This window comes from Coregonus lavaretus, assembly GCF_964263955.1.
Source record: "Coregonus lavaretus genome assembly, chromosome: 30".
Taxonomy (NCBI): Eukaryota; Metazoa; Chordata; class Actinopteri; order Salmoniformes; family Salmonidae; genus Coregonus; species Coregonus lavaretus.
In genome coordinates, this window is record NC_140017.1 from 31124128 (window position 1) to 31187562 (window position 63435).

At 46.2% G+C, this 63435-nt stretch overlaps 4 protein-coding genes across 5 annotated transcripts; 3 read left to right on the forward strand and 1 right to left on the reverse strand.

The window, feature by feature from the left end:
* Positions 1-600: 600 nt before the first annotated feature.
* Positions 601-2775, forward strand: LOC311106200 (class A basic helix-loop-helix protein 9; the record flags this gene model as incomplete). The annotated part of the gene is made up of 3 exons (XM_084148511.1): positions 601-608; positions 1458-1464; positions 1789-2775. The coding sequence occupies 3 exons, from the start codon at positions 601-603 to the stop codon at positions 2773-2775; spliced, it is 1002 nt and encodes a 333-aa protein (XP_084004637.1).
* A 25634-nt stretch (positions 2776-28409) lies between these two features.
* Positions 28410-34567, forward strand: wscd1a (WSC domain containing 1a; the record flags this gene model as incomplete). Its single annotated transcript, XM_084147719.1, has 8 exons — positions 28410-28845; positions 29068-29182; positions 30027-30211; positions 30441-30562; positions 30726-30900; positions 32996-33160; positions 33416-33616; positions 33819-34567. 8 exons carry the CDS (start codon positions 28410-28412, stop codon positions 34169-34171), a joined length of 1752 nt encoding a protein of 583 aa, XP_084003845.1. The 3' UTR covers positions 34172-34567.
* A 5691-nt stretch (positions 34568-40258) lies between these two features.
* Positions 40259-52043, forward strand: LOC311105896 (retinal guanylyl cyclase 2-like; the record flags this gene model as incomplete). The annotated part of the gene is made up of 18 exons (XM_084148120.1): positions 40259-41006; positions 41757-42058; positions 42339-42693; positions 42909-42993; positions 43137-43233; positions 43319-43453; positions 43580-43660; positions 43898-44074; positions 44262-44418; positions 45061-45210; positions 45510-45658; positions 46550-46713; positions 46921-47113; positions 47302-47476; positions 48466-48564; positions 50719-50813; positions 50911-50996; positions 51959-52043. 18 exons carry the CDS (start codon positions 40259-40261, stop codon positions 52041-52043), a joined length of 3333 nt encoding a protein of 1110 aa, XP_084004246.1.
* Positions 52044-54564: 2521 nt separating this feature from the next.
* Positions 54565-58932, reverse strand: LOC311106054 (serpin H1-like). Of its 2 annotated transcripts, XM_084148333.1 has the most exons (6): positions 58730-58932; positions 57752-57795; positions 56424-57043; positions 56179-56277; positions 55822-56054; positions 54565-55622 (listed from the first exon to the last, which is right to left on the reverse strand). In XM_084148333.1, exons 3-6 carry the CDS (start codon positions 57004-57006, stop codon positions 55320-55322), a joined length of 1218 nt encoding a protein of 405 aa, XP_084004459.1. In that variant the 5' UTR covers positions 57007-57043; positions 57752-57795; positions 58730-58932; the 3' UTR covers positions 54565-55319. The 2 variants fall into 2 exon arrangements, with proteins under 2 accessions (XP_084004459.1, XP_084004460.1); XM_084148334.1 differs by lacking the exon at positions 57752-57795.
* Positions 58933-63435: the final 4503 nt, after the last annotated feature.

Consider the following 63435-nt stretch of genomic DNA (forward strand, 5'->3'; position numbering starts at 1 on the left):
GATGGCACTGACACACACCGCGCGGCACGAGACCCCACGTGTCAAATCCACTGCAGGGATATTGATTTATTTGTTGATTATGTTCTTCTACTTGCATGATTCTAACCCAGAAACACTGGGATATGTAGAGTAAAACGTTGTGTGAAATAAACTATCAGCACAAGAGTGTCAGAGAATGTCGTAAAGAGGTAAGTGGCACCTTGGTGAGAGGAAGAAGATTGCTGCTGCCACTAAATCAAACCATGAAAGTTTCCTATTACAGTATTTTGGACTGTATCGTAATCCATTAATTTGGACAAATGGTTCCGCTGCTCACATCAAAACTGTCTTTCACCTCTAACAGAGGAGGGGTTGGGGGACGGGTAGGTGGAGGAGGTGGGTAGGCCGTGGAGGAAGAAGGGGGAAACAGGGTAGCAAATAGAGGCCAAGCAGCACTTGAGCCAACAGTGATTACAGGTGATAATTGTAAAATATTTTGTGTTCTTTTCCCCCAGCTTTGAAGTCTTGGGCCTTGTCTGTTCAGGTCCTGGAGGACACTCAAGCTTGATTTATGACAGTTTCACGATAGACATCCAAATTACACTGTACGTTAGTCCAGCCATGGCAAGGTAAGAATCATTCAATAGAATGTGGCTAATTGTTGCCGTAGAGATATCTGATGTTCATGTCACACATGATGATGTGTTTTTGCTCCATTTTCTCAGCTATAAGGTGTAAAGAGGAGTTTGTTGATGTAGCTTATCTGATGAAGTCACTACGTGTCAGGAGTGAAACCACAATTAGTAATTGTTTTCACTGAACACCAACAATAAAATACTTTACCCTTGACAATAAAATAGTTGGGTGCGAAATAAGTGAACTTTGATTAAGTGATTATTTGTAAGGTTGATTTCTAACATTGACATTTGATGATAGTGTTGTAACATCCTGATAGCATTTTAGGACATGTATTTACATGACAAGTTTATGTTAACCTCTTTCAACTACTGTGTGTTTGAGATTCCTGGCAGGCGAGACTTAGTGAATCACAACGGCTGCTACTGCAACACTTTCTCAGTCCTAAAAAACCTATTAATGGACGTAAAAAGTGACTCATTGTTTTTAAGATAGCATTCCTATCTGTCAGGACATTCATAGAAAAAAATTAGCCTACAGAAATTTCACAAATGTCTTCTACGCACCATTCATTTTTGGGTACTCATTATTTTTGAGATAGCATTTCTACTGAAATATTCCAGACATTTCACAAATGTCTTCCCTCCAACAACATACCATGTATTTTTTTCTCACAACTTTGTAATGCTGCTGGATATCATCACATGTTCATGTTCCATGCTAATAATGCACCTCAGAAGCAGAGGAGATTCTGCATGACTGGGGAGGCTGGGGAGAGGAGAGGAGGGGAGGGGGTGTGAGTGTCTGAGCAGTTGACTGATCCTTCTCCTGTTTGCCCCCAGGGCCCTCGTAAACACATAATACAACTTTGCTTTTAGGCAAGCCTTCCTACAATGTGACACATACAAAAAGACACGTCTTTAAAAGCACCTCTCACCTGTCAGAGCCAGCCAGAGGTATGAACTGACTCACTGAAAGGAGCTAAGAGACAGTAGAAGGAGAAAGATTTGGGCTTGTGGTATGGCTGAACACTAGCACTGTCTGCCGTTGCATTGGAGTCACGTAGGATAGGACTGGAGCTTGGAACTACCAGCCCGGTGGAGTTTCACCAGTTTTACCTCAGAATGGAAGGTAAACATCTACAGTGTCTGCAGAAAGAGGCACCAGTGACAGACCTGCCTGTCTTCTCAGAGTAGAGTACACAGGGGGAGTGTGGACACCAGGCCAGCCATGAGCAGCCATGGCATTCTCACCAAGTCAGAGTTCTCTGAGGAGGAGCAAGAGGGGAGTCTGCTGGGTTTGGATGAGGAGGACAGTGGCAGCGAGGACAGCGAGGCTGGCTCAAAGAAGTCTTCAGAGAGCGAGAGGGGCACGGCCGGCAGCTGCCCTGACGAGAAGAGACGCAGTCGCCCTGTCCGCTCCAAGTCCTGCCGTGTGGCCGCTAACGTTCGTGAGCGCAAACGCATCCTGGACTACAACCAGTCATTCAATGCGCTGCGCATGGTGCTCAAACATGACCTCAAAGGCAAGCGACTGTCCAAGATCGCCACTCTGAGGCGTGCCATCAACCGCATCTCTTCGCTGACCGTCTTCCTGCACTCCCACCCCAGCCCCAGCATCCTGCCAGGAGGACAGCCACACTGCACCCACGCAGAGTGCCTCAGAGGGCAGCCCTCGGCTGGGATTGGGGAGGCCATGCTGGTCCTGGGGAAGGACAGGGAAAGAGAGAGGGGCTTCCAGACCCCGGTGGAGACCTACTGTCTGCAGCGTAAGCCTCAACACCAACAGCAGTCCCTGCAGGATCACGGTGCCCACAAGGCTCCCATCATTCTGCCTCCAGAGCTCCAGCTCTACACAGACACCCCAGGAGGAGGACACCCCAGCCCTTCGTGCCTGCCCTCCCCATCCTATGCTCACTTGTCCCCAACTGAGACCCAGTTATACACGCCCTCGCACCCTCACGAGGAGTTGAACAGCCCCCAGTACTACAGCAGCAGCGAGTGGAGTGGGGGGTCAGGGTACCCATTTGGAGTGAAGGCCACCTGTCGCCCGAACCACACTGACAGCTTCTCAGACTCCTCTCCTGCCGTGCCCTTCACGTGGCAGCTGGGTTACCTGCAACGGTCAGCCGGCTACCAACAGTTCCTTACCATGCACTGACTGAATGAACCCAAGACATGGGTTCTACTGGAGGGCACCGACGTTACTATCTACAATGATGTCAAACAGAGGGAAGCTGACGTGTGTATATGTCTATGTATGCGGAGTGTGCATGGGATTGCAATGATGGCTTTGGCTATTTGGCTTTGCAAGTGGATTTCTTAGTAATGTCTTACACTTGTTTAAACAGATTGACAAAAGTGATGATGAAATGAAATGTTACAGCAGAAGTTAGTAGAATACAGTATATGTTTTACGTCCAGTAGTCTCTAAAAGCGAAAGGAATGTGTTTTAACATTTCAACATGTGTTTGTAATGCAGAATATAATGTGCTAAATATAGATACTGAATGAGCTGTATGAATTGTTAGTCTTAAAACAGAGCATCTATATTTTTGTTTACCTGAGATATGTATGTTTACATGAGAAAGATTACTGTTTTCTCAATGAGAGAATCATAGTGCGTCCTTCCCCTGCAGCACAAAACCCAGAAAAGCAACTTGTAGTCATTATTATGGAAGTGTCAGAATTGTGCCAATGCAATTTTGTATTTTTGTAAGAATTTAAAGATAATGATGTTATAATAAAGAGAATAAAACATGTTCTGAAAATTATGAAACCCATACTTTTTTGAAAATGAATACAGTGTTTGTTATCACTGTTTGGAATATTTCTAACATAAGATGATGGTTTTCAATGATTACTTATACAGTTTGGTTTCTTACCCCTACGTCTCTCCTTTGAAATGTGTAGGTTACAACAGACCCCCTCGGCTCTTCTCCTACACACTGAATGTTACACTCTGTCTCTCATCCTATAATTAGCATTGCCAACCGCATTCCTTTTAGGTCAAGGAGTGTCTGTCAACGTTGAATGATACGAATAAGTAATTATGCATGTAGACATCCTTGCAATGTAATTGACCTTGAATTAAGCTGTTTTGAGCAAATCAAATGACCCCATTTCTGATTCTCAACAGAATATGGAAAAAATGTGTGTGTGTGCGTGCATGTATGTGTGTGTGTAGGGGGATAGAGGGAGGTGTTTATGGTACCGCTATACAGGTCCTTTACATCCCTGATTCAGGAAGGCCTGTGCCATAAAGTCTCTGACCTCTAAGTGCTTGTGAGTAGATGAGCAATTAGCAGCTTGCCATCTCTTGTCACAAAGCAAGAAAACTCACTCGTGAATGAATGCCTGAGGTGTGCAAACAGTGGAAACAGGCCATAGGAGAGATGTGATCAGGGGCAGGTATACAGTAGGTTGTAGTCAGGATCATAGCAAACCGATTCCAGTAAAAGCAAGACAGATCAGGAAGCTGATAAAGTAGGAGGAGGAACAGAAGCGAAGGGCTCTTCCCCCCCAGGGATGTGAAACACTGTATTTTCCAGACAGAGAGACAGACAGACCTAAACTGGGAACTTGTATGCCTTTTTATATACGAGCTGTAATTTAATGTCTCCATAACATGATTTGACAAGCATATTAGACACTTACATCATCTGTAGTACAAAAACCTTATCAACCATTTCGTTTTTACTATTAGTGTCCTCCAGAGGGCAGTCACATCATTCATTATTTTTAGCGGGAGTTTAGACCCGAAACAGACACTTAAGTTCGCCACACTATCTTCTCAGACTGTTAGCAAGCGGTCACGGCTAACACAAAACAAATGGAATATGTTAGCTTTAGTCAACTTTCGCGAACTATTTCCCTTGTTGAACGCACCTCAGGTAAGAAACCAGACACAACAGTGCCACAGGGAAAATACCTGGCCAAGTGTTGAATGGGGATTAAGATGGTAGTCAGTCATGTGCCTCCTTGTACCTTGTGACAGCATGCATGGTTAGGCTATGAGGAGTTCACGACTATTGACAATCTTGGGAAAAGCTAACTACAAAACCCTCTGACTTGAACATATCAGACAGATGGGTGAGTCTAGTAAAAACAAAGACTGGATCAAAGACAAGACGCCCTCAGGCCGTTCCTGTCAGTTTTACAAGAATACATTTGTCACCACAGGATGACACTGTCTTTTCCCCCAGACAATGATGATACTCAGACAAGGACAGATAGGGCTATAGTTTATTATCACTCCTGGGGAAACAAAGGCAAACAAAATTTAAAACTGAAATATTTAAAAACCAAAATACCCACATTTGATGTACTCCTTCTTATGGAGTCATTTTGGTCAAATGTGAATGTTTCTTGATGTGAATTCCAGGCTGAGAGAATGTCCATGGTACTTCCCATCTCTTCTGTTATTGCAGTCAGAGTGAGAACCCCCCCTTTAACAGTAGAGTGGTGGCGTCTGACTGTGTCTGTCCTTCCTGCAGCATGCTCAAAGTCACCGCCGTCATTTGCCTCTCTGCAGTGACAGATCAGCAGTTGTGCTGGCTTGCTCCCTGTCACTGTCACCCCAGCCCTGATGAATGCTGTGGAGTGTGGCAGTTACACTGGGGAAAGTGCAGAAAAAATGCCTGTCCCAGAAGATTGCCTCATTCTCTCCTCTCCATTGCCCGCTCTCCTCTGGCTCGCTAGTCCAGTCGTGACAGGTGGGAGACGGGAGGTGATTTTTCACTATGCCCTGCAGCTCCTGCCTGCCTGCCTGCCTGCCTGCCTGCCTGCCTGCCGGACGGCCACCCACTCCCTCTCTCCCATTCTGAATCCTTCACCTGTGATAAAATGACACCACAAAGTTGGGGCCGCCCATCGAACCCATCAGCCCTCAGCCACAACCATAATGCCATGCCATGCCCCCTCTCACAGCCTCGCCTCACACAGCATTAGTAGTGCTGTCAACTCATACTGAACCTAATATAAATGTACACAGTGGCGATTTTAGCATGTCAATCTTGGTGGGGCAAAATAAATAATAATTGAGATGCGTACCAGCAAAGTCACTACACAACACAACACAACACAGTACTAAACAATACATTAATTGCAATATAACGGTGACAAACGGTGCCCACAAACTGTTAGGACCTACATAAAGCTGTCCCAACAGCAGAGTCCCAACAGCAGTCCCAACACCTTACCACTGCTACACCTGGCTATCAGCGGAACCTTGTCTGGCAGCAAAACAGTTCATTCAGCCTCATTTACTGCCTTTTAAAAAAACATAGCTGATATGACTGACTTGCTTTAACAAATGTGGTTTCTACTGACAATTGAGATGTACAAACTATGGCATAAGGGGACGACGAGCGGATAAGAGGCAATCCGTAATTTCGATTAAGACATTAATGAGCGAGCTAAGACGGACGTAGTCAATATAACTATTTGTTCAGCACTTTTGAAATGTACAGAGACAGAATTCAGAACATGGGCCGTTCTTACAGTAAAACTCCCTGTACACCAAGTCAGAACCGTAGGATTCTATTGTCCCATGTAGCTCAGTTGGTAGAGCATGGCGTTTGCAACGCTCTGGATAAGAGCGTCTGCTAAATGACGTAAATGTAAATAAAACGTATCAGTGCTCATCACAATTTCTGCCGCGCTCAAAACAACTGTTAACTCAGACCTGGGAAATCTGACTTCAGTGAGTTCAAGACAACTGGGAACTCAGGAAAGAATGAGCTCCGACTGGGAAAATAAGTTTTGAACGGTAATCCAACTCGGAATTGTAAGTCAGGAACTCGAGCCTCTTTCTAGAGCTACGACCTGAAGATCACTGACATCATCATAATTCAACCTTGTTTTTTTGAGTTCCCAGTTGTCTTGAAAGCACCATAAATCCAGAGAATGCCAGCATTTGATGACAAAGTTTGATGACAAAATTTTCCCATGAAGGACTGCCGCACCACCTTCCTGTTCAACTGAGCACAGCACAACAAGGTGAGTCCAAAAATGTATTGTATGCTGCTGCATAAATGATGTAATATGCCAGGGAGATACAGTTGAAGTCGGACGTTTACATACACTTAGGTTGGAGTCATCAAAACTCGTTTTTCAACCACTCCACAAATTTCTTGTTAACAAACTATAGTTTTGCCAAGTCGGTTAGGACATCTACTTTGTGCATGACACAAGTCATTTTTCCAACAATTGTTTACAGACAGATTATTTCACTTATAATTCACTGTATCACAATTCCAGTGGGTCAGTAGTTTACATACACTAAGTTGACTGTGCCTTTAAACAACTTGGAAAATTCCAGAAAATGATGTAATGTCTTTAGAAGCTTCTGATAGGCTAATTGACATCATTTGAGTCAATTGGCGGTGTACCTGTGGATGTATTTCAAGGGCCACCTTCAAACTCAGTGCCTCTTTGCTTGACATCATGGGAAAATCAAAAGAAATCAGCCAAGACCTCAGAAAATAAATTGTAGACCTCCACAAGTCTGGTTCATCCTTGGGAGCAATTTCCAAACACCTGAAGGTACCACGTTCATCTGTACAAACAATAGTACGCAAGTATAAATACCATGGGACCACGCACCTGTCATATCGCTCAGGAAGGAGGCGCGTTCTGTCTCCTAGAGATGAAAGTACTTTGGTGCGAAAAGTGCAAATCAATCCTAGAACAACAGCAAAGGACCTTGTGAAAATGCTGGAGGAAACAGGTACAAAAGTATCTATATCCACAGTAAAACAAGTCCTATATCGACATAACCTAAAAGGCCGCTCAGCAAGGAAGAAGCCACTGCTCCAAAACCGCCATAAAAAAGCCAGACTATGGTTTGCAACTGCACATGGGGACAAAGATCGTACTTTTTTGAGAAATGTCCTCTGGTCTGATGAAACAAAAATAGAACTGTTTGGCCATAATTACCATTGTTATGTTTGGAGGAAAAAGGGGGTTGCTTGCAAGCCGAAGAACACCATCCCAACCGTGAAACACGGGGGTGGCAGCATCATGCTGTGGGGGTGCTTTGCTGCAGGAGGGACTGGTGCACTTCACAAAATAGATGGCATCATGAGGAAGGAAAATTATGTGGATATATTGAAGCAACATCTCAAGACATCAGTCAGGAAGTTAAAGCTTGGTCGCAAATGGGTCTTCCAAATGGACAATGACCCCAAGCATACTTCCAAAGTTGTGGCAAAATGGCTTAAGGACAACAAAGTCAAGGTATTGGAGTGGCCATCACAAAGCCCTGACCTCAATCCTATAAAACATTTGTGGGCAGAACTGAAAAAGGATGCCTACAAACCTGACTCAGTTTCACCAGCTCTGTCAGGAGGAATGGGCCAAAATTCACTCAACTTATTGTGGGAAGCTTTTGGAAGGCTACCCAAAATGTTTGACCCAAGTTAAACAATTTAAAGGCAATGCTACCAAATACTAATTGAGTGTATGTAAACTTCTGACCCACTGGGAATGTGATGAAAGAAATAAAAGCTGAAATAAATCATTCTCTCTACTATTATTTCACATTCTTAAAATAAAGTGGTGATCCTAACTGACCTAAGACAGGGAATTGTTACTAGGATTAAATGTCAGGAATTGTGAAAAACTGAGTTTAATGTGTATTTGCCTAAGGTGTATGTAAACTTCCGACTACAACAGTATGTATACTGTAGCTAAGAAAGTAAAACTAAGTGTATGTTGTGTAGTAAGCTATTAGTAGCCCATGTGCCTCGCCCTAATAATTAGGTATATTTTACCCTCTTAATTTCGCCAACTGTTCTGACTTTGTAGTGCACATGTAGCCTAAAGCCTGTTTAAGAGAAATGTCATCATCGAATATTGTAAGAGCTTCCATTGTCTGCTTATATGCCCCCTTTATTTATCCTATGGTTCTGACTTGGTGTACAGGGAGTTTTACTGTAAGAATGGCCCATGTTCTGAATTCTGTCACTGTACATTTCAAAAGTGCTGAACAAATAGTTATATTGACTACGTCCGTCCTAGCTCGCTCATTAATGTCTTAATCGAAATTACGGATTGCCTCTTATCCGCTTGTCGTCCCCTTATGCCATAGTTTGTACATCTCAGTTGTCAGTAGAAACCACATTTGTTTAAGCAAGTCAGCCATATCAGCTATGTTTTTTTTTAAGGCAGTAAATGAGGCTGAATTAACTGTTTCGCTGCCAGACAAGGCTCTGCTGATAGCCAGGTGCAGCAGTGGTAAGGTGTTGGGACTGCTGTTGGGACAGCTTTATGTAGGCCCTAAAAGTTTGTGGGCACCGTTTGTCACCGTTATAGTGCAATTAATGTATTGTTTAGTGTTGTGTTGTGTTGTGTAGTTGCTTTGCTGGCATGCACCCCCCCCCCCCAATTATTTTTTGTTTGCCCCACCAAGATTTCCATGCTAAAATCGCCACTGCGCCTACAGGAGGGAGCTGTTGAGGATGGATGGCTTATTGGACCTTTTGGTTGTAGTCAATCTCTGACACTAGCACCTCTGTTTCAGTCTCAGAAAATTCATTTTTCTCTACGTTTGTTTGGGTGGCGCAGTTGTAGGCTATTTCATGATACGGCGTTGTATATTATCACAGGCTTTAAAGGGCTGATTTTGACCATATATGGTTCATTAGGGTGTTTCAAATGCAAATAGCCAAGGTCGTGCACAAGCACTAAGGCTGAGAACAATTTGTATTTATCAACGGTTATCTCCTACCACGGTGCCTATGACACTCGTAGGATTGTTTGATAAATCACACTTTTTCTATACGTAAGAACATTCTAAATTCCGTTCTTAAGTAGTATTTTGGAGTAGTTTCTACGCAATATTGATAAATGAGGCCCCAGGCTTTTTCAGGAGTGGATCTAACAGGCAGAACAATTACCCAGGCAGTGTCTAACTCAGAAAAGAGAACCAAAGCAGAGCAGGCAGGATGAAATGAAACCCTGTGTCTTTACAGTAATGTTGGAAACAGCTAGGGCAAGGTGGCCATTTCTTTTCCTCATGACAATCCACAAGAGATATACACGTGATCATATCTGGCATCTAACCTACACAAACCATGCGGTGGTATCACCAGAAGTTGCTGTTGTTTTCTCTTTTACCCTAGGTAGCAGATACCTTCCATGACAGGGAAGAAAGCAACCCAGGTCTTGTGATGACTCCTGGACCTTTTCCATTATTTTATCTCAGGGCATCCCCCCACAGCCTCCTCCTCTCTCTCTCTCTCTCTCTCTCTCTCTCTCTCTCTCTCTCTCTCTCTCTCTCTCTCTCTCTCTCTCTCTCTCTCTCTCTCTCTCTCTCTCTCTCTCTCTCTCTCTCTCTCTCTCTCTCTCTCTCTCTCTCTCTCTCTCTCTCTCTCTCTCTCTCTCTCTCTCTCTCTCTCTCTCTCTCTCTCTCTCTCTCTCTCTCTCTCTCTCTCTCTCTCTCTCTCTCTCTCTCGCTGTCATGTCTCCCTGCTAGAGTGATCCAGTGAAGTGAGCTTGTCACTGTCAGAGAGTGTTGAGCTCTGAGCCAGTCAGCCAGGTCTGAGTCATGTCCTGCTGCTCTGAGGCCACATCAGTGGAGGAGGTGACAGCTCAGGCTTCTCCCTAACCAAGCGCAACCCTCACAAACCCTGACGGAGTCCCACAGCTCTCCTTCATCTCTCTGTCTCTATGAGTCAGCCGTCTAAGAAAGGGCTCCTTCTGAATATACCTATAACTCTAAGTCTCTGTAAGTCTCCAAAACATGTCCTACTCAGCCTACTCTCCATATTTATAATCTCTAATCAAAAGCTCTGAGTGATTTCAGGGAGCTGAATGATGTCTTCATTATCTGAGCATTTCTTTATCAAGATACTGTAAATGTGACAGAATCAGATTCGTTATAGTTTTTCATCCAGAGGCTCAAATCACAGTAGAAATGTCACAGTAGAAATATAAATTAGCCCGCAGCACCAGTGTCCATACTAATAACTTCATTAATGCTGGATCAACAACATGGACACATCTATCAGACTAAGCCAGCTGGATCAACAACATGGACACATCTATCAGACTAAGCCAGCTGGATCAACAACATGGACACATCTATCAGACTAAGCCAGCTGGATCAACAACATGGACACATCTATCAGACTAAGCCAGCTGGATCAACAACATGGACACATCTATCAGACTAAGCCAGCTGGATCAACAACATGGACACATCTATCAGACTAAGCCAGCTGGATCAACAACATGGACACATCTATCAGACTAAGCCAGCTGGATCAACAACATGGACACATCTATCAGACTAAGCCAGCTGGATCAACAACATGGACACATCTATCAGACTAAGCCAGCTGGATCAACAACATGGACACATCTATCAGACTAAGCCAGCTGGATCAACAACATGGACACATCTATCAGACTAAGCCAGCTGGATCAACAACATGGACACATCTATCAGACTAAGCCAGCTCCACTAAAAGCAGCATTCATCTCCCCCACTACTGAGAGGCACCCGTAATAGCAATTTATAGCACTGTCATTTCATCTCATTACAACTAATTTGTTTACGAGCAAAAAAATTAAAACGAAGTAACAAGGCACCATAAAACAAATTGCATCTCTGGCCCGCATGCCAGAATTTACAAATGATAGTCATCAAGCAACAACAAAAACCTCATTTGCAACGCATCCATCCCTTTTACATTTTAGACAAATGCTGAACAAAACAGTACATTAAGAGTGCAGGCCAGGCAGGCAGTGCTGAAATGGAGTCTGAGAAGGAGAACAGTCTAAAAGTAGAGCATGGACTGAGGCTGCATTTTTCAAGCGTCCAATCCCTCAGCTCCATCCAAGTGACCATTCTGTGGTCAAGTGAGTGTGGAAAGCAGACTTTAAAGTTCAGTTCCCCCTTCGCCCTCGGCACCAACAGACAGACAGACAGACAGATCGCTCTCAGCTCTTTGTATGATGAAAGGCCAACTCAAGCGGGGCTGTTTCAGTCCATCCCTGCAGGAAACGAAAGAGGGAAAAAACCCTCCCTCCCTCTCATTCCTGATGCATGAATGTACTCTAACTGCATGCAAACAAAGAAAGGGGAAAGGGCAGAGAGAAATAGCTGATGGATGCTAACAAACATGGAGGAGGAGGGAGGAGGATGGGGGGGAAGCAGACCAACTCCTGACATTTCACAGTGTAAAGGAGGTCAATGTTGAACTGAGTCATCCCTGGATTCATTCATTACTAATATGCATTGCTGCATTCAGTTTAGCCCCTGAGGATAAGCTGATTTGTACGCACGGATCGGATGACAAACACATTATCTTGGACATTACTGCATGGCAAGGTGATGAACATATCTGGCAGGCAGTCCATGTTCAGGCTATAGTCAGACACATTGTCCTCCATTTGCTTACAGAGGGTAATATAAAGCCAAGGAAAGGACACAGGGATGTCATGCTATAAGCCTTTGTGTCTTATATCTGTGTTGTATATGCAGCCTGCATGCATGGATGGTAACCTGTAGTTTATAGGACGTGTTAATCCAGGCCCAGGGTGCGGTGTAGCCTACTTTACAGAGGACTCCTAACATTAATCCTCTTCATCCCCTGGGCCCAGTTTTTCTAAATGTATCTATCTGGAGTTCACCCATCGGATAGGACTAAATGCATAGAAATAGAATGAATAGAACGGACAAATCATTGACTTGAATGGGGACCCGTTCTATTCATTCTACTTCTATGCATTTAATCCTATCCGATAGGCAAAATCCAGAAGGATAACTTTTGAAAAACTGGGAACAGAGCTCTGCTACTTGATTTAATTAGAAACCTTAGAGTTCTGAAGAGCTCATCCCAGCCTGGGGTACGTCAGGAGCAATTGTCACGGTTTCGGCCGAGGCTGCTCCTCTTCCTTGTTCGGGCAGGCTTCGGCGGTCGTCGTCTCCGGAGTACTAGCTGCCACCGTTCTATGTTTCATGTTCTGTTGGTTTTGTCTGTTTCATAACACCTGTCCCTTATTTGTGTCTTAATTGTTTCCCTTATTTAGTTCGTGTGTTTGGGTCAGGTGTTATGCGTGATTGTTTTGTGTCAGACTGCCTCGTTAGGGTATTTTCTCTCGTTGTTGGCTTGTCCCGAGAGTTCGCACTGCGTGCGCTTTTCTGGTGTTTTACGCATTGTGTTTTGTGCGTAATTGTTTTGCGCCACCCGGTTGGGTTGGCGACTATTTTGTTCACGTGTTGAACGTACTATAAAGTCTATTGAAGTCATCCTGGATCCTGCGCTTGATTCCTTCCACTCATCTACACACACCACTCTGACAGAATCACGCATCCACCCATGGAATCAGCAGGAGCGACCGCGCCGACGGCCGAGATGGCTGAACGTCTTCGTGGTCAGGAGGACCGCATCAACCAGGTCTGTCATGCCCTGGAGGGGGTGATGAATACTCTGCACCGATGGGAGACCAGCGGGGTTCCCACACCTCCAGGAACCGAACCAGCCCCATCGGCCAGCCCCCCCGGCTCATCTCCGGAACCTAGTAGGATTCGGCTCTCGCTCCCGAGGGCGTACGACGGCTCCACTGCCGGGTGTCAAGGATTCCTGCTGCAGGTGGAGCTCTACCTCGCCACCGTCCACCCGGCGCCCTCGGGACACGAGAGCGTCTCAGCCCTCATCTCCTGTCTCACCGGCAAGGCGTTGGAGTGGGCCAACGCCGAGTGGAGGAGAATGGACGCCGCTACTACGAACTATGCAGAGTTCTCCCGCCGCTTCCGTGCTGTGTTCGACCATCCACCGGAAGGGAAGGCGGCGGGGGAACGTCTGTTCTACCTCCGACAGGGGATGAGGAGCGCCCAGGACTTTGCCTTAGAGTTCCGGACCCTAGCGGCTGATGCAGGGTGGAATGAGCGGGCCCTTATCGACCATTTCCGCTGCAGCCTCCGGGAGGACGTCCAGCGAGAGTTGGCGTGCAGGGACACGTCGTTGACGTTCGACCAGCTGGTCGACATGGCCATCCGGCTGGATACCCTGCTCGCCACCCGTGGGCGTCCCGGAGGGGGGGGTTCGCCCATTCCACTCTCCAGCACCTCCGAGCCGAGCCCTATGGAGCTCGGAGGTGCTGGCGCTAGGGAACGGAGGAGGAGGAGCCCGAGGGGACCTGGCCCTTGCACCAACTGTGGTCGTGGAGGACACACCGCGGCTAGGTGTTGGGGCGGGTCCTCCAGTGAGGGAGATGGCAGGTCACGCATTGGGGGGTCCCCCCAGGTGAGTAGGCGCCCTGCTTACCCAGAGCTTTCTGTCGTGCACCTAACCTTGCCTGTTTGTTTCCCACAGGTTGCACCTCGTTCCCAGCATAAGGCGCTGGTAGATTCAGGCGCAGCTGGGAATTTTGTAGATCGCCAGTTCTGTATAGAGTTAGGGATTCCCCTCCTTCCAGTGGATAAACCTTTCCCCGTCCATGCCCTAGATAGCCGTCCGTTAGGGTCTGGGTTGATTAGGGAAGTCACAGCACCCATTCAGATGACGGCGCAGGAGGGTCATGAGGAGAGAATTCAGCTCTATCTGATTGACTCTCCTGCGTATCCGGTAGTGCTGGGTCTTCCCTGGTTGATGACTCATGACCCTATTATTAGGTGGCGAGAGAAAGCTCTTAAAGGGTGGTCTGCTCAATGTGAGGGGCGGTGTCTGGGTGTTTCCATAGGGGCGACCTCGGTGGAGAGTCCGAATCTAATGCCAGCACTGCAGATTCCCCCCGAGTATGAGGATTTGGCACTGGCGTTCAGTAAGACTCGGGCGGCGCAGCTGCCGCCTCATAGACGGGGGGATTGTGCGATAGATCTCCAGTCAGGAGCAGCTCTCCCGCGGAGCCATGTGTATCCCTTGTCTCAAGAGGAGAGAAAGGCTATGGAGACATACATCTCTGAGTCTCTGAGACAGGGATACATACGGCCCTCCGTTTCACCCGCTTCCTCAAGTTTCTTTTTTGTAAAGAAAAAGGATGGAGGTCTGCGCCCGTGTATTGATTACCGCGGTCTCAATCAGATCACAGTGAAGTACAGCTATCCACTTCCTCTGATTGCGACTATGACGGAGTCACTGCACGGTGCGCAGTTCTTTACAAAATTGGATCTTAGGAGCGCATATAACTTGGTACGCATTCGAGCGGGCGATGAATGGAAGACAGCGTTTAGCACGACTTCCGGACACTACGAGTATCTAGTCATGCCATATGGGTTGATGAATGCTCCCTCAGTCTTCCAATCCTTCGTCGATGAGATTTTCCGGGACATGCAGGGACAGGGAGTAGTTGTGTACATCGACGACATTCTGGTGTATAGTCCTACCCGTGCTGAGCATGTAGCCCTGGTGCGCCGAGTATTGAGGAGGCTGTTGGAGCATGACCTATATGTCAAGGCAGAGAAATGTCTGTTTTTCCAGAAGTCGGTCTCCTTTCTGGGTTACCAGTTGTCTGCGTCAGGGGTGAAGATGGAGGTAGACCGGGCGTCAGCTGTGCGTAATTGGCAGACCCCAACCACTGTGAAGGAGGTGCAACGGTTCTTGGGTTTTGCGAATTATTACCGGAGGTTTATCCGGGGTTTTGGACAGGTGGCAGCTCCCATAACGTCTCTGTTAAAGGGGGGTCCGGTGCGCTTGCGGTGGTCAGCTGAGGCGGACAGGGCATTTGGGAGACTAAAGGACCTGTTTGCCTCGGCGCCGGTGTTGGCGCATCCGGATCCTTCTTTACCGTTCCAAGTAGAGGTGGACGCGTCAGAGGCCGGGATAGGGGCCGTTCTTTCCCAGCGTTCAGGCACTCCACCTAAACTCCGTCCCTGTGCGTTCTACTCTAAGAAGCTCAGTCCGGCGGAGCGGAATTATGACGTAGGAGACAGGGAGCTGTTAGCCGTGGTACAGGCCCTAAAGGTGTGGCGGCATTGGCTCGAGGGGGCTCAACACCCTTTCCTCATTCTAACTGACCATCGTAACCTGGAGTACATCCGGGCAGCTAGGAGACTGAATCCTCGCCAGGCTCGTTGGACTATGTTCCTAGCCCGGTTTGTGTTTAAGATCACATACATCCCTGGGTCCCAGAACGGGAAGGCAGATGCGCTGTCTCGGCGGTATGACGCAGAGGAGAGGTCAGTTGAGTCCACGCCCATACTACCGGAGTCTTGTCTGGTTGCTCCGGTGGTGTGGGAGGTTGATGGTGAGATCGAGCGGGCGTTACGCACCGACCCGAGTCCTCCACAGTGTCCTGTGGGTCGGACGTACGTTCCGCTCGAGGTACGCGATCGCCTCATTTGTTGGGCTCATACGTCCCCCTCCTCTGGCCATCCGGGTATCGGCCGGACAGTGCACTGCCTTAGCACGAAGTACTGGTGGCCAACGTTAGCTAGGGATGTGAGGATTTATGTCTCCTCCTGTTCGGTGTGTGCCCAGTGTAAGGCGCCCAGACATTTGCCCAGGGGTAAGTTACAACCCCTGCCTATTCCACAACGACCCTGGTCCCACCTCTCGGTGGATTTTGTTACCGACCTCCCCCCCTCACAGGGGAATACTACCATCCTGGTCGTTGTGGATCGGTTCTCTAAGGCCTGTCGTCTCCTTCCCATGCCGGGTCTACCCACTGCCCTACAGACCGCTGAGGCTCTGTTCACCCATGTCTTCCGGCATTACGGGGTACCCGAGGATATAGTGTCTGACCGAGGCCCCCAGTTCACCTCTAGGGTGTGGAGAGCATTTATGGAACGGTTGGGGGTTTCGGTAAGCCTTACCTCGGGGTACCACCCGGAGAGTAATGGGCAGGTTGAACGTGTCAACCAGGATGTGGGTAGGTTTCTGAGGTCATACTGTCAGGGCCGGCCGGAGGAGTGGGCGAGATATGTGCCCTGGGCCGAGATGGCACAGAACTCTCTTCGCCACTCCTCCACCCAACTAACCCCTTTTCAGTGTGTATTAGGGTACCAGCCGGTTCTGGCACCATGGCATGAGAGCCAGATCGAGGCCCCCGCTGTGGATGAGTGGGTGCGGCGCTCGGAGGAGACGTGGGACGCTGCACACGTCCATCTGCAGCGTGCCATACGTCGACAGAAGACGAGCGCCGACCTACACCGCAGTGAGGGGCCAGTGTACGCACCTGGAGATCGAGTCTGGCTCTCAACCAGAAACCTGCCCCTCCGCCTGCCCTGCCGGAAGCTGGGTCGGCGGTTTGTGGGGCCATTTAAAGTCCTGAGGAGATTGAACGAGGTGAGTTATAGGTTAGAACTACCTGTTGATTACAAAAATATTAACCCCTCGTTCCATGTGTCTCTCCTCAGGCCGGTGGTAGCTGGTCCACTCCAGGACTTTGAGATTGAGGAGACTCCTCCGCCCCCGTTGGACATCGAGGGGGCTCCGGCGTACACCGTGAGGTCCATCCTGGATTCTAGACGCCGGATGGGGGGTCTTCAATATCTCGTGGAGTGGGAGGGGTACGGCCCGGAGGAGCGGTGCTGGGTGCCAAGGAGGGACGTCTTAGACCAGTCCCTACTGACCGATTTCCATCGGGGTCATCCTGCGCGCCCTGCTCCGCGTCGTCCGGGTCGTCACCGAGCTCCGGGTCGGCGCACGGCTGGAGCCGCGCGTCAAGGGGGGGGTACTGTCACGGTTTCGGCCGAGGCTGCTCCTCTTCCTTGTTCGGGCAGGCTTCGGCGGTCGTCGTCTCCGGAGTACTAGCTGCCACCGTTCTATGTTTCATGTTCTGTTGGTTTTGTCTGTTTCATAACACCTGTCCCTTATTTGTGTCTTAATTGTTTCCCTTATTTCGTTCGTGTGTTTGGGTCAGGTGTTATGCGTGATTGTTTTGTGTCAGACTGCCTCGTTAGGGTATTTTCTCTCGTTGTTGGCTTGTCCCGAGAGTTCGCACTGCGTGCGCTTTTCTGGTGTTTTACGCATTGTGTTTTGTGCGTAATTGTTTTGCGCCACCCGGTTGGGTTGGCGACTATTTTGTTCACGTGTTGAACGTACTATAAAGTCTATTGAAGTCATCCTGGATCCTGCGCTTGATTCCTTCCACTCATCTACACACACCACTCTGACAGCAATGCTAGTTCTCTGTCCCTGAGATGGTTACAGGGTTTCTCATCTGCATCAAGGGCAAAGCAGAGGCATCCATTAGCATCTGTTTAATTGGTATTAATTAGGTTTTATGTGAGTGCACACCTCTGTCAAGGCTGTGGTCGGCGCCAGGCAGCGTCAGCTGTAATTACAGTACTTGTAGTTTGCATGGTGTTGTGCACATTGACACAAGGCACTCTGGATAATAATTGAGCTTTCATGTCGATAGGAGCAGACTGACTGTGCAGGAGTGAAATGTAAGTGTGAATGCGAGAGCTTCTCCAAAGGCTCAAGATAGCATGAAGCTCATATACCCATGGGAGAGGTGTGTGGGAGTCTGCACTGCAGTGAGGATCTGTGATGGAGGAGATGTTTTACAGTAATACTTCACCTGCTGTTCTATACAGAGACCATTTCCATGTGTCTGTTTCTCATTAGGAAAAGCAATCAGCGTGTTCATTATGACCCAACCACACAGGGATGGACTATTTCAATCTAGCAGGGGAGACAGACAGCGATGGCCTGCGCTGCCTTCCGTTAAGTTTGTGCTATGACTATCCATTTCTAATTGCACTAAGACCTGTTCCTTCTCCATCCACTATATTCTCCATCAACAGTAAAACCAGACCTATTGATTAGCAGCCCACAGGAGAATTCAGTTAAACAATCATCTGGTGAACAAGCATTTTTTGCGAAGCCAGCAGAAAGTCATCCCTCTCCTATGTTCTAACCAGCCTCGTAACAGGTCAGTAAGGCTGTGTTTACATAGGCAGCCCAATTCTGATCTTCTTCCCACTATTTGGTCTTTTGACAAATCACATCTGATCTTTTCACATCAGCTCTTTTTCAGAGCTGATCTAATTGGCCGAAAGACCAATTGTTACAGGAGGGGGTCGCAGTTCCGGAGCGACCCACTAGGTGTCATCCTCCGACAACCTTAGGCACCTCCTCACTCACAGTCGGGACTAATCATCTTCCTATTGGTGTCACCTGTGTCTATCTGATTCACCTGTGTATTTATGCCCTCACTTCCCTGTGTTCCCTTGCTCAGTTTTGTCTGCTAGTTTCACTATGCGGGACGTATGGACAGGTACGTGAGAAGTGTTCTCCCTGTTTATTTATTATTTCAGTCATAGTTAGTATTTCGTATTTTTGGCTGTCTGCCTGTTTTTTTTAGTCTTATTTGCTCCACCTTTTGTTTTCGTGTAATGTCTGTTATTTTGTATCCTGGCTTCGGGACCATCAGTAAAGTTCCTTGTTTCACAATCTCTGCCTACTGCCTACTGTCTAACCTGCACCGCACCTGGGTCACACCTCACACCAACCCTTACAGAAATCTGAGGCACTATGGACCCAGCAGAGGCAGCACAGTATCATTGGCAACGCAGGGAGCCATGCTGAACCAGCATGACCGCAGCCTGCAGCAGATCACCGAGAATCTCCGCCAGCTGACGATCGCGTGCAGAACCGGGTGGACACCTGACCAGCGGCGGCAGAGCGGAAACCGCGGCAGCGGCATCTCCAGTCGCGCCTGCGACATCGCGGGAACCCCGCCTACCACCTCCGGAGAGGTACAACGGACGTTCAGAGGGCTGCAGGGAATTCCTCACCCAGTGTTCCCTGATATTCAGCCTACAACCCTCCTCCTTCCCGACGGAGCAGGGCCGGGTGGCCTACATTATCACTCTGTTGACGGGTCGGGCCCTTTCCTGGGCTACCGCAGAGTGGGAGAGCCAAACTCCAGCGTGCTCCGATTCCTGCCAATTCACCCGGGAGCTACGCAAGGTGTTCGACACCTCTCGGGTGGTGTCGGGGCACGAGGCCAGGAGACGGCTCACAGCCTGTCGGCAGGGTGACCATTCGGTGGCGGACTACTCTGTGGAGTTCCGGACCCGGGCTCGAGAGGCAGGATGGGAGGAGGCCATCCTGGTTGTCCTTTACGCTCATGGGCTATCGGAGGGGATGAAGAACGAACTCTCCTTCATGGAGCTGCCTGAGCGACTGCACGGCCTCTTCGACCTCTCGGTGCGGGTAGACAATCGGCATCGTGAGAGGGCGCACAAGAGAGGCATGACGCAGGGCGTGCCTCCGTGTCCCACTATCTGCCCGGAGGCTTTACGCCGATTCAGGGAGGAGATGCCTCAGGAGGAGGCTATGCAGCTGGGTGCGGCGTGCTTGTCCAAGATGGAGAGGCAGAGGCGTCTGCGCCAGGGACGTTGCCTGTACTGCGGCCAGACAGGTCACCACTGCAAATCATGCCCAGAGAAGCCGGGAAACGGGAGGTCTCGCTAGTATCAGGAGGGGTGCTAGTGAGCCGGAACCGAAGCCCCAACTCCAGAGACTCACAGACTTTTCTCCCCGTCATGGTTCAGAGGGCCCACGCTGCGCGTCGGGCGCATGCACTGGTGGATTCTGGGGCCGCGAGAAACCTGATGGACGCGGGGCTGGCCTAAGGGTGGAGCATTCCATTACTCTCCCTCTCTGAGCCGGTTCTGGTCATGGGCCTGGACGGCCGGTCGTTGGGTTTTGTGCTTCATCACCCGGCACACTGTTCCCATGCGTGGGTGGCGGGGGGCTATATCCAGTTTTTCATTGGGACTCTCCGGAGTGTCCCCTCGTCCTCGGGAACCCCTGTATAGACTGGTCCACGGGGCGGCTCATCCTGGAGGGAGGAGCCGCCCCCGTCCTGTTCCAGTCTCCAAATACCGCTCATCAGCCCAAACCACCGTCCCAGACCACCTATCAGTCCTCACCTCTTCCCCAGGTCTATCTGAACTGCTTACTGCCCTAGCGGCGGTTTCCACCGGGAGGATGGCGGCTACAGACTCCGTCACTGGCCCAGACCTGGCAGGCGTTCCCTGGGAGTATTGGGATCTGAGGGAGGTTTTTAGTATTTAGTAAGAGGCGTGCCAAGAGCCTAACTCCTCATAGGCCATACGACTGTGCTATCGATCTCCTACTGGGCGCCATGCCCACACGAGGCCAGAGACGCTGGCCATGAGGGAGTATAACTACGAGACACTCGTCGAGGGTCACATCCGTCCCTCTACCTCACCCGCAGGCGCAGGCTTCTTCTTCGTGGGGAAAAAGGACGGTGGGCAGCGTCCGTGCATTGATTACTGGGCGCTCAATGACATCACGGTTAAGAACCGCTACCCACTCCCCCTGATGATGACGGCATTCGAGTCGTTGCAGGGAGCCTGGGCCTTCACCAAGCTGGACTTATGTAATGCCTACAACCTGGTGAGGATTCGGGAGGGGGACGAGTGGAAGACAGCGTTTAACACACCCAGTGGGCATTACGAGTACCAAGTCATGCTGTTTGGTCTAGCCAATGCACCTACGGTGTTCCAGGCGTTGGTCAATGACGTGCTCCGGGACCTCCTCGACTACAGTGTCTTCGTGTATTTGGATGATATCCTCATATTTTCGAAGGACATGTGTGAACACCAGCAGCACATTCGGCAGGTCCTCCAACGCCTTCTCCGTCACCAGCTCTACGTCAAGGCGGAGAAGTGTGTGTTCCACACTGAGACAGTCTCCTTCCTGGGGTTCATCGTCACCCAGGGGGACCTACGGATGGACCCAGCCAAGGTCAGCGCGGTCCTGGATTGGCCCCAGCCCTCATCCCTCAAGCAACTACAACGGTTTTTAGGGTTCACACATTTTTATAGGTGATTCATTCGCAATTTTAGCTCCCTAGCCGCTCCCCTGACAGCCCTCACCCAGACGAGCGTATGCTCCTTCGCCTGGACCCTGGAAGCGGGGAACACATTTGATGTGCTGAAGCGGCGCTTTACATCGGCCCCGGTCCTCGGGCATCCTGATCCATCCCTGCCGTTCATTGTGGAGGTGGATGCTTCAGACGTTGTGGTGGGAGCAGTCCTGTCCCAGCGGTTCCTCACGGACGCTAAGACACCCCTGCACGTTTTTCTCCCATCGGCTGTCCCCGGTGGAGCGGAATTCCGACGTGGGGAACCGTGAGCTGCTAGCGGTGAAGCTCACCCTGGGGGAGTGGAGACATTGGCTAGAGGGGGCCACCCATCCATTTGTCGTATGGACTGACCACAAGAACTTAACCTACATTCAGGGGGCCAAGAGGCTCAACTCGCACCAGGCCAGGTGGGCGTTGTTCTTCACTAGGTTCCGTCCGGGGTCAAAGAACACCAAGCCTGACGCACTCTCCCGGCAGTTCGACCCCGTGGACCTGGTGGAGAGGGACGACCCCATTGTCCCCAACGCCCTGATTGCTGCCCCCGTTTCGTGGGGAATTGATAGGCTGGTCAGAGCAGCGCTACGGCGGGAGCCTGATCCGGGCAGAGGTCCATCAGGGAGGATGTACGTACCCAAGGCTGCGCGCTCGTGACTGCTTCAGTGGGCACACGCGTCCGACCTCACCAGCCATCCGGGGGTTGCCAGGACGTTGGAGTTCCTGCGTAGGAGGTTCTGGTGGCCATCTGCTGAGGGGGATACACGCGCCTTCATGGCTGCTTGCCCGATGTGCGTGTGCACAAAGAGCTCACGTCAGCCCGCGGCAGGGCTGCTCCGAATCCTGCCTATCCCCAAGCACCCTTGGTCCTACATCTCGCTGGATTTCATTTCCGCACTACCCCCCTCTGATGGATACACAGTCATCCTGGTTGTTGTGGACCGGTTCTCGAAGGCTGCCCACTTCATTCCCCTTCCCAAACTCCCGTCGGCCCGGGAGATGGCTAAGTTGGTGGTGCAGCACGTTTTCCGGGTCCATGGCCTTCCCCAAGATGTGGTGTCGGATCGGGGCCCTCAGTTTGCCTCCAGGTTCTGGAAGGCGTTCGCCACCTGCCTCTGCGCCTCCGTCAGCTTGTCTTCCGGCTTCCATCCCCAGTCGAACGGGCAGACGGAGCGCGTCAACCAGGTTCTGGAGGGGGTGCTGAGGTGCTATGCCTCCAGCAACCCAGCTACATGGAGTCAGTGACTGGCGTGGGTGGAGTACGCCCACAACACCCTTCTCTGTTCATCCACCGGCCTGTCCCCCATCCAGTGCCAATACAGGTACCAACCCCCCCTATTCCCCGAGCAAGAGGAGGAGGCGGCGGTCCCGTCAATCCAGGCCCACAACAGTCGCTGTCGCCGCACCTGGAGGCGCTTAAGCGGGCCTCGGTCATGTCTCAACATCAGGCCAACCGCAGGCATCGCACGGCCCCGGTCTTTCGCCCGGGACAGAGGGTGTGGCTCTCCATGCGGGATCTTCCCCTCAGCTTGGAGTCCAGGAAGCTGTTCCCCCGGTTCGCCATTCAGAGTGGTCCGGCGAGTCAACCCAGTGACCTACCGCCTGCAACATTCCCCCACCATACGGGTGCATCCCACATTCCATGTGTCCCTCCTCAAGCCCGTCTCCACCTGTCCCCTGGCTCCCCCACCTCGTCCTGTTCCCCCGCTGCACCTCGTCTGAGGGCAGCCGGCTTTTACTGTGGACCGGGTCCTTGACTGGTTGGGGTCTCCAATTGCTGGTGGACTGGGAGGGTTATGGGCTGGAGGAGCGGTCCTGGGTGCCCAGGTGGGACATTCTGGACCCAGGGCTGATAACAACATTCCGTCGCCTCCTCCCAGAGGCGCCGAGGTGAACGGCTGGGGCCGTTTGTCGGGGGGGCACTGTTACAGGAGGGGGTCGCAGTTCCGGAGCGACCCACTAGGTGTCATCCTCCGACAACCTTAGGCACATCCTCACTCACAGTTGGGACTAATCATCTTCCTATTGGTGTCACCTGTGTCTATCTGAATCACCTGTGTATTTATGCCCTCACTTCCCTGTGTTCCCTTGCTCAGTTTTATCTGCTAGTTTCACTATGTCAAGCAGTACTAATCAGTGTCTGATCGCGGCACGTATGGACAGGTACGTGAGAAGTGTTCTCCCTGTTTATTTATTATTTTAGTCATAGTTAGTATTTCGTATTTTTGGCTGTCTGCCTGTTTTATTTAGTCTTATTTGCTCCACCTTTTGTTTTCGTGCCTACTGTCTAACCTGCACCGCACCTGGGTCACACCTCACACCAACCCTTACAACCAATTAGTGAAGAAAATATCAGAATTGGGCTGAGCACAACCTAATAGACTGACAATGTAGCATCTGGTCTAGTCCTCCACAGCCGCACCCCTTTCTATCATACCTTCCACTCTGTTTGTAATTGCAGGCCAGCACTGATCTCAACGATCCATCCAGGTCATGACACCGATGCAGCTGTTGGAATCTGAAATTTCAAATTCAAGCAACACATATTCCCCTGCCATCTGACACTTTCAATCTACAGCAAAAAAAGACCAGTAGCCAACCTCTATTTTCACCTCTATTTCACAGACACTAATAGGTGTCTGTAAGACCAGGAGCACCTGTCACCTGTCTAGAATTACATGAATGTTCCAGGATGTAGCCTAATTGATATATCGCAATGAATGTGATGATAGAAAGTAAATATAATGAATTTTATATTTTAGATGATTCTTACAAATAATTTTAATATAATCGAATGTAATCGAATGAAGGTGTATATTAGGTACAAAATGTGGAAAACGTGCACAGTGCACATCGAAACCACAGTGAGCTGTTATGAGCGTCCTTGAAGAGCATGCGCGCTGTATTCCTGTCTCTGTCGGGTTAAACAGCTGGGTCTGTGCGCGGAGAGAGACAGACGTGATTCTGCTCTGCAGTGTGTGTGACCGAGGCGACATGGCGAGGATAAAGATATTGGGATTATTGCTTTTCTAATGTCTTCGCTTTAGAAGGCATTACATAAGAAAATAAAAAGGATGAGATGAGGCCTACGAAGACGAGACATCAACATTGCCACATACACGCCACATACAATGATGAGCGCCAATTCGACTCAAACACTGAAAGACTGACTGAACACTCGGGATGCCATTTATGAAGGAGGTGCAGAATTGCATTAACATATGGCGCTTTTGTTAACGATTTGTTTTTCGTTCGTTTGTTTTAGCCTAGCCTACTATCGAGATACTGGCGTTATGGTAAGACCTACAGTATGTTTGAAATTGTAGAGCTGTATTTATTTAGAAATTGTCGTATGTTGATTTTCTAAGCTGTTAATTTGTCATTTGTGCATGGACTATCCCGTGGACTTTTATAGGCTACTGAACAGCATAGCCTTAAAAACATAGCCTTAAATGTGATTTTGGTGATTAAAAAGGGTTGTTGTAGGTTATTGTAAATTGATGTAATGCATAAATAATGCATTGAGGCCATGCGAAAAACGACATGATGCAAACAATTGGAATGCTTGGAGAAGATACTAGATTATTTTTGATCAGTTGAAATCTAACCTATGGTTTATTGGCAAATCTTTCCTCATATAAAGGGTCCCACTTTTCCCCAACTTATAAAGGCGTTATAGAGCCTTTAGAATGTGCTCTACCACGGAGTCCTAATTCAAAACAATCTTCAATATGATACAACATCGAAGTAGGAGTCCTTATTGGTGCTACTTTGATGCCTAAGACAAAGCAGGTGCAGTACATAGCCCTCAGTGGTGAATTTCTCACTCTGTTTTCTTCCCACACATCCTTTCAGTCAGAGAGCCCAAGAGAAAGACCCCCCCCCCTCTCTTATACACACATACACACCAACCCCTCTCCCTCCAATCCAGTATTGAATGGGGTATTCAGTGGCCTGTTTGTGTGAGCTGATTTGTGTTCCAGGGTAGATCACAAGCTACTTGCAGCCTCCTGGGCTCTGGCATTTGGGTCCAGCAGCGGTAGGAGAAGGGGGAATGGTGGACGGTTGCAAGGGGGGAATGGTTGGATGCTAGTTGTCAGGGTTAGGAAAATGGAGGTGGAAATGAAAGTGTCAGAGGATCAGGTATTATGCCAGTAGTCACATTATTATTTTTTTACCCCCTTTTCATGATATCCAATTATAATCTTGTCTCATCCCTGCAACTCCCCAACAGGCTCAGGAGAGGCGAAGGTCGAGTCATGCGTTCTACGAAATATGACCCGCCAAACCACGCTCCTTAACACCCACCCACTTAACCCGAAAGCCAGCCACACCAATGTGTCAGAGGAAACACTGTTCAACTGACGACCGAAGTCAGCCTGCAGGCGCCCAGCTCGCCACAAGGAGTCACTAGAGCGTGATGAGCCAAATAAAGCCCCCCCCCCAGCCAAACCCTCCCCTAACCCAGACGACGCTGGGCAAATTGTGCGCCGCCCTATTGGACTCCCGGTCACGGCCGGTTGTGACACAGCTTGGGATCGAACTCGGGTCTGTAGTGACACCTCAAGCACTGCGATGCAGTGCCTTAGACTGCTGCGCCACTCGGGAGGCCCCATACCATACATTTTCAACATCAGCTACAGAGAGATGAAGCAAAATATTACAACAGAACATTCTGTAACTGCAGTTAGAAACTTGCTGGAAATCACTGGCTAAACACTCTGCAGACATAACCAGGTGTTCTTCAATAAATACAGCAGCAGAGCTTTTGTTGCACCTCCTCACTCTTTACACATGCATCCATTTTATTTCAGAAGTCAATAAAGTACTGTCCAGGATCTGGCATTTGCAATCATTTTAGCAGCCATTTATTGAGCGGTTTTTAGTGATTGTGGCTTGTTTATGGCTCATCAATCTGCAAATGGAAATGCAACACAAAGTGTAAATAACCCAAGACGGTCCATTTCCTAACAAAATATTAATGCAGCGCTCCATATATATCCCTTGCTGGCTGGCTCTTAAAGGATTGGTAAGTGCCGGCCCTGGACCACTCTCAGGAGTGGCTGAGTGTATTCCACACAGATCACGCATAGAGAGGCTGTCTTTGGCTAAGGATACTCTCAGCTCACACCCTAAAATCTGGGTCAGAATTTACAGAAATATATACATATAAATAACTCATACTCTTGGACTCATACTCCTGCCTTATAAAAACAAAAAATAAAATACAAAAAATAATTATAACTGGCAAAATGTACAAGATAGTCTAAGATGTGAAAGTAGGCTAAAGCGTATGAAAGGGAGTTTACTCTAGAGCTTAACTATGTTTATGATAATCAACTTGTATGTACTGCACTTGAAGACAGTCCTTGGGTTCCAGGAAGTAAGGAGCAACATGAAAAGAAAAACTAAGAAGAACAACTAAAGAAGTACCTCGGTGCCTGGGGCAAGGCAGTTCTTCTGAGGCAGAACTCAGAAACACAGAAAACATGTAAGAGGGAGCTCTGCCTGGCATATCAGGATATGAATTTGGATGAATATTCAAGAGATTCATCTGACTCTGCAAGAGATTTATCTTGTCCTGAAATGTAAGAGATTTGGCTGGTTTTTGGACAGATAAATGTATCTGTTTGCACAGGCTCTCTTAGTCACGGCGGTGCTTTATTGCCAGCCTTCCCATACTTCTTGAATCTGGTCTCTAAAGTTTATTCTCCATTTTAAAGTAGGCTATTTTGCATGTGATTAATGCCTTAAAGTTAACATAAATCAACTGATATCTGGATTAGCAGCATAACCCAAAATTGTTAATGCCATACACGCAGTCCTGGTTAAACTGAATCGTTTGAGCAATGATCTACATTCATTAGAGAAAAGCTCAGCTTCATAACTGCATGGGTCCTATTTCTGATAGATTTTCAAGAGGTAAGAGGATACCCACAACTCAGTGGGTGATGAGAAAAACTGGCATTACCTTTGTCTTGTACTGCCCAGTTGAGATTGACAAGTGCAATCTGCTTTCTGCAAATACAAGTATGTTATTGCTGAAAGGGAGGGGGTTAAAAGGCTGACTAAGCAAGATGTGTTGACCTCACACTGTTGGTTCCTGTCAGAAACTGACAAATTAGATGATGACACAGTGAATCTGGCATTGTGGTTAAAAATGGTAATTTAATCACTGGCTAATGCTGCTGAAGCTGTCATTTTTGTGAAGGAAAACTTGCATCTACTAGTTATTCTATAAACTCATCAAAATAATGTTTCTCTAAGCTTATTTTCATTCCACTCTGGTATCGCTTGGTGTTGGCGAGAAAGAACGCCGTTGCATCTCAAGCCTTTGTCTAGAACTGGGCCTTGTTCCAAAGCTGAGTCTGAGATGAAGGTCAGAGGTTACGCTGACAAGAGAGGGATCTAGTTTTGAGATCATTCAGGCAACTGGTTTTGTGTCATGCATGTCAACTACGTATTGTAAACAAGTAGACATAGAACTTATAGTTTGCCATCTTGTAGAGGAGGAAATGGTGACTTACTTAGGCTCACCTCCTCTCCTTTATAATAGAGACATATACAACCAAAACCTCTCTGCCTCAATAATACAATATTTCTCCTGTGTCTCTTATTTGTAGTTTCATCTCTGGGGATAAGACGAGAAAGCTGAGCCTTGACCTCATTCAGACTGCCTTCCATTGGCTCCTGAGGAGGTGGGCTGAATCATCCTGACTCGAGAGGTTCTGTTGAGATACGTACATCAACAAGCTATGGAGCGGAACCTCTTGCTCATGCGGATCAAGGTCTAGGGACATCTAAGGACATCTGACAACTAGGGTCTACCAACTCCTGATTCCTGTTCCTCTCCCTGTGAGAAGTGTTGTAGATCACGTAGATCACAACAATCGTTTTGCTGAGATGACTAGACAAGGGGGTATGTTACTGGGATAGAATGCTTTACACCAGAGCTCTGTATACGTTTGGAGCCAGCGGCAGGCTGAGATAAAGAGGGGATCGATGGCCAAGCCCCTCTACAGACTGCAGCGTTTCCTCCGGAGGGCCCAGCTGTTCCTGCTCTTCCTGGGTGTGGCCTACATCATGGCCGGGAGCGTCCTCCTGCTCCAACGGGCCAGCCTGGTGGTGACCCAGCGAGGGGCCACCAGCCCTCCACTGCCCTCCCTGCCCTCCTTACCCTCACCACCCCGGGCCCTGGAGCTGGGGGTGCCACCCGTGAGGGTAGGAGGCTACGGGGGCAGGAGCTCACGGATCATGGCCAGGGGGCAGGGGTACCAGCCTGGGAGCCCATTGGACGACAGGACTGGAGCACGGTGGCTCATGTCGAGGAATCTGGAGATCCGACACCTGCGGCGCCGCTGGTTCCACAGTCTGATGACGGAGAAGGATATGTCACAGGTGGAGAGGAGCACCCCCAGGAGGAATGCGCCTCACAAAGGTACCTATCTACCTATCCCAGAAATTAGGAAAATTCTCTGCCATATAGAGTGGAGATTCTGAAGGGGTGTTGTATTCTATAAATTAGCTATGTGGCAACTCCTCAAGTTTTGGAGACGCTACCTGAAAAGTGGTTGACAAAATGAAATAACACAATGACAGACTACTTAACCTGTAACTAATGCTTTGCTGATTTATGTATGTTTGTTTGTTTGTTCTCAAGGTTCTTACATGGGCTGCTTCCTGGACAATTCCAAGGAGCGGGCTTTGAGGGGATCTGTATCCAATGATTTCCGCAAAATGACCAGCACCATGTGCCAGGATACCTGCTCAGCGAGGTACGTGGAGCTCCATCCTGCCTCAACACACTATTATCACATCTTTCACAACACAGGACGTATTTCACATCTCAGGAGGAGCATATCATCAACATTATATAACCCCCATTCCCATCCTATCATCTCTGCAGATTAAACTGTGCTGAATCTGTGTATCGGGAATGTACCCACAGATAGGCAGACCATAGAATTAGCAAAGCATAGGCATATGCTCAGCCTGAGGAGCTCCACGATACTTGACTTGTATTAACTGGTAATGGAACAGGGTTTGGGGGGAAGAGTGTAAGCACAGACCTACAGTTGCGGGAGCTCTAGCTGGCTTGTCCCAGGCGGAGAATTTGAAGCCTCCGAATTAAGGACGTGTGAGCAGAGGAGTAGAGAGGAGCAGTGAGGAGTGTTGTAGCCTCTGGTCTCCCAGGGCAGATGTTGAAGGGGTTGAGGAGGGGGGTTGGAGAGATGGAGTGATCTGCAGTGAAGGACTATGGAGCGACAAGCAGGCAGACTGCTTCAGTCTCTGTTAGTATTAATTGTGCACCAGAGCAAAAGGAGCGAGACAAACGGTACTCCCCTAATTAACCCCTAGGGTAGCGGAGCGTGCAGCATTTGCATTGCTGTTGAATTCAATATTAACATACTGTATGTTCTCGTGTTATACGCATGGTTCAGCATAGTTATAGAAAAAACATTACTGTTGAAAAATAATACTTTTTAAGCAATCAATATATGAAATACGTTTCTTACGAAGAACCAGATTGTTTAATGATTACGGATGTGTTGTGAATACTTTGAGTTGATGTAAACTGTTACCAGAGTTTCAGATCTATCTGAATGTAATTTATTACAGTGGCTACCAGTTTGCTGGTCTGGAGTACGGGTCGGAGTGTTACTGTGGCAACCACATCACCAGCCTGCGTGTGAGAGATGAGGAGTGTAACTTGGACTGTAAAGGGGAGAAAGGCTCCCCGTGTGGAGGTGTTGGACGCCTGTCAGTGTTCAAGGTGGAGGATTTGCTTCCAGGCCAGAGGAGATGTGAGTATGAGGGACCTGGTCCAATGTTGAGTGCTGGGGAACAGCAGGAGATCGAGTCAAGCTGATAAAGCATCGCATTCATTGTCAGGAGAGCACACATTTGTTACACACCCACACAGACAAGTCTAGGGCTCTGCTTCCAGGGAATGTGCAGGTGTGTTCTGTGTCTGTATTGAAGCCTTATGGCTGAGAATTGCAGCTGTGCAAAATACCTCTCCTGTTTTTGCAGACAGGAACGTGCGTTACCGCGGCTGCTTCAAGGAGCCTGAGAACAGCACCTCTACATCCCTGGTCCATGTGCTCCAGCCCAACCTCACCTCCCAGTCCTGCATAGAGACCTGCATGAACAAGGTTGGACCCTTAGGGTGCCATTGCCAGCATTTTGCAGTATGACGTTGCTTATAAATAAATTGTTTCAGCATTTACGATGTGCTTTTGAAGAGTTTTTGAATGCCCTATAAACCCATTATACGTTTTAGTTTGTTTCAAGTGTGACCAAATTTGCCTGGCCTAGGAGTTTCCGCTGGCTATGCTGAGGAGTCCGGACTGTTTCTGTGGTTACACTACTCCTGACTTCACTCTCCATGAGCCGGCTGAGGAGGAGCACTGTTCACGGATCAACACCACTGAAGCCTCCTTACCATCAACCCTCCAGCACTTCTACCAGGTCTACCAGACACCTGTCCAAGGTAACACGGTCAGACAACCAAAAAAGCATTCTTCCTTCAAATCCAGGACTGCCTGTCACGTTCGTTGATTGACGGGACGGACCAAGGCGCAGCGTGATATGCATACATGTTTATTATAACGAATAAACAACGACAAAACAATAAACCAACGACACGTGAAGTCCTAAGGTAACACACAACAAACCTCACACGGGACAAGATCCCACAACCCACTAGTGCCAAAAGGCTGCCTAAGTATTGTCCCCAATCAGAGACAACGAGCTACAGCTGCCTCTGATTGGGAACCACACCGGCCAACATAGATCTACACATAATAGACCTACAACATAGACTATATATAACAAAGAATATACACACCCTGACTCAACATATAAGAGTCCCCTGAGTCAGGGCGTGACAGTACACCCCCCCCCCAAAGGTGCGGACTCCGACCGCACAACATAAACATAACAGGGTGGGCATTCCGCTCGTGGCGTGACGACCTCTCACTCTCCGCCTCCCTGTTGCGCCCCTGGTCTGGTCTGGACCTCGGCGCGCTACTTCCCCTCTCCTTCCTCCCACGATACGCCAGGCCCTGTCTGACGTCATGGTCTGGACTGGAGCCGCTGACCAGAGCTGGACTGGGCACCGGTGGAGCGGACTACTCTGGCTCCGGAGTGGAGCCGCTGACCGGAGCAGGATTGGACCCCGGTGGAGCGGACTGCTCTGGCTCCGGAGTGGCGCAGCTGACCGGAGCTGGATCAGGCACCGGTGGAGCGGACTGCTCTTTCTCCGGAGTGGAGCAGCTGACCGGAGCTGATCAGGCACCGGTGGAGCGGACTGCTCTGGCTCTGGAGTGGAACAGCTGACCGGAACTAGATCAGGCACTGGTGGAACGGGCATGGGCCGTGCCGGACTGGACAAACGCACCACAGGCTTGTTGCGAGGGGCAGGAACGGGCCGGGCCGGACTGGCAACGCGCACCACTGGCTTGGTGCGAGGAGCGGGAACAGGCCGGGCCGGGCTGGCGACGCGCACCACTGGCTTGGTGCGAGGAGCAGGAACAGGCCGGGCTGGCGACGCGCACCACTGGCTTGGTACGAGAAGCAGGAACAGGCCGGGCCGGGCTGGCGACGCGCACCACTGGCTTGGTGCGGGGAGCAGGAACGGGCCGGACCGGTCTGGCGACACGCACCACTTGCTTGGTGCGAGGAGCAGGACTGGGTTCCTTTATTAACCCCTTCTGCTGCCTAACCAGCTCCTCTCGCCGTGCCTCTACACCTTCCTTCTCCCTTCTAGCCTCCTGTAGCGCCTCCCTCTGACCGAATACCTCCTGCTCCCTCTGAACCAATAGCCCCCGTAATCTGGTGGCCTCCTCACCTAACCAGCAGATCCGCCCTATCGCGGCCTCCTGCTGCCTCGTCGTCCACACCGTGTGCCCCCCCCAAAAAAATGTATTGGGGTTGCCTCTCCACCCTGATCCCTTTCAGGGCCTCCATCTTTCTTGCCAGATCCTATCTTATCTCCTGCCAAGTCCATCCTCTCTGCTCCTCCTCGGCCCACTGCTTGGTCCAGGTCTGGTGGGATCTTCTGTCACGTTCGTTGATTGACGGGACGGACCAAGGCGCAGCGTGATATGCATACATGTTTATTAGAACGAATAAACAACGACAAAACAATAAACCAACGACACGTGAAGTCCTAAGGTAACACACAACAAACCTCACACGGGACAAGATCCCACAACCCACTAGTGCCAAAAGGCTGCCTAAGTATTGTCCCCAATCAGAGACAACAAGCTACAGCTGCCTCTGATTGGGAACCACACCGGCCAACATAGATCTACACATAATAGACCTACAACATAGAATATATATAACAAAGAATATACACACCCTGACTCAACATATAAGAGTCCCCTGAGTCAGGGCGTGACACTGCCGACCTTGTGAAATCATTTTAAGCACTGCTTTGGCATGACACCAAACTCCACTTTGCACCACGCAAAGTCAAATCAATCACTCAAATTCTGTTGGACTTTGTCTTCTGCAATTCAGTATGTTTCTGAGCAGACTATGTACAACTTAATTTAAAATGTTACACTCCTCTCTCCCAGACTCCAGATGCACAGAGAGGAAGTTCCTACCAGAGAAGTCCAGTTCATTGGTAGCGCTCTCCAGCTTCCCAGGAGCAGGCAACACCTGGGTCAGACACCTCATAGAGTTGGCCACAGGATACTACACAGGCAGCTACTACTTCGATGGAACCCTTTACAACAGAGGTCAGCTCCTACACTGTACAGTCACTATGTGTTTACACTGGATAGGAAAGAGGGCACCCATACTTTAGGAAATCTGTCACTTTTGTCCTTGGCCATCTGTTGTGCAGATCCAGCTATTTGCCTTAGTCCATAATGAATTTAAGATACTTTTTTTTAGTTATCATCCATACCCCTCTGTCTGGCTTGGTTTATACAGCCAAAGATAAAAGCAAAAATATTTCCAGGTTTGTGTATCTGTGTCTTGGTGTTGTGTAGGCTTCAAAGGGGAGAAGGATTACTGGAAGAGTGGTCGGACCATCTGTGTGAAAACACATGAGAGTGGGAGGAGAGAGATAGAGAAGTACGACTCTGTCATCCTGCTGATCAGGAGCCCGTACCGTTCCCTCATGGCTGAGTTCAACAGGAAGTGTGCAGGACATCTGGGATACGCCTCTGATCAGCACTGGAAGACCAAAGGTACACAGCCAGCCTGGAATCAGGGTTTTCTTGTGGCTTGTATTAATCATGTACAGTATAGTACACCAGCCAAAGTAGGAGACCTTCTGGGACCGTGTTTTTTTTTTATTGCAGGAGGGAGGGTCTGTTTGTCTGTCTGCATTGTGTGAGTTGATGTTCTTTTTGAAAAGTACTGCACAATACCATGCTCCCCCCCTTGTAGAGTGGCCTGAGTTTGTGAGCAGCTACGCCTCCTGGTGGGCATCCCACGTACTGGACTGGCTGCGGTTCGGCCAGCGGGTCCTAGTGGTCCACTTCGAGGAACTCCAGACGGCACTGGTGCCCCGGCTACGATCCATCGCCTCCTTCCTCAACGCCACAGTGACCGAGGACAGACTGCTGTGTGCCGAGAGCAACCAGGATGGACACTTTAAACGCTCCGGGGCCCGGCGGCCCACCTTCGACCCCTTCACACCCGACATGAGAGGACTGATAGATGGGCTGATCCGTGCGGTGGACCAGGCTCTCCTGGACAGCAACCACACAGGCCTTCCACTGGAGTACCTGCCCAGATGATGGACAGCTAAACTCTGATAACCCTGATCTCTACCTTGTCCACTACCCTGTCCCTCCTCGGTTTACACTGCCTTAAAGCTGTGGTGGCACAGATGGATGGATACCCCCAATCCAACCCAAGAGAAAGCGTTTCAAATCAGGAGCGTGCCATACAAAGGAAGCATAGTCGTATAGACAGAGGCTAATCTCACAAAACACTTTTTATGTTTTAGAAGCGCTGGTTTATCAAAATGCTGTCTTTCTGTTTTAGAAGTGTTCTGCTTTTTGGGACATTGCCTTATTGGGGGTGAACTGATAAGTGTTCCAAACAATGGAAACTGTATCCTCTGTTTTAAATCAACTCTAAATAAACTGTACCTCCTATAAAACTATATGCTACATCCTGTGGTACAATCCACTTTGAGTTTTGTTTTTGTGATCAAAATATAAAAACTAAATATATTGGATTACAACATAATAAAGTGACATTTTAAATATCTAATGCAGGCAACTTCCTCAGAAAAGGGATACTGTTGTAATATGAGTTAACATTGCAGTGTTTTTAAGGTGGTGTTTTAGGCATATTCCGAATGAATGGGTTCCTATGGTAATACTGACAAAACATAATTAGACCATCAAATAACCGAAGTAAACAAAATATACCTCTATCCAAAAACTATCTTGGGGGATCAACTACACTACAGCCAAGGGAAGTGGAACAAATCTGTCAGGTTGTATTTTCAGTGCTACATCCCCAGAGAGGAGAGGGAGAGTGAGCAGGCCCATGACAGAATGATCTGTCCCAGGTCAAGAGAGTTGCGCTGGACCAGGCCAGACAGACAGACAGTCCCAGCCTAGTCCTCTATACTAATCTGTACTGAGCTGATAAGCGCAGCAGCTCTGGTTGTGTGGGTGATGCACTGTGGAGTGTCTGGATTTACAATTGTATAATATGGTACTCTCTCTCTTTCTCTCTGTCTCGGTCTCTCTCTGTCTCGGTCTCTATCTCTCTCTCTCCCTGTCTGCAGCATTTAATACGCTAATGGAAAATATTTGTTAAATGTTTTTTGGAAAACAGCTTAAAGTGATATATCAAAATACCGAACTACATGTTGTATTCCTATTAGGCCTTATTACACAAATACACATTATAAAGCTTGTATATCCTGAAAATAAAACGGTATATTTGAGCAGAGACCATGGGTATGAAAGGATGAGGTGAAATTCTGGGAAATGGGGGGAATACATGCTGAGCAGATTTTTCTATTGGGGGCCGAAGTAGGGTTGATATTAATATCCAGTGCCACTTGGTGAAAGTGAATGCTACAATACAGATTGGAGGTTGGTATTGGTATGAGCAAGTCTGTTTTTCCAGTCTAATGTACACTTGGCGCCATCGTGTGGACATTAAGTAATATTTTGGGATTATAGGTAAAGGGATAGTTCCCTCAAAATATATATTTTTCAATTTACCTTGGCTGTGGTCGATTCACCATAGCTATGCCACTACTGCAACTATGGAAGAATAAACAAACATTTAATCAAGAGGTTACTAAAACGTGTTATGTCCGAACCTGCAATTTACCTCAACACTGATAAAGTACACTGTGATAAGTACATATACCTAAATGCTGTCCCAGGGACCTAATTCACCAGTTTACATTCTCCTGTCTTTATCAGGCATTGTAATATAAAATCCACCAGATGGTGTCAGGGTAAGACCTATTGAACATCCGAACAGGACAGGTAAATGTACATTACAGCCATTCCATAAGCATATCGTCCAGATTAGACAACAATCAATATTATTTGTATCCATGGACTAGTTTTTGACAAAACTGCACGATAGAAAGCATGTGTACACATTCATTTCATTAGTATGATTTGTGTGTGGTGATTTTATATGTTTAGTTGCATGGTGTATTCTGCTGAGACGTCATTTTTCTCCCCTATTTCTGGCAGCAGGAGAGAGGTGTCAAGGTGTTACATTTAAGAGGCTCATCAGCTTATTCAGGATATGGGTCAGCAAAGGTGGAGTTGCTTTTCGACCCACCTCCCAGCACTCTCTCTCTCCCTCCCTCTCGCTCTCTTCTCTCTCTCTCTCTCCCTCCCAGCACTCTCTCTCCCTCTCTCTCTCTCTCCCTCTCTTTCTTGATATCTTTATTTCTCTCTCTCTGTGTGTGTGTCTCTCTCTCTCTCACGCACACATGCACACGCACACGCACACACACATTAATATGAATATGTATGATGAACGTAAACTAAAAAATGTGCTCTCATTCAGTGCTGTATGGTCCTGCCTGACAAAATTACATACAGTTACACGTGTTTTGATGTTGTGGCTATTGTAACTGGCTCTAAGGAAAACACCCTCTAAACTCAGTAAGTGCAGAATAATGCTTGGCTGGAGGGGGTGGGGGGTTGTAGTTCATACATGCATAATCTATGAGCAGAATTACTGTTTTACCTCAATTAGCCCCGAAATCCCTAGTTTGAAAAATGATTGTTTACTAGCTGCTGTGGGGCGCCATTTTCCCCCACGTGGGCCAGCCCCCTAGCAATTCGAGTTCCATATGAGTGACAGCTAGCAAGATCCACACACAGCAGAGCAAGAGACAGAGAAATGAAGTGGTGCACATATCTGCACATGTGACGTAATGTACGCGTTTTTCGGGGACCACTTTTGGCTTGTGGGCGCTACTTTCAGAACTTCAGGCTAAAAAGCATACAAAGTACCAGATAATATCTTTGATAGACAACTCTCCAAGTCAATTCAGTGCTGTATGGTCCTGCCTGACAAAAATACATACAGTTACATGTTTTTTTTAATGTTGTGGCTATTGTAACTGGCTCTATGGAAAACAAGTGTGCTGAGACAGTGAAAACTGTCATTTCTTTTCAGTCAAAGATTCCTCTGTGGATTTTATATGTTCAGCATTTTGCAATTACGTTGGGGGGGCCCCCGAGATTTGACTCCAAATCCATAATGGAGTCCAAAATCCAATATGGCTGCCACAGTACCATTAACCCCTCTATGGACAGATGAGACTCTCACGAACTTGATGGTTTTCTTCGTTTCGCTCTACGGCCCCCACAAGCATCTTGGGACTCGTCTGAAGTCGGTACAGCCGACCTGCCAACTTCTGTCCGTAGTGTCCGAACAGTTTCGGCTACACACTAATATGACCCCTCTGTGGAAAGGTGAGACTCTAATGAACACGTACATGTTGCCCACAGGCCTAACAAGACTCGTCTGAAGGTCCCCCGTTACCAGTTGAAAAAATTAATGGAAGTATATATGGACAGTGGTGTAAAGTACTTAAGTAAAAATACTTTAAAGTACTACTTAAGTAGTTTTTTGGGGTAACTGTACTTTACTTACTATTTATATTTTTGATATTTATACTTTTACTTGTAATTCACTACATTCCTAAAGAAAATTATGTACTTTTTACTCCATACATTTTCGCTGACACCCAAAAGTACTCATTACATTTTGATTGCTTAGTAGGACAGGAAAATGGCCCAATTCACGCACGTATCAAGAGAACATCCCTGGGCATCCCTACTGCCTCTGATCTGGTGGATTCATTAAAAACAAATGCTTCATTTGTAAATGATGTCTGCATGTTGTAGTGTGCCCTTGGCTATCCGCAAATTTAAAAATTTTAAAAATTGTGCTGTCTGGTTTGCTTAATATAAACAATTTGAAATGATTCATACTTTTACTTTTGATAAATAAGTATATTTTAGCAATTACATTTGCTTTTGATACTTAAGTATATTTAAAACCAAATACTTTTAGACTTTTACTGAAGTAGTATTTTACTGGGAGACTCACTTTTACTTGAGTCATTTTCTATTAAGGTATCTTTACTTTTACTCAAGTATGAGTATATGGAGACTGTTTAGTGCCAAAAATAAGGGGTTAAATACATGTAAAAAAACAACAACAAACATCTCTTATATCTCTCCTTTAGATTTTTTGGGGGGACTATCTGTTGTTCCATGTAGTGAACATGTTGTTCAATGCATTTGTATGGGCTAATAGCAGTAAGGCCAAAAATATTTTTTCATCAAATAATGTTTTAATATTTTTGTTTGATACTTCAAGAGGTCTTAAAATTCCAAATCAAATAGCAAAATGACCCTTGGTATTCCAGATAGCGTAGTAGACCACTTGTTTTCCTTAGAGCCAGTTACAATAGCCACAACATCAAAATACATGTAACTGTATGACATTTTGTCAGGCAGGACCATACAGCACTGAATGAGAGCCAATTTGACTTGGAGAGTTGTCTATTAATCAGCTACCAAACATTTTAGTTTACGTTCATCATACATATCCATATTCATCATAAATATTCAGAGTTGATAGTTGTGTATACTGGTCTATATTTCCTAGATGCATTAAGATATTCTAATGCGGTTTATTTGTGTATGTAAGGCAGACAACTGACTATTTGTATTCCAAATTTGAGCAATACCAGTGCTTGCAATATTGGGTTACATTAGTTTATGTGGCCCATCCCCCCCTCCAGCCAGGCATTAGTCTGCACTTTTTGAGTTTAGTTTTTGAGTAAAATATTTTGACACAACCAACCATTTCATAAATGGGAGACATTAGAGATGTGAAAAAATATGTCTGTGTTTTGTTCGACCTCGGGTAGAGGTATAATTTTTTTTTGGGGGGGGGGTCCCTGCCACTAGCCTAATCTGTCTAAATTGCCACTGGGTTCCTGAAACGCTTCGTCAAAACAGCTGAAATGACTGACGCAGGCAAATATTAAGGAGCTCAGGGGATACACGCGCAGGGAGAACCCTTCGTTAACGTTAATTATCCCCTCTACACCTGAGAGCAAATTCAATTTAAGTGTGGGGCCTATCATTGTCACATAAAGACATCAGACCAATTATTGCTCGGTGCATGGTGTTCATGCAACAAGCTATCTCCATGGCAAAGGAAAATAAATCAGTTATGTGACCCTAGATAAAATACTTTCAGTTTTTCATCTTCATCACTGTTTTTAGTGCCAAACAGAAAATGTATAATTATATTTCTTTAGAGCCCTCTCTGTAAATGGAAATGTGATTTTCTATAGAATATAGGCCCAGGCTACTATCTTGACAAGGCTTTGTGAGACGGTAATGTGTTTCTGAGACTCCAACGTACGTTGACAATCCTCTTATAGTGTGCCTTACCGAATATGGATTAGGTCAGGGTGCAGCACCCATTTTGCCTACAGGTCATTTTGAAGGGCTTTGATTGAATTGGTTTGGTTGATCTTGCCCTGCTATAATTTATAATATATATTCGTTAGACATTCAATATAAATACGTTTTACATTGAATAAAATATCACTTTATTTTAAGTGCTTTAGTAGTCTACGTTTCTGCAACCTGTTGAGCATCAGGTAACCTTTACTTTCCAAGAAGGATATCTTACAAGGAAAAGTAATGTTAGTCTGTTTGAATCTAATGAGCTAACATTATAAGGTGAGAAAAACTGGTATTTGTGTGTGTAGTGTACCTGTGGAGGAAGCGCTAGCCTCGTGAAGCGCTAGCAGCGGGATGTGAGGAGCTCTCCAGGGTGCTGAAGTTGACAGACACAACTGAGCTCCTGCCTCTACCTCAGCCTCACTCTGTCAAACAAACCAGAAAGATAATGAGGTGTTGTGTCTTCAACTGGGCAACGGTATGACATTTCACATGAGTGAAAATATAGAGAATACTGGAATGGTGAGGTGAGGTGATGATTACTGAAAAAAACAGGAGTGTTAAAAAACTATCTTCAGACTTCTCAGCTTTCAAGAAGGCCAAGAAAAGCAATGGTAAGTGCAACCTATTATGATTCAAGCTATGCTATTTCACGAGTGTTTTTTGGGGAAAACATGCTATCAAATACAGTGATCTCACTCTCACATCGCCTACTTTATTTTAACAATATGCAGTTCAATAAACTTTGAAGTAGCCTAACCCTAATTAGAAATTATGTTCAAATAAATAGGCTACCCTAAACTTTTTTTTGCAGGTGTCTTTGGTTTGGTTTATAATGCTTTGATGTAGGATCAGATCACAGTTCACCAATACGGATACTCAAGCAGGATAATGCAACATATTCCTCTAAATGTTGGAGGTGTGCTATGGGACTTATCCAACTATCCCTACAGCCCCACCATTTTCAAGAGCAGACACAGCCTTGCAACGCTGCCATTCTATAACTTTCTGCTATGGGTCCTGCTCGGGGTTTTGACGTTTCCATGCTGTGTCCAGTGTTTAATCTTCAAAGTTGGGGTCCTTGGGCCCTGGAACTGCGACCCGGTCTACTCCAAGGCCCTACCTGCGGTGGCCGCTAAACTGGCCGTGGGCAGAATAAACGAGGATTTCAGTTTAGATTTGGGAAGCAAATTGGACTTCGTGATCCTGCAAGAAGCCTGTGAAACGTCTAAAGCGTTAACCACATTCGTGTACTACGAGAACATGGTAGACGGTTTCGTCGGGCCCACGAATCCAGGATACTGTGACGCAGCCTCACTTTTGGGCAAAAACTGGGATAAAGCTATCTTTTCCTGGGCTTGTATTAATTATGAGTTGGATCGAATCAAGGGCTACCCAACCTTCGCACGGACACTGCCGTCACCTACGCGGGTGTTGTTCACGGTGTTGAAGCATTTCAGTTGGGCCAACATCGGCATCGTGTCTTCCAATGAGGATATCTGGATGGACACCGCGGTTAAAGTGGCCAACTCCCTGCGGAGCCAGGGACTTCCCGTTGGCATAGTAGCGTCGGTGGGAATAAACGAGACTGAGATGGAAAGCACACTGAGCAGAATCCAGGCTGCGGGGGAGATCAAAGGCAAGTGTTTTAAACAACGTATTTACCTTCTCTTTGCTGAAGTTTTAAATAATGGAGTGATACGAGTGAAGTAAGTGCAGGCTATGCTATCAAGCCTCACAAGACTGTAGGCCTACACAAAGTTTAAAGGGGTAATCCGCAGTTGAAACAATAACAAAGTATTCCTGCCCCTGTTTCGGAAATAAACTGAGGGATGGGGCTGGAGAAATGTAACCACTTTCAAATTCATAGACAAGCTATGGATACAAGTACTAACCATCCATGATATCAACATTATAGTTTTAACCATGTTTTGAGGCTATAAAGTGTTTGTTTACATTTACTTTGTTTACAAACATTGGAGTAAAACAAGCTTCTATTTTGGGTTCTGAAACAAGCTTCTATTTTGGGTTCTGATGGGGTACAACAGTTGAACTAAGCTCATGAGGCATTTATAAGTTATATTCTTCTAGAATCAATGGGTACATTAATTTATAATTCCCAAATGTTATGTAGCAACTGCATATTGCCCCTTTAAGATAGGGTCATCTTGGGCAATGATGAATGTTACCTCCACAAGTGTTGATGAAGTTATTTCCGACTTGATTAGGGGTTGTCAGGGTTGTCTCTCAAGTGTGAATCAATGCTATCATGAATGAATCATTTGTTTGCAGTAGGATGATTCAGCAACATGCACAGAGATGCAATTCCTTCATGCACATGGTCATTGCAGGTGTCAACCCCTCACTGTCTCTGTCCTGTGTGTTCCAGTGATCATCATGTGCATGCACTCTGCTCTGATTGGTGGAGAGCAGCAGACAGCCTTCCTGCTGAAGGCCCATGAGATGGGTCTGACGAAGGGCCGCTACGTGTTTCTCCCCTACGACACCCTGCTCTACAGCCTGCCCTACGCCAACACATCCTACTTCCCCCTGCAAAACAACACCAAGCTGCGGCAGGCCTACGACGCCGTGCTCACCATCACCGTGTCTTCTGATCTGATGTCATTCAACGAGGCGTTCAACATGGCCAAGAGGTTTGAGGAACTCACCATATCACTGGTCCCACAGCAGGTGAGGAGGGTGCTTGATATTTTCAATTGTGGGATGTGAGTGGAGTCCATCTGAATTTCAATTGATTGTTATGTTATCACATTGTTATTACAATAGTATTATAAATATGCAATTGATTGCATTTATTGAACATTGGTTATGTAGAGAAACACCATAGTCTTCAGGTCATTTGATATATAACTTAATTTTTTGAGTTTTAGATCAATTTATCACTCTCAGTTTGGGAAAGCTAATTACTTTACCAAATAAACCATTTATCAATGGCCTCCTTGCGTTCTAGGTCAACCCCCTGTTTGGAACCATCTACAACAGTATTTACCTCCTTGCCAAAGCCATGCACAACGCCAGGAGAGCTGGCCAGTGGCTCTCTGGGACCAACCTAGCTTATTTCACCAGGAACATGACGTTCTCTGGCTTCAACCAGAAGATCCAGATAGACACTGAAGGGGAGAGCCAGACCAACTATGTCATCCTGGACTCTGACGGATGGGAGGGTCAGCTGTACCGCTCCTATCTGGTGGACCTGAGCGTTGACATGGTCCGCTTCGCGGGCAAATCCATTAACTTCCCCGGGGGTTCCCCTCCCCCCTCAGACTCCAGCTGTTGGTTTGAACCAAACACAATCTGCACTGGAGGTAGAGAACCTGTTTCAAATCAAATTGTATTTGTCACATGCGCCGAATACAACAGGTGTAGACCTTACCGTGAAATGCTTACTTACAAGCCCTTAACCAACAATGCAGTTCAAGAAATAGAGTTAAGAAAATATAAGTTGCTAGTTTGTGTCTTTCATTCTTCCATCACCCAACCAAACTATGTATTTAGTCTCCATGTCTTACCTGTGTCTCAGGTGTGGAGATAACCTACGTCATAGTGGTGTTTGTGATTATCTTCGTTCTGATCGTGGGAGGACTTGGTCTAAGTCTGTTCGTAAGGTAACTCTTCTCACTGTGCTGTTCATCTGTTTCTTACTGTATTTTTATGCTGTCTAGATACATAGAGACTATAAACCCAGACAGAGATAGTTGGTATTGCTGTGCTGTGATCTTGGCTGACATGCTCTCTGATTGTCTGGCAGGAGGAGAATCCAGCAGATCCAGTTGGTGAAGGGGCCCAATCGGATCCTACTGACTCTAGAGGACCTCACGTTCATCAACCCTCAGCTTAGCAAAAGGGTAAATATATTTCCCATGTGATTCTCTACAACATTACCTCTATCTGATATACTGTATGTTCATTCATCTATTTTATGCCTCATAGAAAATCACTCTAGAGGACCTGAGTGACTCTAAAAGTGTGATAGACAACAACAGTATGCATTCAGGAGACCCGCACCACTCTGTGAACAGCATCACTACAGCAACACATGAGACCACAAATGTAGCTGTCTATGAGGTAAGTTGACGATGTTGACCGTTGAACCACAAGTCGACTTTTCATTCCTATCCCAAAAGATTTCAACGTGACTTGTAGAGAATGGAGCCAGGATAAAACCACATATTTTCTTCCATGGCTTCACAGGGCGACTGGGTGTGGCTGAAAAAGTTTGAAGAAGGCCATTTCAAGGAAGTCAAGCAGAGCACCACCAAGATCTTTACAAAGGTAAAAGAGAACATAACAATAACAGCAAGTTCAAGCACAAGTACAGTGAAATGCTTGCGAGCTCTACCCAACAGTGCAGTAATCAATATCTAAAATAGTATAACTAATACAAACATTTAAATGTATTATACTATAAAGATAACACAAGAAATAAGAATACAATGTATAGAGTCATGTCTGGGATGTGAGTTTGTTTTTGTTAACTTTGGGGTCTTCATTTTGTGTGAATGTGTCCAGATGAAGGATCTGCGAAATGAGAACATCAATCCGTTCCTGGGGTTCTTCACAGACTGTGACATGTTTGCTGTGGTGACAGAGCATTGTTCCCGTGGCAGCCTGCAGGACCTCCTGAGGAACGACGACGTCAAGCTGGACTGGATGTTCAAGTCTTCTCTGTTGCTGGACCTAATCAAGGTATGACATGCTTGATGTGTCATGTTACAGAACTTTTTCTACTAGTCTAATTTGTCCCAATAAGATTTTAAAATATCTTCTAAAAGCTGTTTTGGCCAGCAGATCATGTTAATTTAAAATGTTTTTCCGGTACCTTGTCATAAGTAACACCAATGGTTTACCAGTGTTGATCATATTGGCCTCTCAGGGTATGAAGTATCTGCACCATCGTGAGTTCCCTCACGGCCGGCTGAAGTCACGGAACTGTGTGGTGGACGGACGCTTCGTCCTCAAGATCACAGACTACGGCTTTAACGAGCTGCTGGAATCCCAGAAATCCCCCCAAAATCTAGTTCCACCTGAGGGTAACATCTATGCCTAGATCTGCAAATATTTTGACAAAATGTTCACTCTTCCATATCATGTTAAATCGACAGTGCAGTCACAAACGTGATTTTACTGTGTTTTATATATATTTCCACACTATGAGGTTGAAATGATCTTGTGAAATTTTGAAAATTATGTTAATTCCCTTTTAGTGTAAGAGTTGATTGAAAAGACTGCCTTAAATTTCAGCTTGTTTTGCATGGCTGGGGTTGTGGACCGCCTGGTGACATCATAACAAAGATAGTTTTCCCTCCTCTCTGCCAATAACAATTAGTTTTCAGGTTACACATCCCTCCCACTAGGCTCCTCCAGTTAGGCCCCTCTCTCAGACCACTCCCAGAAAGTCCTAGCAAAATTCTTGCTTGAGAAATGTCATTTTACTAAGAAGCTATTTTTTTTTGTTTTTGACCATTTTAATTGAAAATAATCACAGTAAGGTACTTAATTGTTACCCAGAAATGATTTGATATTGAGATCAAAATGGCTGCATTGGACCTTTAAAGATGGACTTGATGCACAATCGTTTGTATTTCTAGTTTGTGAGCATAAATCTATGTCATTTAAATGTGCTGCATTTAACTACCATGCCAAAATCGTGACCCTGTGCCTCTCTATCTCAGATCAGTTTTGGACAGCTCCAGAGTTCCTCAGAGACGTGGAGAACTCTCGGAAGGGGACCTATAAAGGAGATGTGTATAGTTTTGCCATTATACTCCAAGAGGTGGTCGTCCGAGGACTTCCATATTGCATGCTGGGTCTGACTCCTGCGGGTAGGTCTGGGGGATACAAAACAAGCAAAACCATACAATCCACTCTGAGAGGCAATTTTTTGTTTTACCTTGAGGTCATTTTTCTGTCAATTGATTGATTAGTTATACTGGTATCTATCGAGTAATGTCAGAGTTCACAATACTTTTCCTATCTACAGTGTATAATGTAGCAACATATTGTACATACAGCATTTCTGCTTTGCTTTGACAAACTGTCTGGTACCAGCTGCCAATAAGCTGTGTAATGAGTTGTTATGCTCCCGTGCTGCTGCTATATAACCTCTCTCCCTCCCCATCAGAGATAATCCGTAAGGTGAAGAAGCCTCCTCCCATGTGCAGGCCCACAGTGGCTCCAGATCAGGCTCCTCTGGAGTGTATTCAGCTGATGAAACAGTGCTGGAGCGAACAGCCTGACCGGAGACCAGCCTTCGATGAGATCTTTGACCAGGTCAGCAATCCTCATCTGTCTCCATGGTTACCTGCTGTCAATGTCATAGCAGGGTAATGCAGGGAATATGTCTGGGTAATTATAGGCTGTGGACAGCAGAAATTGGTCTGTCAGCACTCATGGGCCGGGTCCGAAATCTGTCTTGCCTACTACTTAATAAAATGACATACTGTGTACTAATCGTATTACATACTATTTAGAACGTACTGTTTAGTAAAAACGAATGCAGTATGCAACAAATATCAACATACTAGGCTCACCCATCCTGAGAATGTGTAATCCAATAATGAGCAATTGCATTGATTCTCGCCATTTGTTTATTTGGGAACAGCGCATCCCCTTATCTCATTATCAGCAGATTATTAGCTGTTGTCAAACACACATGAGTCTGGAATAGGGTTGCAAAATTCCTGGAACTTTCAATACATTTCCTGGTTTTCCCAAAATTCCGGTTGGAGGTTCTCGGAATCAGGAGTGAATAAGCAGGAAATCCAGAATCCTCCACCCAGGGTTTCTGGAAAACCAGGAAATGTATTGAAAGTTCATGGAATTGTGCAACCTTATTCTGAAAAGACGATTCTCTTCCTCAAAAGTGTGCAGCGAATTCTACTAGATGAAAAGACGAAATTAGTATAACATCCTGGTATTTAAAGCATATTTGATTTTCGAAATTTCACTTACTATAAAACTAAATATTTTCGCATACCTAAAATGCATACTATTTAGAACGCTAGTATGGGTATTCAGACAAGGACAAAGTCTTGTCTCATAGCTTTATGGATTTTTACAGAGATCATAAGTCATACCTGATATTACATAATGTAGTGGTGCACCGATGATGATGATGATGATGATGATGATGGTGGTGGTGGTGGTGGTGTTGTGTCACAGTTCAAGCTGATCAACAAGGGCAAGAAGACCAACATCATTGACTCCATGTTGCGGATGCTGGAGCAGTACTCGTCTAACCTGGAAGACCTGATCAGAGAGAGGACAGAGGAGCTGGAAGTGGAGAAACAGAGGACAGAGAAACTGCTCTCTGAGATGCTACCTCCGTGAGTCAAGCATCATGTTATAACACACACAGAGACAACTAAATAAGACAATTGGCATCTTGTTATTTCAAGATACCGTTCTTGTATGATGCCAAGGGTATTATCCTTCCATCACATGATACAGTACCGTATTTTTAACTTTGAAGGATTGTTTGTTGCTCTGTGTCACGTTACCACTAACACAAAATGTCCCCTGTCACATTACAGTTCTGTGGCAGAGGCTCTGAAGACGGGTGCGACGGTGGAGCCAGAGTACTTTGACCAGGTCACCATCTACTTCAGTGACATAGTAGGCTTCACCACCATCTCCTCCCTCAGTGATCCCATCGAGGTGGTGGACCTGCTCAATGACCTCTACACGCTGTTCGACGCTGTGCTCAGCAACCACGACGTATACAAGGTCAGTTATATTTTCACACTACTGAGTTGAACCGAAATGAGCTGAGCCGAGGCATCATAGTTCCTGGAAACGGGTTGGGGTGCCGTGCCAGGGAAGCTTCACAACAGCACAAATCAAGTGAATTGATGATTTCTTTAGTATCAACTTGCCAATGTTTTACTGTATGCCTGTTTATTTTCATTGTGTAGGTGGAGACCATTGGTGATGCCTACATGGTGGCATCAGGTCTACCCAAGAGGAATGGCAATAAACATGCAGCGGAGATAGCCAACATGTCCCTGAACATCCTGAGCTCTGTGGGCACCTTCCAGATGCGCCACATGCCCGGCGTGCCCGTCAGGATACGAATAGGGATACACTCAGGTGAGAGAGGGCATTAGGTTGTCCCTGCCTGGCAGACACACTCTGAAGTTAGGCCACATATTAGCTAGAAGTTCAATCTTGCTCAATGGCTGAATGCCAACGTGAGGTGTTTATAAATATGAAGAGTTTCTTTCCAAAACGCTATATATCAATTTTCAGAAATCTTGGTACATTAGCTTATATTGTTTAAAGAACTTATGAAAGAGATTGGTGTGTTTTTTCACTATCTAATCATGGCATGGGGTTGTTCAATGACAGACATGTATTTGTTTAAAATCTATCACTTGATGGTTTCATTTCAGAGACAAATAATCATGTTTTTTTTGCAAAACACTATATATCCACCTCACTCTTAGAGAAATACGTTTTATTGCTAGGAGGTTTTACACAGTCAAATGTAACAAATAACTACAGTTTTAATAAAGAACCGTACAAATGATACATTTGTGACATCCATATTTAAATGTTAAAATGTTTTATCAATACAGTAATATGAGATCTGTATGTAAAACATTAACATTTGACATTTTAGTAATTTAACGGATGCTCTAATCCAGAGCGTTTTATGGTTAGTGCATTAATCTTAATATAGCTAGGTGCGACAACCACGCATCACAGTCAAATATACAGTGTGCGAACATTCCATTCTAGCTAAACAATAGATATACTGTATAGCGTTTTGCAAAAATAACTACATTTGAATACACACTTAAAATCTATGAATTGGAACAGTAATATTTAACACGTACGTGGTGAAAAAACAATCACACATGGTGAAAAAACACAAATGTGAAAAATGTGTGGATATAGCGTTTTGGAAATAAGCTCTTCATATCACAATCAATCACTTTGATTCGATTTCCTTTTCTAACTGTCTGTATGTGGGGATCCATCAGTCATAATGAGGGCGGTTGGAGCAGTAGCAGGCCAGGGTTTGGTTTCTCAATGTGATGGCTGAGATGTGATGCTCATATGTTATGTGTGTACAGGGTCATGTGTTGCTGGGGTGGTGGGTCTGACCATGCCTCGGTACTGCCTTTTTGGAGACACAGTCAACACCGCCTCTCGTATGGAATCCACTGGGCTGCGTGAGTATCAGAGGTTCTTGGTGTTGATTTACAAAACATTAAGAACACCTTCCTAATATTGAGTTGCACCCCCCCCCCCCCCCCCCCCTTTTGCCCTCAGAACAGCCTCAATTCGTCGGAGCATGGACTCTACAAGGTGTCGAAAGCGTTCCACAGGGATGCTGGCCCATGTTGACTCCAATGCTTCCCACAGTTACAGTGGGGAGAAGAAGTATTTGATACACTGCCGATTTGATACACACATTGTATGATTTTTAAGTAATTAATTTGCATTTTATTGCATGACATAAGTATTTGATACATCAGAAAAGCAGAACTTAATATTTGGTACAGAAACCTTTGTTTGCAATTACAGAGATCATATGTTTCCTGTAGGTCTTGACCAGGTTTGCACACACTGCAACAGGGATTTTGGTCCACTCCTCCATACAGACCTTCTCCAGATCCTTCAGGTTTCGGGGCTGTCGCTGGGCAATACGGACTTTCAGCTCCCTCCAAAGATTTTCTATTGGGTTCAGGTCTGGAGACTGGCTAGGCCACTCCAGGACCTTGAGATGCTTCTTACGGAGCCACTCCTTAGTTGCCCTGGCTGTGTGTTTCGGGTCGTTGTCATGCTGGAAGACCCATCCACGACCCATCTTCAATGCTCTTACTGAGGGAAGGAGGTTGTTGGCCAAGATCTGGCGATACATGGCCCCATCCATCCTCCCCTCAATACGGTACAGTCGTCCTGTCCCCTTTGCAGAAAAGCATCCCCAAAGAATTATGTTTCCACCTCCATGCTTCACGGTTGGGATGGTGTTCTTGGGGTTGTACTCATCCTTCTTCTTCTTTCAAACACGGCGAGTGGAGTTTAGACCAAAAAGCTCTATTTTTGTCTCATCAGACCACATGACCTTCTCCCATTCCTCCTCTGGATCATCCAGATGGTCATTGGCAAACTTCAGACGGGCCTGGACATGCGCTGGCTTGAGCAGGGGGACCTTGCGTGCGCTGCAGGATTTTAATCCATGACGGCGTAGTGTGGTACTAATGGTTTTCTTTGAGACTGTGGTCCCAGGTCTCTTCAGGTCATTGACCAGGTCCTGCCGTGTAGTTCTGGGCTGATCCCTCACCTTCCTCATGATCATTGATGCCCCACGAGGTGAGATCTTGCATGGAGCCCCAGACCGAGGGTGATTGACCGTCATCTTGAACTTCTTCCATTTTCTAATAATTGCGCCAACAGTTGTTGCCTTCTCACCAAGCTGCTTGCCTATTGTCCTGTAGCCCATCCCAGCCTTGTGCAGGTCTACAATTTTATCCCTGATGTCCTTATACACAGCTCTCTGGTCTTGGCCATTGTGGAGAGGTTGGAGTCTGTTTGATTGAGTGTGTGGACATGTGTCTTTTATTCAGGCAACGAGTTCAAACAGGTGCAGTTAATACAGGTAATGAGTGGAGAACAGGAGGGCTTCTTAAAGAAAAATTAACAGGTCTGTGAGAGCCGGAATTCTTACTGGTTGGTAGGTGATCAAATACGTATGTCATGCAATAAAATGCAAATGAATTACTTAAAAATCATACAATGTGATTTTCTGGATTTTTGTTTTAGATTCCGTCTCTCACAGTTGAAGTGTACCTATGATAAAAATTACAGACCTCTACATGCTTTGTAAGTAGGAAAACCTGCAAAATCGGCAGTGTATCAAATACTTGTTCTCCCCACTGTATGTCAAGTTGGCTGGATGTCCTTTGGGTGGACCATTCTTGATACACACGGGAAACTGTTGAGCGTGAAAAACCCAGCAGCGTTGCAGTTCTTGACACAAACCAGTGCGCCTGGCCTGGCACCTACTACCATACCCCATTCAAAAGCACTTAAATATTTTGTCTTGTCGATTCACCCTCTGAATGGCACACATAAACAATCCATGTCTCAAGGCTTGAAAATAATTCTTTAACCTGTCTCCTCCCCTTCATCTACAATGATTGAAGTGGATTTAACAAGTGACATCAGTAAGGGATCATAGCTTTCACCTGGATTCACCTGGTCAGTCTATGTCATGGAAAGAGCAGGTGTTGTTAATGTTTTGTACACTCAGTGTATTTCTGCTCAGGATGTCTGTATTATTTTGCTGGTATGGTTGTAGTGACAGTGTTATTTCCTTTCAGCTTATAGAATTCATGTGAACATGAGCACTGTGAAGATCCTGCGCTCCCTCAACGAGGGCTACAAGATAGACGTCAGGGGCATGACAGAGCTGAAGGTATAAACACCTCACAATACATCATCCTCTGTGTTCACCTGTAGTATTTCTTTCAACTGTTTATAAATAAATAATGAATAATGATGTGTTCCTACAGGGTAAAGGCATTGAAGAGACATACTGGCTGGTTGGGAAAGAAAACTTCACAAAGCCTTTACCGACGCCTCCAGAGATTAAACCTGGGTAAGACCTCACAATACAGTACCTTATGTTGAGACACTGCCGAGAACTAAATTAATCTTAACATGTCTACATTTCATTTGGTGAATATTTGTGCACTGATTATACAGCAGTTCTATGTGTTTATGTGTAATAATTTCAATCATTTTCTCATCATTCACTGCATGAGCAAAATGGAGCCCCAATGAGGCTGTTTTGGTGGCGTTACATGTGTTGTCTACTTTAGGGATGACAATCATGGACTCAACCCAGAGGATATAGCTGCGTACAAGAGAAAAAAAGCAGCGAAAAAAGCTTGATTCTTTGAGTCAAAATCGAGGAGGTAGCTAGCAACTTGCATGCCGTGCTCTGTTGTGTCATGGTGGAAAGCTAGTTGTTGTGTGGTGTCTTCTGTTGCATGTGGTTTGTTGCTTTCACAATCTGTGGGATTTTGTTGAGCCCCCCGCCAATACTGTCCATCCATAGTCTCGTGATCTGATCTCTTAAAGTCTTGATCTGATCTCTTCTCTAATCTTCTAATCTTATCACCTTCAATACCGTTAAAAGCAGAGCAGAGCTTGACCATCCCAGAAAAGCTCTATTCATTTTGGTTAATCGAGTGGTTCACCCTCATTTCCATCCTTCCTTTCTGCTCACCCTCTCATTTGAGGTAGCACGTCTAAGACACAGGTGGGGAGGATGGGCTCATAGTAATGGCTGGAACGGAATAAATGGAATGGTACACATCAAATACATGGTTTCCAATGCGTTTGATACAACTTAATTTACTCCATTCCAGCCATTATTATTAGCCGTCCTCCCCTCACCAGCCTACTGTGCTCTAAGACATGCTTCTTCTGCCATGTCATCTCGTCTCGTCTTGTTTCGCCAATTGCCTTGTTTGTTATAATCTGATAGGCCTACTAGACTATTGTTTGAAGTGAAGGTACGTAGAGTTTAAATGTTTTTGGATCTTCCATTCTCAGGGACAACTGGCAAGAGATGGTGACAGATGAAATCAAGACGATATTTCGCAAGGCCAACCGGGAGGTGGACAAGCCTAAAATCTGAGCAGACGAGACAGAGAGAGAGAGAGAGAGAGACAAAAATGGGGAGAGGAGGAGGACACATCCAAAGAGAGAGAGAGGAAGAGAAAGGGATGATGAAGGAGTGGAGGACAGAGGGCATGAACAGGCCTGCTCACTGCGGCTTACGTGGCCTCCTTTAATAGGATTTCCTGGCTGCTGTCTGTGTAATCTGCTTGTGGCTAGCACAGCAGAAAGGGAGAGCACTAATGAAATGAAGGTTGTTGTATAGTGCATGTCTTCTTAATGAACCATGCATTTATTTCTCTGGTCTCCTATTGGCCACTAAGTGGCTTTGAGTCATTGGAGTGGTTTTGTCTAGATGGGATACAGTTTATGTCAAACTTTACACAGCAGGTTAGGATAATTAATGTAGCAGCTTAGGAGAATTAAGTTAAAACTTAGGAAAATGGTTAGGTTGAGGGTTAGCTAAAATGCAAAACATTTCAACTTTTGACGTCAGTTTGACATAAACTGTATCTTGTCTAGACGTGGCCCAGTGGAGTTGAGGCCCCAGTGCTCAACAGGATGATCTACTGTATAACTCCACTCTCATACTGTACTGTAGCTTTAATGGAAAATATGTTATATTTTTGTTAATGTTTCATCACTCTTCTAAACGCTTTGAAAGGAGCACTTCTCTCCACTTGAAGAGAGTTGTGGGGTGAAATAAGAATTTTAGTTAATTATTGCAAAATATGATATTCAATTTTAAAGTTATGGCCAAAAAGCTTTCTAAGGATGTACGGTTAGCATTTCAAAGTTGTGAGAGGAAATCGGATAGATATGTACTGTATTGTCAATGGACCACAAATCTGTTGCCATCTAGATAAATAATTCCCTATATTAATCATGTGTTTGTTTGTATGAGAAAAAAGAGTGCTATTTGGGAACAATGATACAATGCAAAAACTAAGGACAGACACATATCATATATTCCATTTTAAATTTCAACTGTGGATTTCTATGTATTACATTGACCTCTAGAAATACTATTTTTTTATATGCATGCTGTGTTCGCTTGTTATAGATTGTCTATGTAATGTTTCTGTAAAAAAGTATTGCCATTTTTAAGCAGGGCATTTGGAGCCACGGAGTACACTGATTCTCAATAGATGAGACAAGTGAAGAATTGTAATGTCCAATGTCGATGCCTTCATTGACAAGAGCACCATCTCTTGTTTGGTTGAAGGTATGACTTCTATGAATGAAAATTAATGCGCGTCCATTACAGGCACCATGGGCTCATACTTTAGGGTTACCTTTGCAGCACAAAACATGAATAGACCATTACCAAATAACATGAGCAATGATATATGCAGATGGATGTTTGATTATATACAGTATATTGGTTTGCTTTAATTGTCTTATGTATATTATTTCATCTATTTAATAGACTAAGAGAACAATTAATTAAAATCATGTACAGTATGCAATTTACATGTTTAAGATGCACAGTGCTGAAAAATGTAATCTGTTACCTGATTGCAGTTACATGAAAAATATAGTAATCAGTAATGTAATCCGTAATCAGTAACGTAAAGATGCATTCATGATATGTTGTTATTTGTCTTGGATATTTATGAGACACAAAGACTAATGTAAATATGATCTATTTAATTAAATAAATCACTGTTTTATTTATACGTATAAATATGACATGGGTTACAATTATTTCTATGGCTCTTCTAGACAAAAAGAAAGGGAAAGTATTAGCCACGTGGTTGCTCTATTCACCAGAAGATGGCGCTGAGATCACATATCTTGATCTTTCTGTCCCCTCCATTCTCTTTGTCCATTACTCTCTACATTGTTTGTTCATGGGCATGATGGAAGACTACTTTGTTTCTAACACGCCAGGTTCTACAAAATGTCTGTTTTTCATAATTATTGATGATGGTTGATGAACAGTTTCGTGTCTAAGGTCTGTCAATTGACAATAGAGATGTGTCATAAGTTTTACTTCCTTGTTGAGTAGATCTCCTTCTCCCTGTTTCACCATGTTAACCCTGAACTCCAACCTCACCCAGCTAGGTTTATTAGCTCCTTAATGGGGATTTCCTAATTTAGTGAACTCTATACAAAACTTAAGCTCTGGCAGTACTAACTAATGTGTTAAAAGTGGGTAAGGTCTGTAAGGTTGGGGAATCCTTTGGAATTGTGTGCCTTTCGCCGGTTTACAACTTAGCCTATGTAGGGTCCCCGGGAAAGATTCTCCACATTCCATTCTGTAGACAGAGGAATGTTCTGGAATGTTCGCCCTCTGGCCGACTGGTTCGATTGTTATCATTCTCCTTACTGAACCCAGACAGTTAGATACACAATTGCATATTCACTGCACAATTTAGTTCATTTCAGAGGCTTGTATCCTGATTATGGCCCCTTATTATGAGCCCTTTATTATGCTAAATCTAACCCTTTCTTGATCATGATGTATCAGTATGCTTTGACGAAACTGAGCAGATTCTTACACTTGAATCATCTTTGAATGTTAATCACATACCAAGTTCATTTTGTGTTTCTTTTTATTGAAAAAGAGTCAAAAGGACACAACATTGCATTATGGCAACATTCCAAGGTTGTGGTAAATGCCTACAACATAAAGTCACACAGTTTGGTTGGCAAATGGCATAGATAATTCACTTAAAACAAAGAGTACAGAGGAACAGTTTCAGTGCAGCTGGGAGGCAAAAACAACTGTGAAAGCATGATAAATGTACTTTGCAGGGTGGAAAGTGGAAGATAGTATGGCATGAAATTAGCTTGTGCAACAATATTTTTCTCTTTAAACATTAAAGATAATGCAAGTAACCACACATATATCACAAACTCAAAATAAGAGAGAGAAGCCAAACCTATACTGGTGAAAAGAATGGTGGAAAATGTCTGATTTTATGAAAGGCAAAAATCTGAGAGATCATAGCTACTTAATATAAGCATGCTGTCAGGTCGTCTGCTATTCAGGTACTCTAAAAAGGCACTTATGGTATTTGGCTATTTCCTGAAATGTGTTGAAATGCAGACTTAAACAATGTTATTGATTATGGCACATTGCAAAGGCCAAACAGCATTCATTCAAACGTATACACTCCTGTTCACTGGGAGTGCTTAATGTGTCTGTGATACATTAGTAGGCCTAGATATTCAGTCCACAGATGACCTATTGGAATGTGTTCTTGAGGTAACAGTCATGCCATAATACACATACTGTTTCCTGGCATGATTCAATCAGTAAACTGTAACTCAAACTATCCATTAACTATTATAACTCGTCACGCATCTTGTCTCCTTTGGGTCGCACCATTCTGCCGATGAAGAGGATGGAGTTGGTCTTGTTGTCCTTCACCAGGAAGATGAAGGGATGGTCAGCGTAGAACAACTTGGGGTTCCTCAGCTTCTCGCTTCCGAAGATGCTGGTGTCGAAGGGGTTCCCCTCGATGTCCCACTCCATGGCAGAGGCGTGGAACACGTTGGAGAGGTACAGGTCCTTCTTGCCGGAGATGTTGGACAGATCAGCCTTGGTTTTGTCCACAGCTTCGGTCAGACCAAGCTCACCAAGAGTTTTCTGGAGAGAAGAGTACAATAGAGTGTGAAACATGGAGAAATTGTTCATATGTAGGTCAAATACATTCTTTCATAGTCAAGCTTGCGAGCTGAGTCGTAGTTTATGAGATAAGTCATTAACGACCATTAAATCTATTGCAAACAATATAGTCGCAATGATAATAATAATAATAACATGCCATTTGCAGTGATGTGTTTACCTGGAGGTTGTGGCTAACTTCAACGCTGATTTTGGGCAGAGAGATGGCCACGGCCCTCTCCTCCATCTTGCCCATCCAGGTTTCCAGCTGCTTGCGGGTCAGCAGCTTCTCCAGCCTCTCCAGGGGCTCCAGGTGATAGGGCATGATGAACACCAGGCTGGACTGCTTTTGGCCCAGGGGCATGTCCAGCACAAACAACCCGTTATCTGTGTCATCATGGAACTTATAGAGACCTGTGGAAAACAGTCATGGGATGAGAATAGATGAGTCAAATGATCTTGATAATGTTGTAGATAATGTCTTATATTAAGGCTTATAGTATGGTATGTCTCTATTCAAAAGTTTAGCGAAACCTACCAGTGCGATGCATCATGGGAACAGAGACTGTGAATGAACGGGTCACCAGGAAGCCACGGTTGTCTACCATCTTCTCATGGAACTTCTCATCCCAGTGAGCTATAGACAGAGGATAATGTTTGTTTTGTAAAGATATTCACATCTCACAAGCTCACTATTTAATACTCCCCTATATCAACAGTAGTAGCAGTAGTTGAAGGTACTAACTACTAGGCTACGGAGTGTGTTTGAATAACTCTACTTACGCTTGAAGAACATAGCGTTGGCGATCGTGGCTCCGTCAGCATTCTGCACATCCTTGGTGATCTCAGGCAGCTTGCCGTCTGTCGACTTGGCCGCCCATTCGTTGATGGAGTTCACTGCGCTCCGCTTGTCCCTGAGGTTGATCTTCAAGTGGTCGTAGTTGTAGTGCTTCTTGCTGCTCTTCACAAAGTCTTCGGCGAAGGTGACCGAGCTGGGGCCATAGAGGCGGTTGCTGATCTTCCATGTGACGTTACGGGTCTTGGGGTCGCTGACCTCAGTCAGGAGCTCTGACAGGCCTGTGTGCAGGTGCTCATCCTTCAGGGCGTCAGCGCTGAGGACAGACTTGACCTGGGAGGCGGTGGAAGCCTTGGCCCCGAGGGCCACCATGCCCAGGGAGGAGGCCACCACCACAGGGGATATCAGGATGTTGTCAAGTCCCTTCTCCTTGGCCACCGTGTGGTAGAGGCTGAAGGCCAGGTTGGCGCTCTGGTCGGCCATGGTGGTGGCATGGCTGCTCAGCTTCTTCTTGTCTTCTCCGGAGGCCACAATGGCCAGCAGGCACAGAGCTACGAAGGTCACCCACATCCTTTCTTTCTTCTGGTTCTTGAGCAGCTATAGAAGCCTGAAAGCAGACAAAAATTCAAGAATGTTGGAAATAATGTTGGATTTTGTGTTGGTATTTGAGGCCACTGTTTGAAAGGGTCTATTTATGTATAGCAAATATGTGTTATTACAGTGTAGTTTTAGACGGAGGTCACTTATTCAGCAGTTAAATTACAATAGTCACCACAAATTACAATGTTGAACCCAGAAGAAGAGGGCAGGGTTGGCTGCACAAATGAATGGGTTCCAATTTTAGGCAGCCATGTTTCTAGCCACGTCAGCAGCTGTAGAACACTTGAGCTGTAGCAGCACTCTAGTGTGCTGGGCTCTGACTGAAGGTGTATTTTGATACCTCTCTGTGCTCTTGTTCATTGTAGAACAAAAAAAGTATACAGTCAACATTTCTAAAATAAAATTTGATATTCAGAAGTTCCCAGAGGTATCATGACTAAACAATTTTGTGAATGTCCACATAGAACCTATGGAGGTACTTTTTGCCCGTGAACACGAGCTCACAGGCAAAAAAAAGCATTTGCCTGACTTGTTCAAATAAAAGGACCAAATGTGTTTGCCTCAGGATATGTCTAACAACGAGTGGCTTCTTATTAATCCTTTGATTTTCCACTACTTTTTGCTTCTCTGCCTTCAAAAACATGGGTGTATAGCTGTTTTTCACTAATTTAGCATTTTTCACTTTGTATATCTTTGCATCATCATCTTGGGATACCTTGAAATGTTTTCATACTGATGTCAAGGTTTTCGTTTTTCATTCTGAAAGAAAAGAGGTGCATGGGGTCATCTCCATAGAGCAGGTGATAAAGCATTAGTCAGACCCATATGGAGCTTTTTTTCATTTCTTTCCATCTTCCCTTGAATATAAGGGTCATTGATGAAAACATTTTGTATTTGATATTTTCTTGAATATTGATTCATAGCTAGGTATATCACACATTCACACGCAAAACTTCTCTCATTGGTCAGTGCATGTCCCAGAAAAACGTCCATCCAATCAGAAATGCCACTGTGGAACAGCATTTTTGTATTTTTTTTTTTACAAAAGTAGTGCACTGGGCTTTTAATGGTCCTGTATTAGGGACCCATATATATATAGACGTCGGCACCGCTGGCAAAGCTTTTGTTCCAGAAAAAAAAAAAATCACTGCATCCACCCCCAAACAAAGTCCCACCACTCCCAAAATCATCTATGCAATGTTAGTAACAGTTCTGCTTGTTTGTGTGTGCAGCAATGTTAGTAACAGTTCTGCTTGTCTGTGTGTGCAATTACCCACAAGCAAATAATATCCCCAATCAAGTTAATGCAATGATTTGTAATTTTCTCTCCTCATTTATTGAATAATTGTAACCCAATAATCAACATGCATCATCAAGCAACGATATTATCTGAAAGTACAGTTATAACTGCCGTATCGAATACACTTTACAGATACGTTCTATCAGCTACTCCAGTTCTCACCAAACAGATGAGGTAATAGCAAATATATGCCGTTTGATTACACATCAAGATTGTGCAAGAGTGCCTGAATCCGAATACATTCCACATTATACAAAGTAATGTCGAAAAGAGTGCCATTTCTGAACCTAAATGCATGCACTACTTTTACTTTAAACCATTAAAACAAAACAACTGCTTTCCCCAAAAATATCGTTAAAACGGAGCATTATTCCAGTCTCTCCCAATCCTTACCTGGCACAGCTTGGCACGATCTCACTCGCTGGGTTAACTCCTCTGTCGACTGATGTTCCTACTGTTTTTCCTCTAGCCTATATATCCCACGGAAAAGAAGCTTCTGGAAGTTGGGAATGGGGTATGCAAATGAAACCTCTGGCTCTCCTCTGGATGCCGCGACTTCAGACCTCCCCCCGGATCCATTTGCTGCAGTCCTCTGCATGGTCCAAATGCTGCAGGCTGACTCAATCCCACACACAGATTTCATCATATGAAACTTTCACAAATGTTCTAACTTTCATTCACCAGCACAATAGATATGGGTAAAGTACAATAGTGTATATTTTTCAACAGAGGATATGTGCATGTCAGTGATGATGACATCCCTTTGGCTTCCTCTTGTAGTTGTGAATGGGTACATTGGGCACAATGCTCATACTGTATGTATGTGTATGCATGTATAGTATTTTCAATAATCCTGTCCAAAAGCAATGATCATGGAAGGGAATCCACACAACGTTTATAACAGTTGTTGTTACTAGAAGTTTGTAAAAGTAGTTACAGTTTCAGCCTCCCCATCACTCACCCCTCCCCCATACTGCCACGTCTTCCCCAGCTGATTGCAGGCTTGTTTAGGATGGGGGTTGTGGAGCAGGAGCTTTGGCAACAGTGCTGTAAACCAGCTAGAAATCAAGCTCTGACCTGAACACGTCCTCACCAGTCCCAATACAAGCAACTGCAACCGCTTTTTACATCATTTCATCTAATGGAGGGACTAGTAGGCCCACGCCTGGTGGAGATAGGGGCATATGTTACACATTTCTGTTGCTCTTCTGTACCTCTGTACACAACACTTATATATGAAATAAAAATCCTTAGGGGTGATACTACTTCTTACTAAACCCACAGGGTTAAAAGATTAACAACAAAAAAAACAGAATTCTGCAGCTGATACTTAATAAGAGGTTTCCTAAACATTACATTTCCTGTTTAATCTCAATGTTCTTCAGTGTCATATTTTTTGCCATGCATAACCCAGCTGAACTGTAATTTTGCTCTCATGCTGGACGTTAGATACACTATCAGCGTTTTAGGTGTTTGATTTTTTGTGTTTCTACATGATTGGACATGTAAAACACTACCGCTATGCAGGATTCTGTACCTTCACTCAGCGAGATGAGAGACACAAGGGATCTATTGAGTTAAAGGACGCTTGGGTGGTGCTGCCAAGACTAACGTATGATGTAAGACCTCAGTGATGTTTCCACGATGCGGAATGATGTACATTTCTGAAGCATTACTGTACGAAAGACTATTGAGAGTAAATATCAGTTCATCATAGGAGAGCTGTAGCTCCGCCCAACCGTGATGTGGAGCACAGCATGCTGGGAGATCTCTAACTGAGGAGAAGGAAGTAACTAGAGAAAGTACAGTAGCCGTGATAAGTTCCAGCCATCTCCTGTGATTACCTTTAGTTAGCATTCTTTGTTTTAGCCAAGGCCAGTGTGCGTCCTTCAGAAATGTGAGTTCATATTTCTAACAATTAATGTGTTGTGGATGCACTCCTCTGTAATGCTAATTCACGTTTTTACCGCGAGCTAGCAACTGTAACCTTGCTAACCCAGTTTGTCATCTCATTTCATGCAGCTAGCAGGTCAGCCATTTTGGGGACAGCTGGTCTGGATTTCCATCTATGGCATTCTGTGCACGTGTGCTGGAAGCGATGGATGGGGGAGACCGGGCAGAGGAAGGAGGCGGCAGGCCTTCGAAAAGCGGTCCACAACGACCAGGATGGTGGTGTTCCCTTAAGAGAGAGGCAGATCAGTTAAAAAATCAACACTCAAATGAGACCATGGTCATTGTGGAACTGGTAAAGGTTTTAACTTACCCGCTGGGAGGTGCCTAGGTGCCTTAATCTGGGCGCACACTGAGCAGGAGGAAACATACACCCTCACGTCCTTAGCCAAGGTAGGCCACCAGTATTTTTCGGTCAGGCAGCGCACTGCACGACCGATACCTGGGTGACCAGAGGAGGGTGACGTGTGTGCCCAGTAGATCAGACGATCACGGATAAGCGCAGGCACGTACTGCAGCCCAGCTGGACACTGCGGTGGAGATGGATCTGTGCGTAATGCCTGCGCTATATCCGCGTCCATCGCCCATACTACCGGCATCACAATGCAGGAGTCTGGCAGTATGGGGGTATTGTCTCTGGGCCTCTCCTCTGTATCATACAGCCGGGACAGTGCGTCTGCCTTCACGTTCTTCGTACCCGGAATGTATGACAGTGTGAAATCAAACCGGGTGAAGAATAGGGCCCACCTGGCCTAGCGAGGGTTCAGCCTCCTCGCTGCCCGGACGTACTCCAGGTTACGGTGGTCCGTCCAGACGAGGAATGGGTGTTTCGCCCCCTCGAGCCAATGTCTCCACACGGTCAGAGCTCGGACAACAGCCAACAGCTCCCGATCACCAACGCCGTAGTTCTGCTCCGCCGGGCTGAGCTTCTTTGAGAAGAACGCACAGGGGCGGAGCTTGGGTGGCGTGCCCGAGCGTTGAGACAGGACTGCTCCCATCCCCACCTCGGACATATCCACCTCCACTACGAACGGTAGTGATGGATCGGGGTGGGCCAGTACCGTGGCCGAGGTGAACAGTTCCCTGAGGTTATTGAAGGCCCTGTCAGCTTCAGTAGACCAGCAGAGCCGAGACGGCCCACCCTTCAACAGAGATATTATGGGAGCTGCGACCTTGCCAAAGCCCCGGATAAACCTCTGATAATAGTTGGCGAAGCCAAGGAAGCGCTGCACCTCCTTTACCGTGGTTGGAGTCGGCCAATTACGCACGGCTGCAATGCGGTCGCCCTCCATCTCCACACCTGTGGTAGAAATGCGGTATCCGAGGAAGGAGACGGACTGCTGGAAAAACATACACTTTTCTGCCTTAGCATAAAGGTCATTTTCCAACAGTCGGGCCAGTACCTTGCGAACGGAATACACCAAGATGTCATCGATGTAGACCACTACACAGCGACCAAGCATGTCCTGAAAGACCTCGTTCACAAAGGACTGGAAGACTGAGGGAGCATTCATCAAACCATAGGGCATCACCAGGTATTCATAATGCCCCATGGTTGTGCTGAATGCTGTCTTCCACTCATCTCCCTCTCGGATACGCACCAGGTTGTACGCACTCCTGAGATCTAATTTAGTGAAGAAGCGCGCTCCATGCAATGACTCAACCACTGACGGAATGAGGGGGAGAGGATAACTAAATCTAATCGTCTCCTTGTTCAGTGGTCGATAGTCAATGCACGGGCGCAGACCACTGTCTTTCTTCTTCACAAAAAATAAACTCAAGGAGGCGGGTGAAGTGGAGGGACGTATGTACCCCTGGCGCAGGGACTCTGTGATGTATGTCTCCATAGCCTCCGTCTCCGCCTGCGACAGGGGATACACGACTCCTGGGAGGTACAGCGTCTATCCGAAGGTTTATTGCGCAATCCCCCACCCGATGAGGTGGCAATTTAGTTGCTTTATTCTTGGAGAAAACGTATGCCAGATCATGGTATTCGGGGGGAATGCGCACGTTGGAGGCACCGTCTGGATTTTCACCGTGGTTGCACCAACGGAAACACCCAGACACCTACCCTGACACTCTCGCGACCACCCCGTGAGAACCCTCTGCGGCCATGAGAAAGTGGGGTGCTTTCCCTAACACCACAGGGAAAGCAGGAGACTCAATGATGGAAAAAGTGACCTGCTCACAATGCGTCTCCTGTGTGATCATGGCGACTGGTACCGTGACTTCCTTTATCAACCCGGACCCTAATGGTCGACTATCAAGTGCTCTGATAGGGCGTGGAATGGATAGGGGAACTAATGAAATGCCCTGGCGGCATGCAAACGTTTTATCCATAAAGTTCCCAGCTGCGCCTGAATCTACTAGCGCCTTACACTTGGGAACTCTCATGTAATCAGGGTATATGGGTATGGTACAGTGCGCAGCAGAGGGCTCTGAACAAGGTGCTCAATACCTGGGGTGATGCGAGAGTGCCCTGCCGGCCGCCTCCTGACACAAAAGAGCGCTGACGACAACGTGTGGTGGAATGTCCCTCTCGACCCTCGGGCGGGTGATCGAAAACCTCCCGAAATAGGTGGGCGAACTCCCTGTAGTCCTCCAACGCGGCTCCTCCTTTTCTCCAAACCGCGTTGGACCACTCCAGGGCTTTCCCCGAGAGGCAGGAAATGAGGACAGACACCTGCTCTCGATCTGATGGCGCCGGCCTGACACTGGAGCAGTACGCCCGTGGTCGTCCCATCGAACGCCCGTGGTCGAGATATCTGGATCCCTCCGGGTGCTGTGATGTAGGTGGTTGGATCCGGTTGGCCAGCTGGTCTCGACGGATCGGTTCCTCTTCTCCCCAGGCGTTGGACGACCTGGAGAACCCGATCCATCACTTCCCCCAAGCTGGCCAACATAGTGGAATGTTCCTGGACCCTTGCTACTATTCCAGGCATGCGCTCCTCTCCTGCTGACTCCATAGAGGTGAGTGATTCTGTGATGAAGTGTGAATGACGGAGTCAGGCACAGGAGGTAAAACACAGAAATCCAGAGTTTATTCAGTGTATATGAATAAAGCGCAGCAAGCGTCAAAACTAAACTAGCACAAGGGAAAAATCCACCTTGGCTACATACAAGGAAAGAGTAGCTCAACCGAGCTACTC

Bases quoted from the DNA above. Each gene is read 5' to 3' on its own strand.
- LOC311106054 (XM_084148334.1), bottom strand. From the start codon at position 57,006: ATGTGGGTGACCTTCGTAGCTCTGTGCCTGCTGGCCATTGTGGCCTCC. The intron at 56,278-56,423 runs GTAAGTAGAGTT...CTCTGTCTATAG, and splicing joins CAACGCTATGTTCTTCAAGC to CTCACTGGGATGAGAAGTTC. The intron at 55,623-55,821 runs GTAAACACATCA...TCTTCTCTCCAG, and splicing joins AAGTTAGCCACAACCTCCAG to AAAACTCTTGGTGAGCTTGG.